Here is a 72,089-nt window from a genome sequence, read left to right as displayed (position 1 = left end):
TCTTAGAATATTCTCAAAGCATTACTGTCCATGATATCGGCAAGGGTACAGATTCCATATTTGGACCATGGGGGGAATGCAAAAAGGTCACAAGGTATTATTGTGAAATATTGGAGTATGGCATGAAGTTTTGATTCCCAGTTACACTGAACAGAATTATGATTGCAAGATGTAAAGTGCTGTTCCCATGTTTCATGAGCTGAAATAAAATATCACAGAAATTGTCCATATGCATTGTCCAAATTATTTCTCTCTAATATTTGTGCACTGATCTGTTTACATCCCTGTTAGTGACCTATTTTTATCCTTTGTCAAGATAATCCATAAAGAAGCTGATTAAACATCACTACACAGGCGCACCTTGTGCAGGGGACAATAAAATACCACTCTAAAATCTGCAGTTTTGTCACGCAACACAATGCCACGTGCAATTGGCATGCTGACTGCAGGAACTTCCACCATACCTGTTTCCAGATAATTTAATGTTAATTTCTCTATCATAAACCGACTCCAACATTGGTTTAGATAATATGGCAGTACGTCCAACCGGCCTCACAACCGCAGACCACGTGTAACCACACCAGCCCAGGACCTCCACATGCGGCTTCTTCACCTGCGGCATCATCAGAGGGGGGGAGGGTGGTGTGCTGAGCAGTAATTCTGTCTGTAATAAATCTTTTGTGGGAAAAAAAACATTCTAGTTGGCTGGGCCTAGCTACCCAGTGGTTGAACATGGCTTCCAAGTGGGCCTATGCCCTCCCAGGCCCACCCATGGCTGCGCTCCTGCCCAGTCATGTGAAATCCATAGATTAGGGCCTAATTAATTCATTTAAATTGACAGATTTATCTTATATGAACTGTAAATTGTTATGTTTAGATTTGTTGTATACACCGTTTCAAAATGTTGCTACAAATAGAGATTGTGTGAGCAATAATGGGACCAAAAGAATAGTTAAGGGATATATCAGTGAAGACCACCTCTTCCTCTTTGTAAGTTTGTTCATTTTATCCGGGATCGCTTACCTTGCCATATACATTCCGAAACCACACTATAGCCAGAAGGGGGAGACAAGAGAAGCATTGACCTACAGAAATTCAGCCATGCCAATATATATTTATTTTGACAATAGATATTCTGCCAACTAACACTAGAACCATCATAGACCACTGACGTTTGATTTCGTACATTACATTTTTTTTTAAATCACCTCCCACATAACCTATGTCCTGCTCCTTCCCTGACTTTTCCTACATTTTTGTATTTTAAATTGTGATTTCAAAATTCTGACAGTTGAGCAAAAGAAAGTATGTGGAGCCTTTTCACCTGTTTTCACACCTATTATCAACTTAACATGCCAAGACAATGCACTGGGACGTTGGTACCCAGTCAGGAACTAAAGCGTCTCTCTCTCCTCACTGAATGAATGACGAATGGATGTTAATTGTGCAAGTTACTTCACAATTGAATTTAAATGAAGCCTAACTGAATGATGACAGCGTAATGAGTTTGTTATGCCTATTTATCAGTGTTAGCACTTATGTTTATAGCAAATAATTATATTTTAATTTATTTCTTTTACATTTTACTTTGTAAAAATAAGCTATTACTGGACTGTTTTATTTACTAAAACTATTACTAATCAAATTTGTTGTAAGGTAGAAATTAAAACATGGCACGTGTTGCAGTAGTCCTTTAGAATAATGCAAAACATATCCTAGACTCGTGTTATCGAAGTTGATGAGCAAGGGGAAACAAAAGATGCCATTCAGCCTGCGCAGCCGGCTCATCGAAACTACACCTACGCTATACCAAAACTAATTCCACACATAAGAGTTTGCCTATAGACAAGATTAAATTGGCAAGTGAATGACAGTATTATCAGTTGTCAAATTGCACATGAAGAGAGGGGTGCATCTTGTAATGCACTTTATCAAATCCTCCTTCAGTCACATGCAGGTAACTTTTTGATTCCATATAGTATGAGAGAGAGCATATTCTGCCGTTTCTATGACACTTACCTTTGTCAAATAGTTCTCAGCTCCATTTCCAAATGTCACTTTTTCCAAGAGCATCTGCTCTGTCCATGCGTTTAGAGCATGACCGCTTGTGTGGCAGCATTGCTCTGGCTACTAAGCAGACCAACATAATACATGTAAAATTCACTATTCTGTTATCTTTTAAACACTGTTTCTTATTTCCACATGTTTCTTTAGACCTGGCAAAATGAAATTATAATGGACTTCTTGAACTAGTGTTTAAAAAAAAATGTTTTACTTGTAGCCATAGAATAACAAACTAATACATGCTATGTTATTTGAAAGAATCATTTTTTAGTTCTAATGTTACCTAAGACCTTTATAAACACAACAAAAGTATTATTCTTCCCATAGCATGTATGACATTTATTTATTAGACTGTTAGAATGTTGATACGTCATTGGCCAGGATGTGTCGAAAATTGGCTTTAGGCCTACATGTTTAATAGGACCTTGTAGAATTATACAAAACATATCATTGACCATCTAAACAAATAACTATTGTTTTATTTTTACAATAATATATTTCCACAAATATTTCTTCATACAAGTCATGCTTTACAATTGTTTAAGGACTATTTATCAAGCCTTGGTGTTTATGTTTGCACACCTTGCGGTTTGATTCGCATCCGATGTGTATGGTAAATGGGACGCCCGACAACGTTCTCTGACGGGTACTTATAGGCTGAAAGGCCAATCGGTTCTAGTATTAAAACAACTGGGATGTTAGTCAGTCTACTGAGGTCTATTGAATTCAGCGTTCTGTTAAAGTTCCTGGTTGTATATAAGGAAGGAAATATATCTACTCCCAAATATTTAAAATGGGAAACAATTGTGATTCCATAAGTAGATATGGCGTCCTCCATCGGTGTCTTGAGAAGCAGTAGGTTTATTTTAAACTTGAGATGGAGCTAAATGTGTATAAGTTTTTAAAAGCATTTGGGAGGGATTGAGATATATTGTCTAGATAAAGTAAGATATTGTCAGTGTATAATGAGATGATGTGATCCAGAGTTGAGAGATATTGGTGTAATAGTTTAACAAACCGGCTTTGGCATGGATGATTCAACTTGGCAAAGTAAGTTGCCAGGCTGTAACACATCCGGCTGTCATTGGGAGTTCCATAGGACAGCGCACAATTGACCCAGCGGTGTCCGGGTTTGGCCGGGGTAGGCCATCATTTTAAATGAGTATTTGTTCTTAACTGACTTGCCTAGTTAAATAAAAAATAAACGTTTCGGTACGGGACGACATAATAAATAAAACAAGTTTGTTTATCAACGCTAGGGGGCGATTGTGAGAACACTGGGTTGCATCCTTACCTTTTTTCTTTTATAAAAGCAAAATTAGTGTTGCATTTACATTCCTTCCAAATGAACCGTTGTGAATGGTTATGTTAATAATTTCAAGTAACAGTGGACCTAATTTCTTTGAAAATGTTAAATAAACCTCAGGAGGAATACCATTTCAACCAGATGAAATGCCTTTATTCATGTTATCCAATAAACATGAATCCCTTTGAGGTTATGGAGAGATATTTGAGCTCCCAGCCAACAAATCAGCCCTTTAGTAAACTTGTGGAAAATTGTGTTTGACCATGTACAATTCTATTTTACTGTAAACAAATTGACAACATACTTTCAGCATGCTTATAGGGAAAGACATTCAACAAGCATGGCACTTACACAAATGACTGATAATTGGTTGAGAGAAATAGATGATAAGACGATTGTGGGAGCTGTTTTGTTAGACTTCAGTGCTACTTTGACATTATCAATCCTAGTCTGCTGCTGGAATAACATGTGTTATGGTTTTACATGTGCTATATTGTGGATAAAGAGTTACCTGTCTAACAGAACACAGAGGGTGTTATTTAATGGAAGCCTCTTAAAAAAATCCAGGAGAAATTAGGAATTCATCAGGGCAGCTGTCGAGGCCCTTTACTTTTTTCATTCTTTACTAATGACATGCCACTGGCCTTGTGTAAAGCCGGTGTGTCTATGTATGCAGATGACTCAACACTATACACGTCAGCTACTACAGCGAAATCACTGCAACACTTAACAAAGAGCTGCAGTTAGTTTCAGAATGGTGGCAAGGAATAAGTTAGTCCTTAATTTTTCAAAAACTAAAACCATTGTCTTTGGGACAAATCATTCACTAAACCCTAAACCGCAACTAAATCTTGTAATAAGTTATTTGGAAATTGAGCAAGTTGAGGTGACTGCTTGAAGTAACCCTGTCATTGTAAAAACATGTCGATACAGTAGCTAAGATGGGAAGAAGGCTGTCCATAATAAACCTTTTTAACACTATCAACAAGGCAGATCCTACAGGCTCTAGTTTTATGCTGGACGCTTTGATGTCATGTTTGTCATTTATTATCATGTCTTGTCCCTGTGCTCCCCATGCTATTCGTTTCCCTCTGCTGGTCTTATTTGGTTCTTTCCCTCCTTCTATCCCTCTCTCTCCCCCTCCCTCTCTCACTCTCTCGCTCTCTCTTCTCTCTATCGTTCCGTTCCTGCTCCCAGCTGTTCCTATTCCCCTAATCATCATTTAGTCTTCCCACACCTGTTCCCGATCCTTTCCCCTGATTAGAGTCCCTATTTATTCCTTTGTGATCCGTTCCTGTCCCGTCGGTTCCTTGTATTGTATTCACCATGCTGTGATTGCGTTTCGCCCTGTCCTGTCGTGTTTTTGCTGTGATTGTGTATCGCCCTGTCCTGTCGTGTTTTTTTGCCTTCATCAGATGCTGCGTGTGAGCAGGTGTCTCTGTCGACTACGGCCTGCGCCTACCCGGCGACCTGCAGTCTGTGGCCGCTTCTCCAGTTGTTTCCCCTCTACAAGTCTAGAGGATTTCTGTTATTCCGTTTTGGACTTAAATAAACTCTGTTTCTGTTAAGTCGCTTTTGGGTCCTCTTTCACCTGCATGACAGAAGGAACCGACCAAGGAATGGACCCAGCGACTTCAGACGCTCGTTACACTGCCGTCGAGATCCAAGGAGCCATGCTCGGCAGACACGAGCAGGAATTGTCCGCTGCTCGCCATGCCGTGGAGAACCTGGCCGCTCAGGTTTCCGACCTCTCTGGACAGTTCCAGAGTCTACGTCTCGTGCCACCTGTTACTTCCTGGCCTGCCGAGCCTCCAGAACCTAGGGTTAATAACCCACCTTGCTACTCCGGGCAGCCCACTGAGTGCCGCTCCTTTCTCACGCAGTGTGAGATTGTGTTCTCTCTCCAACCCAACACATACTCTAGAGAGAGAGCTCGGGTTGCTTACGTCATTTCACTCCTTACTGGCCGGGCTCGAGAATGGGGCACAGCTATCTGGGAGGCAAGGGCTGATTGCTCTAACAAATTCCAGAACTTTAAAGAGGAGATGATTCGGGTTTTTGACCGTTCAGTTTTTGGTGGGGAGGCTTCTAGGGCCCTGGCTTCCTTATGCCAAGGTGAACGGTCCATAACGGATTATTCCATTGAGTTTCGCACTCTTGCTGCCTCTAGTGAGTGGAACGAGCCGGCGCTGCTCGCTCGTTTTCTGGAGGGACTCCACGCAGTGGTTAAGGATGAGATTCTCTCCCGGGAGGTTCCTTCAGATGTGGACTCTTTGATTGCTCTCGCCATCCGCATAGAACGACGGGTAGATCTTCGTCACCGGGCTCGTGGAAGAGAGCTCGCATCAACGGTGTTTCCCTGCTCCGCATCGCAACCATCTCCCTCCTCTGGCTTTGAGACTGAGCCCATGCAGCTGGGAGGGATTCGCATCTCGAATAAGGAGAGGGAACGGAGGATCACCAACCGCCTGTGCCTCTATTGCGGAGTTGCTGGACATTTTGTTAATTCATGTCCAGTAAAAGCCAGAGCTCATCTGTAAGCGGAGGGCTACAGGTGAGCGCAACTACTCAAGTCTCTCCATCAAGGTCCTGTACGACTTTGTCGGTCCACCTACGCTGGACCGGTTCGGGTGCTACATGTAGTGCCTTGATAGACTCTGGGGCTGAGGGTTGTTTCATGGACGAAGCATGGGTTCGGAAACATGACATTCCTTTCAGAGAGTTAGATAAGCCTACGCCCATGTTCGCCTTAGATGGTAGTCATCTTCCCAGTATCAGATTTGAGACACTACCTTTAACCCTCACAGTATCTGGTAACCACAGTGAGACTATTTCTTTTTTGATTTTCCGTTCACCGTTTACACCTGTTGTTTTGGGTCATCCCTGGCTAGTATGTCATAATCCTTCTATTAATTGGTCTAGTAATTCTATCCTATCCTGGAACGTTTCTTGTCATGTGAAGTGTTTAATGTCTGCCATCCCTCCCGTTTCTTCTGTCCCTACTTCTCAGGAGGAACCTGGCGATTTGACAGGAGTGCCGGAGGAATATCATGATCTGCGCACGGTCTTCAGTCGGTCCCGAGCCAACTCCCTTCCTCCTCACCGGTCGTATGATTGTAGTATTGATCTCCTTCCGGGGACCACTCCTCCTCGAGGTAGACTATACTCTCTGTCGGCTCCCGAACGTAAGGCTCTCGAGGATTATTTGTCTGTGTCTCTTGACGCCGGTACCATAGTGCCTTCTTCTTCTCCGGCCGGGGCGGGGTTCTTTTTGTTAAGAAGAAGGACGGTACTCTGCACCCCTGCGTGGATTATCGAGGGCTGAATGACATAACGGTTAAGAATCGTTATCCGCTTCCCCTTATGTCATCAGCCTTCGAGATTCTGCAGGGAGCCAGGTGCTTTACTAAGTTGGACCTTCGTAACGCTTACCATCTCGTGCGCATCAGAGAGGGGGACGAGTGGAAAACGGCGTTTAACACTCCGTTAGGGCATTTTGAGTACCGGGTTCTGCCGTTCGGTCTCGCCAATGCGCCAGCTGTTTTTCAGGCATTAGTTAATGATGTTCTGAGAGACATGCTGAACATTTTTGTTTTTGTCTATCTTGACGATATCCTGATTTTTTCTCCGTCACTCGAGATTCATGTTCAGCACGTTCGACGTGTTCTACAGCGCCTTTTAGAGAATTGTCTCTACGTAAAGGCTGAGAAGTGCTCTTTTCATGTCTCCTCCGTTACTTTTCTCGGTTCCGTTATTTCCGCTGAAGGCATTCAGATGGATTCCGCTAAGGTCCAAGCTGTCAGTGATTGGCCCGTTCCAAGGTCACGTGTCGAGTTGCAGCGCTTTTAGGTTTCGCTAATTTCTATCGGCGTTTCATTCGTAATTTCGGTCAAGTTGCTGCCCCTCTCACAGCTCTTACTTCTGTCAAGACGTGTTTTAAGTGGTCCGGTTCCGCCCAGGGAGCTTTTGATCTTCTAAAAGAACGTTTTACGTCCGCTCCTATCCTCGTTACTCCTGACGTCACTAGACAATTCATTGTCGAGGTTGACGCTTCAGAGGTAGGCGTGGGAGCCATTCTATCCCAGCGCTTCCAGTCTGACGATAAGGTTCATCCTTGCGCTTATTTTTCTCATCGCCTGTCGCCATCTGAGCGCAACTATGATGTGGGTAACCGTGAACTGCTCGCCATCCGCTTAGCCCTAGGCGAATGGCGACAGTGGTTGGAGGGGGCGACCGTTCCTTTTGTCGTTTGGACAGACCATAAGAACCTTGAGTACATCCGTTCTGCCAAACGACTTAATGCCCGTCAAGCTCGTTGGGCGTTGTTTTTCGCTCGTTTCGAGTTTGTGATTTCTTACCGTCCGGGTAGCAAGAACACCAAGCCTGATGCCTTATCCCGTCTGTTTAGTTCTTCTGTGGCTTCTACTGATCCCGAGGGGATTCTTCCTTATGGGCGTGTTGTCGGGTTAACAGTCTGGGGAATTGAAAGACAGGTTAAGCAAGCACTCACGCACACTGCGTCGCCGCGCGCTTGTCCTAGTAACCTCCTTTTCGTTCCTGTTTCCACTCGTCTGGCTGTTCTTCAGTGGGCTCACTCTGCCAAGTTAGCTGGTCATCCCGGTGTTCGAGGCACTCTTGCGTCTATTCGCCAGCGCTTTTGGTGGCCGACTCAGGAGCGTGACACGCGCCGTTTCGTGGCTGCTTGTTCGGACTGCGCGCAGACTAAGTCGGGTAACTCTCCTCCTGCCGGTCGTCTCAGACCGCTCCCCATTCCTTCTCGACCATGGTCTCACATTGCCTTAGACTTCATTACCGGTCTGCCTTTGTCTGCGGGGAAGACTGTGATTCTGACGGTTGTCGATAGGTTCTCTAAGGCGGCACATTTCATTCCCCTCGCTAAACTTCCTTCCGCTAAGGAGACGGCACAAATCATTATTGAGAATGTATTCAGAATTCATGGCCTCCCGTTAGACGCCGTTTCAGACAGAGGCCCGCAATTCACGTCACAGTTTTGGAGGGAGTTCTGTCGTTTGATTGGTGCGTCCGTCAGTCTCTCTTCCGGGTTTCATCCCCAGTCTAACGGTCAAGCAGAGAGGGCCAATCAGACGATTGGTCGCATACTACGCAGCCTTTCTTTCAGAAACCCTGCGTCTTGGGCAGAACAGCTCCCCTGGGCAGAATACGCTCACAATTCGCTTCCTTCGTCTGCTACCGGGTTATCTCCGTTTCAGAGTAGTCTGGGTTACCAGCCTCCTCTGTTCTCATCCCAGCTTGCCGAGTCCAGCGTTCCCTCCGCTCAAGCGTTTGTCCAACGTTGTGAGCGCACCTGGAGGAGGGTGAGGTCTGCACTTTGCCGTTACAGGGCACAGACGGTGAGAGCCGCCAATAAACGCAGGATTAAGAGTCCAAGGTATTGTTGCGGCCAGAGAGTGTGGCTTTCCACTCGCAACCTTCCTCTTACGACAGCTTCTCGTAAGTTGACTCCGCGGTTCATTGGTCCGTTCCGTGTCTCCCAGGTCGTCAATCCTGTCGCTGTGCGACTGCTTCTTCCGCGACATCTTCGTCGCGTCCATCCTGTCTTCCATGTCTCCTGTGTTAAGCCCTTTCTTCGCACCCCCGTTCGTCTTCCCCCCCCTCCCGTCCTTGTCGAGAGCGCACCTATTTACAAGGTACATAAGATCATGGACATGCGTTCTCGGGACGGGGTCACCAATACCTAGTGGATTGGGAGGGTTACGGTCCTGAGGAGAGGAGTTGGGTTCCGTCTCGGGACGTGCTGGACCGTTCACTCATCGATGATTTCCTCCGTTGCCGCCAGGATTCCTCCTCGAGTGCGCCAGGAGGCGCTCGGTGAGTGGGGGGTACTGTCATGTTTGTCATTTATTATCATGTCTTGTCCCTGTGCTCCCCATGCTATTCGTTTCCCTCTGCTGGTCTTATTTGGTTCTTTCCCTCCTTCTATCCCTCTCTCTCCCCCTCCCTCTCTCACTCTCTCGCTCTCTCTTCTCTCTATCGTTCCGTTCCTGCTCCCAGCTGTTCCTATTCCCCTAATCATCATTTAGTCTTCCCACACCTGTTCCCGATCCTTTCCCCTGATTAGAGTCCCTATTTATTCCTTTGTGATCCGTTCCTGTCCCGTCGGTTCCTTGTATTGTATTCACCATGCTGTGATTGCGTTTCGCCCTGTCCTGTCGTGTTTTTGCTGTGATTGTGTATCGCCCTGTCCTGTCGTGTTTTTTTGCCTTCATCAGATGCTGCGTGTGAGCAGGTGTCTCTGTCGACTACGGCCTGCGCCTACCCGAAGCGACCTGCAGTCTGTGGCCGCTTCTCCAGTTGTTTCCCCTCTACAAGTCTAGAGGATTTCTGTTATTCCGTTTTGGACTTAAATAAACTCTGTTTCTGTTAAGTCGCTTTTGGGTCCTCTTTCACCTGCATGACATTTGAGGTGTCTGTTTAAACTACTAGCACAGCTCGGACACCAATGCATACCCCACAAGACATGCCACAAAAAGTCTTCACAATTCCAAAGTCAAGAGCACACTGGGAGTCGCACAGTACTACATAGAGCCATGGCTACAGGGAACTCTATTCCACATCAGGTAACTAATGTAATAGAATCAGATGGGGAAAAACAGACACAAATAGACCTCATGGAGCAGCAGGGACGGTGAAGAGACATACAGGCACAGACATACATACACTTGATAAGACACGCACTACACACACGTACACATAGATTTTGTATTGTAGATAAGTGATAGTAGAGTAGTGGCCTGAGGGAACACAATGTGTTGTGAAAAGTGTTGTGAAATGTAATATTTGGTATTCTATATAACTGTCTTAATGTTGCTGGTCCCCAGGAAGAGTAGCTGCTGTCAGGGGATCCTTAAATACAAATTCACTTGATTCCAATTCAATAGTTGACTATAGGAGAAAGCCCTGCCTCCAGCTGAAATTTGCAGTTGATTTGTCAGAGGACAAACCATCCACAGAGACAAACTGATATCTTTCCGACAGATAAGATCTAAACCAGGCCAGAACTTGTCCGTGTAGACCAATTTGGGTTTCCAATCCCTCCAAAAGAATGTGGTGATCGATGGTATCAAAAGCAGCACTAAGGTCTAGGAGCATGAGGACAGATGCAGAGCCTCGGTCTGACGCCATTAAAAGGTAATTTACCACCTTCACAAGTGCAGTCTCAGTGCAATTATGGGGTCTAAAACCAGACTGAAGCATTTCGTATACATTGTTTGTCTTCAGGAAGGCAGTGAGTTGCTGCACAACAGCTTTTTCTACCATTTTTGGGAGGAATGGGAGATTTGATATAGGCCAATGATTTAAAAAAATATTTTCTGGGTCAAGGTTCGGCTTTTTCAAGAGAGGCTTTATTACTGCCACTTTTAGTGCGTTTGGTACACATCCAGAGACAATCAAAGACATTCTGAATATTTGTTAGTGATGTTAATACCGTATTTGATTTATTGTGTTGCATTTTTTCACTTGGTTTTAGTGGGTTTTTCACAGGTTAGAAAGGTTGCACCTTAAAGGGCACACAAATAAAAAATTCTGAAGTTTATTGTCCGAGTTTTGGTTTGAACACGTAAATTATTTTGATGAGGAATGTACTGAAAAAAAACGATTTTAACCTGGGACACTGACTGTATGAAATGTTTGACTGTAACGTGCGTTGTTTGAAGGAGACCAAGGCGCAGCGTAATTTGATACTGTTTTCCTTGGTTTATTTGGGGTTGGCTACAGCCAAACAGTTGCCTGTGTTGAGTAATAAACCGGGAATTCGTAAACGCAATCCTCTGTCTGGACAGGTCCTTACATTGGTGTAAGAAGTAAAAACTTAGATAAAAGTTAGCCAGCTTGCTAGCTGACTACCGTGGCTAGCAAACGTTACATGGAGAAGTGGGGGTGTGTAACGGTTTTCTAGGTGTGAAGGAGAGTCTGACCAAACCGCAGCGTGTAGATTGCGATCCATGTTTAATAAACAACGTAAACACGAATAAACACAAACACTACAAAACAATAAACGTAACGAAAACCGAAACAGCCTATACTTGTCAACTAACACAGCGACAGGAACAAAGACACTAAGGACAATCACCCACGACAAACTCAAAGAATATGGCTGCCTAAATATGGTTCCCAATCAGAGACAACGATAAACACCTGCCTCTGATTGAGAACCACTCCAGACAGCCATAGACTTTGCTAGATACCCCACTAAGCTAGAATCCCAATACCAACACCAAAACAAAACACACCACAATACAAAAACCCCATGCCACACCCTGGCCTGACCCAATACATAAAGATAAACACAAAATACTTCGACCAGGGCGTGACAGGGTGAAAATGCTATGAGGGAATCTGAAAGTGAAGGAGGAGGCTGGGGATGATTATGGCCAAATTCAGCACACACAACATTCTATAATATAATTGTGTTATTTGACATGTCAAACTAAAAGCTTATTTAATGCGTAAAATACTGTTTTTTTGTGTATCTTTTTTGACACTCAAAGACCCAAAAGGACTTCAATGTGCCTCACCCAAATAATTTGGTCTATTTTAACCTCCTAATTTTCCCTACTGTTCCAACTTGAGGTGCGCATGTAGCCTATAACCCGTTTTAGAGAAATGTAATTATTAAATATTGTAAGAGCTTTCATTGTCTGCTTATATGTCCCCTTTACTTATCCTATGGTTCTGACTTGGTGTACAGGGAATGCACTGTAAAAACAGCCCATGTTCTGAATTCTGTCACTATACATTTCAAAGGTGCTGAACAAATAGTTATATTGAGTACGTCCATCGTTGCTAGCTCATTAATGTCTTAATCGAAATTACGGATTGCCTTTCATCCGCATCCCCTTATGCCATGTACATCTCAATTGTCAGTAGAAACCACATTTGTTTCACCCGGTTAGCCATATCAGCTATGTATTTTTAAAAGGCAGTAAATGAGGCTGAATGAACCAGACAAGGCTCTGCTGATAGCCAGGGGTTACGAATCCCTTTTGGCCCGACAGTCTAGGGGGGGATGGTAATGAGACCCGTAACATAACTCATGCAAATTATCATTGTGACAAAGTAAAAGTGAGAACGAAATAATCACGACGACTGAAATCTACCGTCAAACTCAGGGTTTATTAATAAACACACGGTAATGGGGGGGAGCAGGAAAAGGGGCTGAGCTGGACCCAAGGAAAGAAATAATATGTATCCAAAAACACCCCTAAACTAGACTAGCCTATTTTAACAACAGCTAACTAACTAACCAAAAATACAGTGGGTGGTCCGCCCAGTTCTAACTAGTGTATTTAACAAAGTTTGCCTACGGGTAGTGTATGCCCATGGGCGACTTGTCTTGGTTCCCCCCTTTCCCACCAGCAAAAACAAACACCATAACCAAAAACAATACTCACAGGTGATGACAAAGTGCTATGGAGGTGCTCAAACAAAAGATAGCTCAATACATAAAGAGAGTGAAACAGCGAGATCTACAGACATGGCATTTTCAGAGAGATTGAGCTCTAGAGCAAACAACTGACAGGGTTTTTAACCCAAGGGAAAGGAACTGTGATAGGGTAGGAAACAGGAGGAGGTGTGTCTTCTGATTGATGATTGGATTGGTGACTGATTGGGGAGTGATGATTTTCACATGTGAGGGTAGAAGTAGAGAAAAGAAACACACACAGGATACACACACAGGATACTTGTATCCGTAACACCTGGTGTAGCAGTGGTAAGGTGTTGGGACTTCTGTTGGGACTAACAGTTTGTGGGCACCGTTTGTCACCATTATAGTGCATTTAATGTATTGTTTAGTGTTGTGATATGTAGTGTAATGGCTTTTCGGGACCAGTTCATACAGGCGCTCTGTCCTACGAAACTGCACATACAGACCCAGATGGCTCTTCCTGAGTCATTGCAGAAAGCCTTGGAGATTGCTTTGGAGAGGGAGCTCGTGTGGGCTGGGGCTTCAGCTCGGGTTTCGGTGGGGGTGCATGGAGACACACCCACTGTGCGTGCGGGTTGTGGTGAGCAGCCAGAGAGCCAGAGCAGCCCAGAGAGCCTGTATGGGTGGCTGAAATGACTGAAATCATTCGTGCTGTGTTGCTTCATGTGGCAAGCAACACACACCCTGGTCCCATGGTCTGTTGGGTGTGTGGCCAGCCAGGCCATCTGCGCCGGAATTGCCCCATGTTCCCCAGAGCTCAGGGAAACGACTCGGGGTCCACGTAGAATGAGCAGTGCAGACCCATGGCTCTCTTTCCCATCCACCACCATCGCCAGGAGGAGCCCACCGGCAGACGGGGGAGCAAGGCTCCACTTCCCCCAGAAGAAGACGAGTGCAAGCAGAGGCAGCCTGTTGTTATGGTGGGCCGGACCTCTGTTGGGGACTTTTGTCATGTGCCTGTTACTGTGGAGGGGGCGCCCTGCCCTGCCCTGGTGGACACTGGGTCCACGGTAACCATAGTGAGGCCGGATATTGTGCCAGGTTAGACTCAGTGTGAGCCCACAACTGTGCAGCTCCGCACAGTCACAGTTGAGCTGGCACCCATGAAAGGGAAGGGAGTAATGACTCTGACAGTAGAGGGCAGGACTGTGCATCATCCTGTGTGGGTGGTGGCTGTGCAGAATCAATCATCAATCAAATGTATTTATAAAGTTTTTTTTTACATCAGCCTATGTAAAACAGCAAGCAATGCAGATGTAGAAGCACGGTGGATAGGAAAAACTCCATGGAAAGGCCAAAACCTAGGAAGAAACCTAGAGAGGAACCAGGCTCTGAGGGGTGGCCACGTCTCTTCTGGCTGTGCCGGGTGGAGATTATAACAGTACATGGCCAAGATGTTCCAACGTTCATAGATGACCAGCAGGGTCAAATAATAATAATCACTGTGGTTGTAGAGGGTGCAACAGGTCAGCACCTCAGGAGTAAATGTCAGTTGGATTTTCATAGTGACCATTCAGAGTTAGAGACAGCAGGTGCGGTAGAGAAAGAGAGTCAAAAACAGCAGGTCCAGGACAAGGTAGCACATCCGGTGAACAGGTCAGAGTTCCATAGCCTCAGGCAGAACAGTTGAAACTGGAACAGCAGCACAACCAGGTGGACTAGAGAGAGAGAGAGAGAGACTTACACAGGATAAGACAGGGAAAATACTCCAGATATTGCAGATCTCCTCTAGAGCAGTGATGTTTTGGGGCTGTTGCTGGGCAACACGGACTTTCAACTCCCTCCAAATATTTTCTATGGGGTTTAGATCTGGAGACTGGTTAGACCACTCCAGGACCTTGAAATGCTTCTTACGAAGCCACTCCTTCGTTGCCTGGGCGGTGTGTTTGGGATCATTGTCATGCTCAAAGACACAGCCACGTTTCATCTTCAATGCCCTTGCTGATGGAAGGAGGTTTTCACTCAAAATCTCACGGTACATGGCCCCATTCATTCTTTCCTTTACACGGATCAGTCTTCCTGGGCCCTTTCCATTGCAGAAAAACAGCCCCAAAGCATGATGTTTCCACCCTCATGCTTCACAGTAGGTATGGTGTTCTTTGGATGCAACTCAGCATTCTTTGTCCTCCAAACACGACGAGTTGAGTTTTTACCAAAAAGTTATATTTTGGTTTCATCTGACCATATGACATTCTACCAATCTTCTTCTGGATCATCCAAATGCTCTCTAGCAAACTTCAGACGAGCCTGGACATGTACTGGCTTAAGCAGGGGGACACGTCTGGCACTGCAGGATTTGAGTCCCTGGCGGCGCAGTGTGTTACTGATTGTAGGCTTTGTTACTTTGGTCCCAGCTCTCTGTAGGTCATTCACTAGGTCCCCCCGTGTGGTTCTGGGATTTTTGCTCACCGTTCTTGTGATCATTTTGACCCCACGGGGTGAGATCTTGTGTGGAGCTCCAGATCGAGGGAGATTGTCAGTGGTCTTGTATATCTTCCATTTCCTAATAATTGCTCCCACAGTTGATTTCTTCAAACCAAGCTGCTTACCTATTGCAGATTCAGTCTTCCCAGCCTGATGCAGGTCTACAATTTTGTTTCTGGTGTCTTTTGACAGCTCTTTGGTCTTGGCCATAGTGGAGTTTGGAGTGTGACTGTTTGAGGTTGTGGACAGGTGTATTTTGTAGTGATAACAAGTTCAAACAGGTGCCATTAATACAGGTAACGAGTGGAGGACAGAGGATCCTCTTATTAAAGAAGAAGTTGCATGTCTGTGAGAGCCAGAAATCTTGCTGGTTTGTAGGTGTTATGCAGGTGAATGAGGACCCAAAAGCGACTTGGCGAAAACAGAGTCTTTATTCCAGTAAAGGAAATAGGCAATACCCCTAGACAAATTGGAGCAGAAAACAAAACATAAAAAACTAATTCCACTCGTAGTGACGAGGACAGACTGGAGACTTGACCATAAACTGTAGGTTGCCTCGGGAAGGCACCGACCGTAGCAGACTCAGACACCTGCTCACACGCAGCATCTGAGGGAAAAAAGACACGACAGGGCGAGACAAAGACACAGCACGGTGAACAATATAAAAGAATCCGACAGGACAGAAACGGAAGACAAGGGGAGAAATAGGGACTCTAATCAGAGGGCAAGATACGGAACAGGTGTGAAAAAATTAGATGATTGATTAGGGGAATAGGAACAGCTGGGAGCAGGAACGGAACGATAGAGAGAAGAGAGAGAGGGAGGGAGAGAGAAAAAAGGGAACGAACCTAATAAGACCAGCAGGGGGAAAACGAACAGAAGGGAAAGCAAAATGACAAGACAATATAAGACAAAACATGACAGTAGGTGTCAACATACTTATTTTCCACCATAATTTGAAAATAAATTCATTAAAAATCCTCCTCATTTTGTCTGTCATAGTTGAAGTGTACCTATGATGAAAATTACAGGCCTCTCTCATCTTTTTAAGTGGGAGAACTTGCACAATTGGTGGCTGACTAAATACTTTTTCCCCCCGCTGTACATATGAGATGAGTAATGTAGGGTATGTAAACATTATATTAAGTGGCATTGTTTAATTAAAGTGGCTAGTGATACATTTTTTACATCAATTTGTCCAATATTAAAGTGGCTGGAGTTGAGTCAGTATGTTGGCAACAGCCACTCAATGTTAGTGGTGGCTGTTTAACAGTCTGATGGCCTTGAGATAGAAGCTGTTTTTCAGCCTCTCGGTCCCAGTTTGGATGCACCTGTACTAACCTCACCTTCTGGATGGTACCGGTGTGAACAGGCAGTGATTCAGATGGTTGTTGTCCTTGATGATCTTTTTGGCCTTCCTGTGACATCGGATGCTGTTAGTGTCATGGAGGGCAGGTAGTTTGCCCCCGGTGATGCGTTGTGCAGACCGCACCACCCTTTGGAGAGCCTTGCGGTTGAGGGCGGTGCAGTTGCCATGCCAGGCTGTGATACAGCTCGACAGGATGCTCTCGATTGTGCATCTGTAAGAGTTTGTCAAGGTTTTGGGTGAAAAGCCTAATATCTTCAGCCTCCTGAGGTTGAAGAGACACTGTTGCACCTTCTTCACAACACTGTCTGTGTGGGTGGAACATTTCAGTTTGTCTGTGATGTGAACGCCACCTTCCACCTTCTCCACTGCTGTCCTTTCAATGTGAATAGGGGGGTGCTCCCTCTGCTGTTTCCTAAAGTCCACGATCATCTCCTGTGTTTTGTTGATGATGAGTGAGAGGTTATTTTCCCTGCACCACACTCCGAGTGCCCTCACCTCCTCCCTGTAGACTTGTCTCGTTGTTGTTGGTAATCAAGCCCACTACTGTTGTGTCGTCTGCAAACTTGATGATTGAGTTGGAGGTGTGCATGGCCACGCAGTCGTTGGTTAATAGGGAGTACAGGAGGGGGCTGAGCACCCACCCTTGTGGGGCCCCAGTGTTGAGTGTCAGCGAAGTGGAGGTGTTGTTTCTTACCTTCACAACCTGAGAGCGGCCCGTTAGAAAGTCCAGGACCCAATTGCACAGGGCGGGGTTGAGACCCAGGGCCTCCAGCTTGATGATGAGCTTGGAGGGTACTATGGTGTTAAATGTTTAGCTGTAGTCAATGAACAGCATTCTTACATATATTCCTCTTGTCCAGATTGGATTGGGCATTGTGCAGTGTGAGGGCGATTGCATCATTTGTGGACCTGTTGGGGCAATATGCAAACTGTAGTGGGTCTAGCGTAGCCGGTAAGGTAGAGCTGATATGACCCTTGACTAGTCTCTCAAAGCTGTTAATGATCACAGAAGTGACTGCTATGAGGCGATAGTCATTTAGTTCAGTTATCTTCGTCTTCTTGGGTACAGGAACAATGGTGGCCATCTTGAAGCATGTGGGGACAGCAGACTGGGATAGGGAGTGATTGAATATGTCCGTAAACACACCAAGTCCACAAGTTGTGACTGGAAATGACGTATCTACACACACACCTCTACACAATCACTCAATGCATGTGTATGAAAGAGAGCGAAGAGCTCTGAGAAAAAAGGACCCTTGTATCCTGGGGTTGGACTTTCTTAGGAGCACAGACTGCCAGTTAGACCTAAATGGGGGCACACTGAGCTTCCAGGGAAGGCCGGCAGTCACCATACCCCCCCCCCCCCCCCCCCAGTGTCACATTCACACAACCCAACAACTCCCTCACGCCAACAGTAAAAGCAGCAGAGACTCATGGCTGCCCCCCCTACATCTGTGTGGGACTTTTCCCAGGCCCCTTTGTCACCTACGGCTGTGTGTTACATTCCCCCAGCTACCTCCATAACACATCCCTCCGCTAGCCCAGATGGGAGAGGACACTGTCTGCAGTGAGGGAGATAAGGGGGAGGAACTGTGTTGCTCTTGACCCCGAGCAGCAGAAACGGGGGGGGGGGGGCTGGCTGCCGCAGGCCTTAAGCTCTACCCACAAGAAGTGCCATTTCATAAGGAGAGGAGTTTCCTTCTTGGGCCATTATGTGGGGAGGAGGGTATCAGCACCATAGAGGACAAAGTTGTCCGAGGCCCCCGTGCTCGCCCCCCCTGACCTCACCTTTATCCTCGACACAGACGCAAGCAATGTGGGCATGGGTGGGGTGCTGGCCCAAGTGGGGCCAGAGGGAGAGAGAGTGGTGGTGAACTATAGCAAAACATTTGACAAACATGAGCGCCGCTACTGTGTCACCCGGCAGGAGCTCTTGGCTGTTGTGGCTTCCATCAAACACTTCAAGTACTACCTGGGTGGCCTGCCCTTTACTGTAAGAACTGACCACTCTGCTCTCCAGTGGCTCATGTCTTTGAAAGAGCCAGACGGGCAGGTTGCACGCTCGTTTGAGGACTTCACAGTCTGCACAGTGGTGCACAGCCGTACGACTTCACAGTGGTGCACAGGGCAGAGGCACGCCACTCCAATGTCATGACCCGTCGACCCTGTACTGCAGACGGGTGCCACCACTGTGAGCGGAAAGAGGCCATGAGAGAGAGCTGTGTGCCGAGGAGGGGGTCTGGGCCACAGTGTGTCAGTCGAGCGGGCCTGTCTGCTATCAGCGGCAGACTGTCGACGTGGCTGAATCAGGGCAGCAGCAGGGACGGGACACAGACTTACAGCCAGTGCTACAGTGGGTAGAGGCACAGCTGAGACCACCGTGGGAAGAGGTGGCAGCGCCGTGGCAGCGCCGTGGCAGCTCTCTCACTCGCAACCAAAGGGTTGTGGTCAAGTTTGAGAGACTGCGGCTGGCTTATGGCGTGCTACAGCGGGCATGGAAGGAACCAGCTACGGGAGAGGTGAGGTGGCTGGTGGTGGTACCTAAAGCTCTGCGGGAGGCTGTGTTCCAGGGCACTCATGGGGGGGTGGGGACTGGACACTTTAGGATCACAAAACCTTCCACCGGGGCTTTTACTGGGGCAGCACAAGAGGGATGTGTCCAGGCCGTTCTCATGCTCAGCTCTAACAGTTCCCAGTTAGGGCTCCCATGGAGAGGGTGGGAGTGAATGTGGTTGGGCCATTCCCCACCACACCACTTTGAGTCAAGCGTGTTTTCCACCATGTGTGAGAGGCTGGGTATGCACAAGACCCGCACTACTTCTCTCCATCCTCAAAGTGATGGCCTTGTGGAGCGATTCAACAAAACGCTTGCACAGCAGCTTTCCATCGTCTCTGCCAAACACCAGCGTGACAGGGACAAGTACCTGCCCAAGGTCCTCATGGCATGCCGCTCCGCTGTCCAAGATTCCACCTACTGCATGCCTGCCCTCCTCATGCTGGGGAGTGAAATCCGCACCCCTGCAGAGATGGTGTTTGATCGGCCCCTGGGTATAGATAGATATGCCCGGAGACTCCAGGACTACCTGGAGACAGCCCACATCTTCGACAGAGAGCAGCTGGTGAATGCAGGTGTGAGGCAGAAGAGGTACTATAACATGTACATCTGGGGTAGGCACTTTGTGGCTGGGGAGCTGGTCTGGGAAAGGCAGATACCCCAAGTTGGACAGCCACTTGGTGGGGCCCTGCAGCATCTTGGAGAGGTTAGGGAAGGTTGTGTACTGGGTTCAGGGTCCGACATGTCTGTCGACCTGCTATCTGCCAACCACGTATCTGCCAACCACGTGAATGCCTGGAGTGTTCCAATTCGGGGCATCCTTGTGGTTGGTGGTGTGGTGTGGGGGGGGGGGGGGGGGGGGGGGGGGGGGGGTGTAGCACTGCAAGTTTAAGACCATGCTTAGCCATTGTTCTCTCTCTTTACGTCTGGTCATAACAAGAGATGGGTCACCGTTGTTTGATACTGTTTTCCTTGGTTTATTTGGGGTGGGCTACGGCCAAACAGCAGCCTGTGTTGAGTTTGGTTAATAAACTGGGAATTCGTAAACACAATCCTCTGTCCGGACATTTGTTCATTTATGATCTAGCCAGGTCATTACAATATAATCTGTGTCTGGAATAAATCCATTCAGTAGTATCCAGACATGCATTAGGCTATTTATTGATCATTTGATAATTTCGGTGATAATTGAATAGGACTAAGTAAGTAAATTATGTGCATTTTCATCTGTCGGAGTCGTTTACCTTTGAACAATGTGTATGAATCTGAAGGACCATAACGATGCTCTCTGACTGGTTGCCCAGTAAGGTGCACTTGAGATCCACTCTATAGCGCCATTGAAATTTAAAGGCAATGTTCCTGTTGTCGCATAGACCACATTCACAGTAAATGCTGCACAGTAAATGCTGTGGGAAAAGTCCCACATAGATGTAGGGGGCAAATGCTGTCGGCTCAATTGGAAATTACCTTAAATTTCAAAAGAGCAATAACACGGATCTTTCGCAGTACGGACTGAATCTAGCCCTTTCCTATTGGTTGTCACTCTTTGTTGCTGCTGGAAAATCATGCTGAAGAGGAAATGTACAAACAAACAATGGTTGTTGCTAAGGCACAGTTAATAATGCGCAGATCCTGCCTGCATTGGAGAAATATACTTGGTGGTGGCCAGGATTTTGATCCTTCAGAGCAAGAATGTTTCAGAATTAACGGGAGGCAGTGTGTTGATTGGTAATTATGCTTTTATTAAACATGAACAAAAATAACACCACAGCTTGATTATAGTCAACCACACACACACAAAATTCAACCATATGTCCTCACGAATTCAACTTTCTTTCACTCACACACAGATAAACACATACATTTGGGATTTCAAATACAAATGCATTAGAAATTGTCAATGTGGACAATAAAATGTAAAGTATGAAAGCAATAAGCAATAAGGACGATAACTACTCAAAATAATACGTACAGTATGCTCATGTCACATTTGCTTCATAAGGTAAGGTTTATTTAAAGTCAGTGTTCAGTATTCCTATATTTCAATGTGTTTTTCCATGTCAAAGTCTTTGGGGTCACACCATGATCCAAGAGTACAATATTGTAAATATACCACACTGTTTTAAAATGATTAATTTGTATTTTAGTATATGTATTTATTAAGGATCCTCATTTTATAATTACGAAAAATAACAAACCACTCATTTCCAGCCTTGAGAACATACAAAACAACAAGTCCATCTCGGAAATAAATGTAACAGCAATCAACCACATACATAGCTATCTTTATCTAATCTCAGGCATTTGTTTGCGCAAACCAGTAGACAAATAATGAGATCACTTTGAGCTGTGGTGTGGGAACAGTTTAACATGATTCACCTCACAGACACATACACATGGATTTTGTACTCTTCCTGGTGTCCAGCAACACTAAGACAGTTATGTATAACTTCAAATATTACATTACATTATATTTCAAAACACTTTTCACAACACATTAAGTGTGTTCCCTCAGGCCAATACTCTACTACCACATATCTACAATACAAAATCCATGTGTGTGTAGAGTGTGTGGTGAATCATGTTAAACTGTGCGGGGTGCATCATGTTAAACTGTTCGAGGTGTAGATTACATCTAGCATCCCAGTGTTTGAACGTATAAACAACGCATGGAACTGATGCAGACAATCTATCTGCAATATTAAAGCTAATCCTCCCCCCCAGGCTCAAGATTTGTATTCTTTGGAATACAACACGAGTGAAGTTTCCATAGTTTAAAGCGCGTGTTATTAGATAAAATGAGGGTCAACCTAATACTGGGCAACATACTGTGAATGTGTACATTACAGGAACTGATTATGAAAGCTGTAAAATAATATGGTATAGACTACGAATGGCAGCTCAAAACAGTCTCTAAAAATGTCATGTTTTGTCATATTTTGTCTTGTCATTTTGCTTTTCCCTCTGTTCGTTTTCCCCCTGCTGGTCTTTTTAGGTTCGTTCCCCTTTTTCTCTCTCCCTTCCTCTCTCTCTTCTCTCTATCGTTCCGTTCCTGCTCCCAGCTGTTCCTATTCCCCTAATCAATCATTTAGTCTTCCCACACCTGTTCCTTATCTTTTCCCCTGATTAGAGTCCCTATTTCTTCCCTTGTTTTCCGTTCCTGTCCTGTCGGATCCTTGTCTATTGTTCACCGTGCTGTGTCTGTGTATCGCCCTGTCGTGTCGTGTTTCCCTCAGATGCTGCGTGGTGAGCAGGTGTCTGAGTCTGCTACGTTCAAGTGCCTTCCCGAGGCAACCTGCAGTTCAAGATCGAGTCTCCAGTCTGTTCTTGTCATTACGAGTGGAATTGTGCTTTATGATTGTATTTTTACTTTACTGGATTAAAGACTCTGTTTTCGCCAAGTCGCTTTTGGGTCCTCATTCACCCGCATAACAGAAGGATCCGACCAAGAATGGACCCAGCGACTATGGATTCTCTCTACTCTACTCTCGAGTTCCAGGGAGCGATGCTCGGCAGACACGAGCAGGAATTGTCTGCTGCTCGGCATGCCGTTGAGACCCTGGCCGCTCAGGTCTCCGACCTCTCAGGACAGTATCAGAGTCTTCGTCTCGTGCCACCAGCTACTTCCGGGTCTTCCGAGCCTCCGGAACCTAGGGTTAATAACCCACCATGTTATTCTGGGCAGCCCACTGAGTGCCGCTCCTTTCTCACCCAGTGTGATATAGTGTTCTCTCTCCAACCCAACACATACTCAAGAGAGAGAGCTCGGATTGCCTACGTCATATCACTCCTTACTGGTCGGGCTCGGCAGTGGGGCACAGCTATCTGGGAGGCAAGCGCTGAGTGTACTAACAATTATCTGAACTTTAAAGAGGAGATGATAAGAGTTTTTGATCGTTCAGTTTTTGGGAAAGAAGCTTCCTGGTCCCTGTCTTCCCTATGTCAAGGTAATCGATCCATAACGGATTACTCTATAGAGTTTCGCACTCTTGCTGCCTCCAGTAACTGGAACGAGCAGGCGTTGCTCGCTCGTTTTCTGGAGGACTCCACGCTAAGGTTAAGGATGAGATTCTCTCTCGGGAGGTTCCATCCAGCGTGGATTCTTTGATTGAACTCGCTATTCGCATTGAACGACGGGTAGATCTTCGTCACCGAGCTCATAGAAGAGAGCTCGCGTTAACTGTGTCTCCCTCTCTCGGACACTACCATCTTTCCCCACTGACTCAGGTGTTGAGCCCATGCAGCTGGGGGTATTCGCATCTCGACTAAGGAGAGGGAACGGAGAATCACCAACCGCCTCTGTCTCTATTGCGGTTCCGCTGGTCATTTTGTCATTTCATGTCCAGTTAAAGGCCAGAGCTCATCAGTAAGCGGAGGGCGACTGATAAGCGCTACTAGACGGTCCTCTCCGTCAAGTACCTGTACTACTTTACCGGTCCATCTACGCTGGACCGGATCGGCAGCTTCCTGCAGTGCATTAATAGACTCTGGGGCGGAGGGCTGTTTTATGGACGAAGCCTGGGCTCGGGAACATGACATTCCTCTCAGACAGTTAGGGGAGCCCACGGTCATGTTCGCCTTGGATGGTAGTCCTCTCCCCAGTATATTATGTGAAACACTACCTTTAACCCTCACTGTATCTGGTAACCATAATGAGACCATTTCTTTTTTGATTTTTTGTTCACCTTTTACACCTGTTGTTTTGGGTCATCCCTGGCTAGTGTGTCATAATCCTTCTTTTGATTGGTCTAGTAATTCTATCCTTTCCTGGAACGTTTCTTGTCATGTGAAGTGTTTAATGTCTGCTATTTCTCCTGTTTGTTCTGTCCCCTCTTCTCAGGAGGAGCCTGGTGATTTGACAGGAGTGCCGGAGGAATATCATGGTCTGCGCACGGTCTTCAGTCGGTCCAGAACCAACTCCCTTCCTCCTCACCGGTCGTATGATTGTTGTTCTGATCTCTTTAAGAAGCGTTTTGCATCCGCTCCTATCCTTGTTGCACCTGACGTCACTAAACAGTTTATTGTTGAGGTTGACGCGTCGGGGGTGGGAGTGGGAGCCATTCTGTCCCAGCGCTCCGATACTGACGATGGGGTCCACCCTTGTGCGTATTTTTCTCATCGCCTGTCACCGTCGGAACGTAACTATGATGTGGCTAACCGCGAACTGCTCGCCATCCGTTTAGCCCTAGGCAAATGGCGACAGTGGTTGGAGGGGCGACCGTTCCTTTTGTCGTTTGGACTGACCAAAAGAACCTTGAGTACATCCGTTCTGCCAAACGACTGAATGCGCGTCATGCTCGTTGGGCGTTGTTTTTCGCTCGTTTCGAGTTCGTTATTTCTTATTGCCCGGGTACTAAGAACACCAAGCCTCATGCTTTATCCCGTCTCTTTAGTTCTGCTGTGGCTTCTACCGATCCCGAGGGGATCCTTCCTGTTGGGCGTGTTGTCGGGTTGACAGTCTGGGGAATTGAAAGACAGGTTAAGCAAGCACTCACGCACACTGCGTCGCCGCGCGCTTGTCCTAGTAACCTTCTTTTCGTTCCTGTTTCTACTCGTCTGGCTGTTCTTCAGTGGGCTCACTCTGCCAAGTTAGCTGGCCATCCCGGCGTTCGGGGTACGCTTGCTTCTATTCGCCAGCGGTTTTGGTGGCCTACTCAGGAGCGTGACACGCGCCGTTTCGTAGCTGCGTGTTCAGACTGCGCGCAGAAGAAGTCTGGTATTTTTTTTTCTGCTTCTGCTCCTGGTCTTGCTGGGTCTCAGTCTGTTCCCTGCCATCGCATCTCTCCTGTTCTTGTTCCTGCCCTTGCTGTGTCTCAGTCTGTCCCATAGTTGTTACTCTCCTGGCCTGTTTGGTCCTGTTTGCTCTAAAGCTTTCAGTTCTCTACCCGTGTCTCATTTTTTTTTAGAGTAGTACCCTAGTTTCCCTTTTTATCGTTTTTCGTTACGGTCCTGAGGAGAGGAGTTGGATTCTTTCTCGGGACGTGCTGGACCGTTTGTGATCTATGATTTCCTCCGTTGCCGCCAGTGTTCCTCCTCGAGAGCGCCAGGAGGCGCTTGGTGAGTGGGGGGGGTACTGTCATGTTTTGTCATATTTTGTCTTGTCATTTTGCTTTTCCCTCTGTTCGTTTTCCCCCTGCTGGTCTTTTTAGGTTCGTTCCCCTTTTTCTCTCTCCCTTCCTCTCTCTCTTCTCTCTATCGTTCCGTTCCTGCTCCCAGCTGTTCCTATTCCCCTAATCAATCATTTAGTCTTCCCACACCTGTTCCTTATCTTTTCCCCTGATTAGAGTCCCTATTTCTTCCCTTGTTTTCCGTTCCTGTCCTGTCGGATCCTTGTCTATTGTTCACCGTGCTGTGTCTGTGTATCGCCCTGTCGTGTCGTGTTTCCCTCAGATGCTGCGTGGTGAGCAGGTGTCTGAGTCTGCTACGTTCAAGTGCCTTCCCGAGGCAACCTGCAGTTCAAGATCGAGTCTCCAGTCTGTTCTTGTCATTACGAGTGGAATTGTGCTTTATGATTGTATTTTTACTTTACTGGATTAAAGACTCTGTTTTCGCCAAGTCGCTTTTGGGTCCTCATTCACCCGCATAACAAAAAAGATATTAAACTGTAAATCTCCTTATTAAATCAATCCTTATGGTTCCATTGCAGTGAAAATGCTTGAATTAATTTGACTCAAACATTGCCCTTTTATGTCCCCACAAAGAAGAGAAATATACGTAGATATGGTTCTTGCACTCTCGCAAACACAGCGCTTTTGTCCTTAATGCTTTTTCTGTGGTTGTGGTTTAACCGTCAGTCAAAGGCCCTCGGGTTCTTGAAGGTTCCTTCAGTATAAGGCTAGTTCAGTGCAGCATGACGACATGTACAGAACAGGGAAGTACCTACCTGCATTGACTTCAGAAAGTATTCATACCCCGTGACTTATTCCACATTGTGTTGTGTTACAGCCTGATTTAAAAAAAAATATTTCTCACCAATCTACAAACAATACCCCATAATGACAAAGTGAAAAAGTTGTTTTGATATTTGTGCACATTTCTTAAACATAAAAAACATATACCTTATATACATAAGTTTTCAGCCCCTTGGCTATGAGACTCGAAATTGAGCTCAGGTGCATCCTGTTTCCATTGATCATCCTTGAGATGTTTCTACAACTGATTGGAGTCCACCTGTCCACCTGTACATTCAATTGATTGGACATGATTCGGAAAGTCACACACCTGTCTATATAAGGTCTGACAGTTGACAGGGCATGTCAGAGCAAAAACAAGTCAAGATTGTGTCGAGGCACAGATCTGGGGAAGGGTAACAAAAATAATTCTGTCCGTCTGGCCAAACTGAGCAATCGGGGGAGAAGGGAGGTGACCAAGAACCTGATGGTCACTCTGACAGAGCTCTAGAGTTCATCTGTGGAGATGGGAGAACCTTCCAGAAGGACAACCATCTCTGCAGCACTCCACCAATCAGGCCTTTATGGTAGAGTGGCCAGATGGAAGCCACTCCTCAGTACAAGGCATATGACAGCCCACTTGGAGTATGCCAAAAGGCACCTAAAGACTCACCGACCATGAGAAACAAGATTCTCTGGTCTGATGAAACCTAGATTGAAATCTTTAGCCTAAATGCCAAGCGTGTCATGTTTTGTCTTAGATTGTCTTGTCATTTTGCTTTTCCTTCTGTTCGTTTTCCCCCTGCTGGTCTTTTTAGGTTCGTTCCCCTTTTTCTCTCTCCCTTCCTCTCTCTCTTCTCTCTATCGTTCCGTTCCTGCTCCCAGCTGTTCCTATTCCCCTAATCAATCATTTAGTCTTCCCACACCTGTTCCCTATCTTTTTCCCTGATTAGAGTCCCTATTTCTCCCCTTGTTTTCCGTTCCTGCCCTGTCGGATCCTTGTCTATTGTTCACCGTGCTGTGTCTGTGTATCGCCCTGTCGTGTCGTGTTTCCCTCAGATGCTGCGTGGTGAGCAGGTGTCTGAGTCTGCTACGTTCAAGTGCCTTCCCGAGGCAACCTGCAGTTCATGATCGAGTCTCCAGTCTGTTCTCGTCATTACGAGTGGAATTATGCTTTATGATTGTAGATTTACTTTACTGGATTAAAGACTCTGTTTTCGCCAAGTTGCTTTTGGGTCCTCATTCACCTGCATAACAAAGCGTCACATCTGGAAGAAAGCTGGCACTATCCCTACAGTGAAACATGGTGGTGGCAGCATCATGCTGTGGGGATGTTTTTCAGTGGCAGGGACTCATACTGGGACAAAAGTTCACCTTCCAACAGGACAAGGACACTAAGCACCCAGCCAAGACAATGCAAGAGGGGCTTTGGGACAAGTCTCTGAATGTCCTTCACTAGTCACATTCCCTACTGGGAAGCATGCTGTAGGGATTTTCTTTTCAGTGGCAGGGACTGGGAGAGTAGTCAGGATCAAAGGTATAGATGAACAGAGCAAAGTTCAGAGCAAAGTTGATGAAATCATGCTCCAGAGCACTCAGGACCTCAGACTGGGGTGAACATGACCCTACCCACACAGCCAAGAAGATGCAGGAGTGGCTTTAGGACAAGTCTCTGAATGTCCTTAAGTGGTCCAGCCAGAGCCCGTACTTGATCCCAATCGACCATCTCTAGATAGACCATAAAATAGCTGTGCAGCAACGCACCCCATCCAACAAGACAGAGCTTGAGAGGATCTGCAGAGAAGAATGGGGGAAACACCCCATTAAAGGTGTGCCAAGCTTGTTGCGTCATACCCGAGAATAATCAATGGTGTAATCGATGGCAAAGTTGTTTCAACAAAATACTGAGTAAAGGGTCTGAATACTTACGTAAATGTAATATTTCAGTTTCATTTTTTATAAATTTGCTTTGTCATTATGGGGTATTGTGTGTGGATTGATGAGGGTGGGGGAATAATACATTTTTTAATTAGGTGGTAACAAAATGTGGAAAAAGTCAAGGGGTCTGAATACTTCCCAAAGGCACTGTAAGTATTCACACTGTTTTGCTATGAAACTCCAAATTGAGCTCAGGTGCATCCAGTGCATCCAATTTTCTTTTCATCATCCTTGAGATGTCAATACAACTTGACTGAAGTCAACCTGTGGCCAATTCAGGATTTAGAAAGAAACACATCTGTCTATATAAGATCCCACAACTGTCTGTAGATCTCTGAGGCTGTAACACAACAAAATGTGGAATAAGTCGAGGGGTATGAATAGTTTCTGAAGGCGATGTACATGATTCAAGTTTTTGTTGTGGTTTGAGGACTCCCGTTTGTGGTTTTGGTTGTTTGTGTTGCTCATAGGCACTAGTTGCAGAGAGCAGGGCACATATTTGACTGTCTCTGACCACCAGACCACTACACTCTAATGGCTTCATCCTGTACACACCACCCCTGCTCATTCTCATCTCCTGTGCAGCTTAATTTTGCCCTCTGTGTCAAGCTTTTGGATAACCTCCTTCTCAAAATCAGCATGGTGGACTCCGGTTTTCCTAAACGCGCCGCCGTACTTGTTTTCCTCCCAGTAATGATGCCAGTTCCCATGTTGATCGGCTCCATAGCCAAATACCGACACCTGTAGAGGCGTTAGCATTACTAGTGTTATTAGCATTCTGTTTACTTTTAACCAGGCTTCTCATACCAAAGATACGGCTCTTGATATCAAAGGATACACACCTCATCGCAGATGTGCAGGGCAAATATTATGGCCAGCATGCCCGTGGATGGGTATCTGCCATGGCGCTCTGTCCACCGGTCATAGGTGTACTTAAAGAATGCTGGATTTATCACCATTACCTGCAAACGAGAGGATGATTAGCTGTAACGCAACACACAAAAAGCATTAATAATTAAATGTTTTCATCCAAAATGACAATAAAAAATTACAAATAAATGTGTTTTTTCAGCTTTTTCTTTTGTTGCATGTACAGTACATTCTACACACATTTTACATAAATGGCGTTTTGATTAAATTTTTCACAGTAATTGCATTGCAAAAATCAAGTTATTTGATATTTTGATATACATAACATTTCTGTAGATAGATAGTAATTTTACATTGTAAATCATGTTTTCAGAATTTTGTACAATCATTTAAAATGAATAACACTAAGTTTTGAATCGAGTGTTGTTTTGCGTATCAGTTCATAAACCATGTGCCATGGAATTGGCACATCACAAACTCTTTCCAACAATTTTGCAACCTGTATGGCGCCGCAGTCAACATTTTGTCAAGTAAATGACAAGACTTACCTTATCCTTGTCAGCCTGTACTTGATCTTTCACCCTCATGTATGTCCTGAAGAAACATGAAAGGAAAACAACAATAAGATAGTTTTATTTATTTAACCAGGTGGGTCAGTTGAGAACAGTTCTCATTTACAATGCCAAACATTTGTCACGATTAAAACGGAACAGTAAAGATTGACACAACAAAGACAACTGTCACATACCTCATTTGCACATACTGTATATATATTTTTCTACTGTATTATTGACTGTATGTTTGTTTATTCCATGTGTAACTCTGTGTTGTTGAACTGCTTTGCTTTATCTTGGCCAGGTCGCAGTTGCAAATGAGAACTTGTTCTCAACTATCCCACCTGGTTAAATAAAGGTGAAATAAAATGTAAATAATAAAACAACATAAAAACAGACTAGGGCCTAGATTCAATCAGGTCAAGTGTTAACTGGCGATAGCCTACATACTGTCGTGGAGGTGTGACTATGTTGGAGCTGTCAAATCTGTGAGCAGCTGGTCTTGATCATTGTCACGAAGCCACATCCATCCCACACACGTTAGAAGTCCAAAACAAGAAAGTATAGACTATTTAGAAATAATGGCCCTCAAAAAGAAAATCATTAAACTAAAAATGAGGATTTATATCAGCCTAGTCGAGATGTAGATTACACCTCACATTCCAGTGATCGAACTTGTCAACAAGACTGCATGGGATTTCTCTTAATGCGACTCTTAATGCAGCCAAGAGGCTGAAGAAATTCGGCTTGTCACCAAAAGCACTCACAAACTTCTACAGATGCACAATCGAGAGCATCCTGGTGGGTGTATCACCGCCTGGTACGGCAACTGCTCCGCCCACAACCGTAAGGTTCTCCAGAGGTAGTAAGGTCTGCACAACGCATCACTGGGGGCAAACTACCTACCCTCCAGGACACCTACACCACCCGATGTTACAGGAAGGCCATAAAGATCATCAAGGACAACAACCACCCGAGCCACTGCCTGTGCACCCCGCTATCATCCAGAAGGCGAGGTCGGTACAGGTGCATCAAAGCTGGGACCGAGCGACTGAAAAACAGCTTCTATCTCAAGGCCATCAGACTGTTAAACAGCCACCACTAACATTGAGTGGCTGCTGCCAACACACTGACACTGACTCAACTCCAGCCACTTTAATAATGGGAATTGATGGGAAATGATGTAAAATATATCACTAGCCACTTTAATCAATGCTACCTTATATAATGTTACTTACCCTACATTACATTTACATTTACATTTAAGTCATTTCATATGCATACGTATATACTGTACTCTATATCATCTACTGCATCCTTATGTAATACATGTATCAATAGCTACTTTAACTATGCCACTTTGTTTACATACTCATCTCATATGTATATACTGTACTCGATACCATCTACTGTATCTTGCCTATGCTGCTCTGTACCATCACTCATTCATATATCTTTATGTACATATTCTTTATCCCCTTACACTGTGTATAAGACAGTCGTTTTGGAATTGTTACTTAGATTACTTGTTGGTTATTACTGCATTGTTGGAACTAGAAGCACAAGCATTTCGCTATACTCGCATTAACATCTGCTAACCATGTGTATGTGACAAATACAATTTGATTTGATTTGATTTTGATTTGATAAGACAAGATCAAGGTCAACAATTGTCAACAATTAACTACGCCATCTGTTTTAGTCAGTCAGACGAATACCATGCAGTAGTCAGTTGAGTGCACAAATACAGCTACTGCAATTTGGGAAGTGACAGTAAAAAGCTTGTAATTGGCGTAGAGTAGACCTACGTTTTGATCTCTCCTGTCGACAGGGCGCTGGCTACCCACTGTAGATCGCGGAGTTTAAAGGGCAGCAGGACGAGGTGGACCCCAGGACCGATGTCCACTGCACTCTCAGGGTACATGAAGTGGTGTGTCGTTCTGTTGCCCACGTCCACCTCAAACCCTAATGTGGTGGCTTTATTCATTCTTGACAGCAAAGCGAGAACATTGCTTCAGCTCACAGGCATGTCATGTATGGCGTGCGAGATAACAATCAGACACTGTATTAGATTTATTAACATGGTAACCCTGCAGCTACTGCGCTGTAGTGTACTGTATTCATTCATTCCAGACAGTCAGTCAACCACCTGACTTAACCAATAGTTAACTAATTGTGGTGTTGATTGAGCTCATGCGGTATGCCTCACTGGTTTCAGGAGATGAGGTAATTGGGTCAGGTGGTTTGTTGCGTGTCTGGAACTGAAGCCTGGTCACTGCAGTTCCTCAGGCTCATTATTGCCTAATCCTGCCAATGTGAATAGCGGTGGTTGTTTGGATCATGGCAGTGATTGTGTAATGCCTGCTCTCGCTTTTTAGACTATGTTGGTGTTGTGTGTGATAAGCATGATTCTTTGGATTTTCTATTGTGGATGTTTTGTCTGTTAATGGTTGTTTTGAATGTTTGATTGATTGTGTTGTCTGCGTTGGGTCATGTTTTCTCTGGGCCATACCTTATGACACTGTTATGGGAGTCTATCAAGGAGCCATATTGAGAGCCCAGCAGGTTTCCTGAGTTCCCCACCACTGCACACTTCCTGCATTGAGCTTGTTTGGGTTGGACATCCCTGGGGGGGGGAGCGATGACCTGGAACATCTTCTGGATCACCTCGTATATCGTACGCTCATCGGTGGACCGCTGCAAAGCCTGACGGGAATGTTCAAAACTCACTTTAGATGTGGAACAAGAATATCTCACAGGAATAATACCTGTGCTCTCCTTTGGCTACCAACAAACAAAAACAGGGCAATATACAAGGGTCCTTTTAATATTCAGTACTTGGCAGCTCCAGAGGGAGGCCTTGGGTTAAATGTGCCCCTTCATAACCAGCCAGCCTCTTTGTGGCCATCTTACTAACAATTTTGGCATGGCATTCTTAGCAGACCAACACTGTGTGTGTGTGTGTGTGTGTGTGTGTGTGTGTGTGTGTGTGTGTGTGTGTGTGTGTGTGTGTGTGTGTGTGTGTGTGTGTGTGTGTGTGTGTGTGTGTGTGTGTGTGTGTGTGTGTGTGTGTGTGTGTGTGTGTGTGTGTGTGTGTGTGTGTATGGGGGGGTGAAATTTAAAATTCAGCATTAGTGGAGACTGCATTCATGGTAAACGCTGCATATGTCGTCTCGATTGGAAGTTGCCGTTGAATTTCTAACGAATTTCAGCGAAAAAGATTAAATAGAGCCCTAAATTCCTCATATGACTAAAATGATAATTGGCGAGTATATCTGGGAATACACACATTACACATCCATATACAGTGCCTAGTGAAAGTCTACACACCCCTTGCATGGTCTTTACATTTTGCTGCCTTAAAATTACATCTAAAAAGGGATTACGTTTGATATTGTTTCCCGAAGATCTACACAACCTACTCCACATTTTCAAATACTTGGTGGAAGCACTATTTTCAGCTATTACTACTGTGAATATTTTGAAATAATATCCGACCGACTTTGCACAACTCTCAGAGCAGAGAGTATATACTTTTTCCACATTTTGTTGTGTTCTAGCCTTAATTTAAAATGGATTAAATTGAGAGTTTGTGTCGCTGGCTTACAGACAATACCCCATAATGTAAAATTATTGTTTTCGACATCTGTACAAATAAATAACACAAATGAAAAGCTAAAATGTCTTGAGCCAATACATATTCAACCCCTTTGTTATGGCAAGCCTAAATAAGTTCAGGAGTAAACATTTGCTAAACAAGTCACAGACTAAGTCGCATGGACTCACTCTGTGTCCATTAATAGTGTTTAACATGATTTTTGATTGACTACCTCATCTCTGTACCCCACAATCGAGCAGTGAATTTCAAACATAGACCAGGGAGGTTTTCCAATGCTTCGCAAAGAAGGGCACCTATTGGTAGATGGGTAAAGATAATAAAAAAGCAGACATTGAATATCCCTTTGAGCATGGTGAAGTGAATAATTACACTTTGGATGGTGTATCAATACACCCAGTCACTACAAAGACACAGGCATCCCTCCTAACTCAGTTGCAAGAGGAAGGAAACCGCTCAGGGATTTCACCATAAGGCCAATGGTGACGTCAAAACTGTTAAGAGTTTAATGACTGTGATAGGAGAAAACTGAGGACGGATCAACAACACAAGACATCACTGAGTACCACTCTTCATATCTTCAAACATGGTGGTGGCTACATAATGTTATGGTTATGCTTGTCATCGGCAAGGAATAGGGAGTTTTTTGGGGGGGGAAGAAACAGAATAAAGTTAAGCAAAGGCAAAATCCTAGATGAAACCTGGTTCAGCTTGCTTTCCAGCAGACACTGGGAGATAAATTCACCTTTCGGCAGGACAATAACGCAAAACACAAGGTCAATTATACACTGGGGTTGCTTGCCAAGATGACATTGAATGTTCCTGAGTGGCATAGTTACAATTTTGACATAAGTCAGATTGAAAATCTATGGAAAGGCTTGAGAATGGCTGTTTAGCGATGATCAACAATCAACGTCATGAATAATGTGCAAATATTGTACAATCTTGGTATGCAAAGCTCTTAGACTTACCCAGGAACACTCACAGCTGTAATCACAGCCAAAGGTGATTCTAACATGTATTGACTCAAGGGTGTGAATATTTATGTAAATTACATAATTGCTAAAAGTTATAAAACCATGTTTTCCCTATGATAACATTTTAAGGCAACAAAATGTCGACTGTGCAAGGGGTTTGTAGACTTTCACTAGGCACTGTACCTTGAATTATTTTCAAATTGACTTATTATTGAACGATAGTGAACAGGATATATAGTAATACAATGTAATACTACATTATTACTATCATTACTAAGTAGAAATGTATTACATTGTACTGATGTACTTCTAATAATGTACAGACATATTATTTGGGAAAGTGTCAGAGATTGCTTTCTGTAATTTTTGTTACAATATACAGAATTTTTGCTGTATGGTCCTACATCTTTAACAATAAGCTGACAGTATTTGGCCACATACATGGTCACAGTCTTTGGCCCCTCTCATCAATAGTAATGGTCTTACCAGCCACCACTTCAGGGCCAGGGGGTCCATGTTGTTGTCTCTGTCTGTGAGGAAGGGCTGCTGCTGGGGGTCATAGTGCTGAGCGAACCACGCAGAAACCTTCATGTCCGCTATGCAGGATGGGCACTCACATATCCTGTCTGGACTGAGCACCATGGCACTGGGTGTTGCCCATGTTCGGTTAACAACGGGCCCTGGCACAGACCTGGAGGTGGCATGGGTCTCCATCAAAGTCATAGACAGGATGTTGTTCTTCTGAATGGTGATCATGACAAAGAGAATCCCACCAAACAGAGAAAACAAGCACAACTTCCTCTTGAAAAGCATGACCGGACGTTGTGAGGTAGGTAGAGAGGTGTACAGTCAGTGCCCTGGTGAAAAGGCAGTCCAGTGATAGGCGTTGGCACCAGGAGTTTCAGTGGTGGAACCCAACTTAGGCAGTCCAGTGTTATTGTCTTGGCTTATATACTTAGTGATTCTGGATTCAAAGGTAAGAACCAGAAACATTCAGCAACTACTTTCTGATGTTCTATCTCCCTGCTATCTCCCTGCTGTCCCAGCCAGCCACTTCTTAAAATCTCAGGTAACACAAACATGCAGAAGAATTGGTTGATACCTGAGTTTATAAAGGAAAGAGGGTGTTAGCTGGATTTTGACCCTGGTCTGATGTGTCCTAGTTAATCGAGGAGAATAAGTCCCATGAAACAATTCGACCCAAAAATGTTGTCTGCCGCTTACGAGGGAGACTGACTTGCTCTGCTCAAGGCAATCGCAGAGGAAATGTAAAAGAGGAAGGGAAACATATATCCTTCGGTTTCCAAATTCCCTACCCAAGCCTAAAGAAGGCCTCTCATTGGTAAAACCTCCATGTTTCTCTCCAGAGCTCCGGTCTGAATGCGCTGCACAGCTTCCTGCTTCTAGAAGACACAAACACACAGCATCAATGCAACGATTCAGAAAACAAAATCAACATCAACCATGCTGCTTTAAGTAACAAATAGGAGATGGGGAGAGAAATCAATACTCCAAGAGCCACATACTGAACAGTCAACGGCAGCTTTTGATAAACTCATCAATTTAGGGCTAAATACATACCGTATCTTGAAAACATCCATCAAAAATATACTGTGTGCATGGCCATCTGGTATTTACAGTATTTGCACTGAATATATGCGCTCAGTACTAACTCCACTTCTTATCAGCACGATCGATAACAAAGCTTGCACAAATGTAACAGATGTAACAGTCACCCTATTGGCTGTGAAACTTCTGTTGTTAGCACGCCTCTTCCTGTGTGTGCAGAAAGAGGAAATTCAGCAGAACTGTTAACATGCAGCCTTTTTTCTTCACCTTGAGTTCTCAGAGCACAACACTACCATCGAAGGAGTGGAAAGCCAAAACAACTGTTGCCTCTCGCTGAGGCACACAACTGTTGCCTCTCGCTGAGGCACACAACTGAGCCTGAGTGTCCACTCTGCAACACACAAGTTTATAAATAAAGTCACACGCTGGCCCTGCATTAATGCATCTCCCATAGATGCAATACCCCCCACCCCCTTTGGGGCCAGACTCAGTGACACCAGGGGTGCAGAATCACTTGCATTGAACTCACTTGCATTGAATAAGCCAGCCTGCTGACTTCCCTCACTGGGATCCTGCTGCCTCTGGATATTAGCAACAGAGACTCCCCACCTGGCTGCCAAACTAAAGCCACAGTGGTTATAGGATCCGAGAGAGGAGGGGTTGGAGGGAGAATTCCCAGGGATCGGCTGATCGTCAGCTGATGCAGTGGAAGAGTTCTGTTAGATGAGATAAGATCATATCGGTGTATCCCTGCCTGTGTGTCTGTCTGCCTGTCTGTCTGGTCCTGGTGCAGAACAAACATCCCTGCATCTTATCCTCAGAACAGCGCAACAAAAGACCCAGGCCCAACCAACAGGCCAAGGCCCAGACAGTTCACATTCATTATTCAATCAAATGAAGCCAGTGAATCCTGAATTACAATGGCAGGGCAAGAGAGAGAACACCCACATAGAGATACACACAGGGCATCACAGCAGAGTCTGCTTTGTATGTGCCAAGGCATATACACATATGCTTAAAAGGAGTAGCTACAGGGCCTTCAGAAAGTATTCATAACTTTGTTGTGTTACAGCCTGAATTCAAAATGGTTTCATTTTTCTATACACAATACCCCATATAATGGGTCAATACTTTGTAGAAGCACTTTTGGCAGTGATTACAGCACTGAGTCTTTTCTAGGTAAATCTGTAAGAGCTTTCCACTCCTGGACTGTGCAAAACATTAGCCCATTGGTCTATGCAAAATTCTTAAAGCACATTTTCAGGTCATGCCATAGATTTTAAAGTAGATTTAAAGTGCTGTGGAAAAGTATTTGCCCCCTTCCTGATTGTATCTATTTTGGGGCATATGTTTTTATACTGAATGTTATCAAATCTTCAAACAAAAGCTAATATTAGATATCGGGAACCTGAGTTAACAAATAACAAAAAAAATATATAGAATGATTTTATTTATTGAATTAACAAAGATACGTAACACTCAATTCCCATGTGTGAAAAAGTAATTGCTCCCTTACACTTAATAAGTGGTTGTCCCACCTTTAGCTGCAATGACTGCAACCAAATACTTCCACATCCCTGGTCGCTCCTCATTTCAGTTCGCTGCAGCTAGCGACTGAATCAAGCTGCAACAAACACTCAAACTGCACAGTTTTATCACAATCTCTTCATTCAAAGACTCAATCATGGACACTCTTACTGACAGTTGTGGCTGCTTTGCGTGATGTATTGTTGTCTCTACCTTCTTGCCCTTTGTGCTGTCTGTGCCCAATAATTTTTGTTTCATCTTTTGTGCTGCTACCATGTTGTGTTGCTACTATGTTGTTGTTATGTTGTGTTGCTACCATGCTGTGTTGTCGTGTGTTGCTGCCTTGCTATGTTGTTGTCTTAGGTCTCTCTTTATGTAGTGTTGTGTTTTCTCTCTTGCTGTGATGTGTGTTTTGTCCAGTATTTATGTGTATTTATTTATTTATTTATTTTAATCACAGGCCTCTGTCCCCGCAGGAGGCCTTCTGCCTTTTGGTAGGCCGTCATTGTAAATGAGAATTTGTTCTTAAGTGACTTGCCTAGTTAAATAAAGGTTCAATAAAATAAAATAAACAAAGTTGTTGGTCAGTCTCTCACATCGCTCTGGGGGAATTTTGGCCCACTCTTGCATGCAGAACTGCTTTAACTTCTTAAGGTACAGAGGGCAGCATTTTCACTTTTGGATAAATAGCGTGCCCAATTTCAACTTCCTGCTACTCATGCTAAGAATATAAGATATGCATATTATTTGTGGATTTGGATAGAAAACACTCTGAAGTTTCTAAAACTGTTTGAATCATGTCTGTGAGTATAACAGAACTTATGTAGCAGGCAAAACCCCGAGGACTAACCGTTCAGAATTTCTTTTTTTAGGTGTCTGTCTGTTCACTGAGGTCTCATTGGCAAATGATATTTCTTAGAAACTTGTTTTCAGTTCCTACCGCTTCCACTGGATGTCATTAGTCTTTGGTTGAGGATATTTGGTTGAGGAATTTGGTTGAGGATATTCATTTGTGCAATGAAGAAGTATGGCCATCCTGGAAAAGGGTAACGCTGTTGAGAGTTGGCCAAGACTTGAAAAGTAGCTTTAGTTTCCTCTCATCCTCTATTGAAAACAGATAGACCCGTCGTCAATTTGATAGATTATTAACATTTAAAAATACCTAAAGTTATATTGCAAAAGTAGTTTGAAATATTTTGGCAAAGTTTATAGGCAACTTTTGAAATATTTTGTAGTGACGTTGCGCATTTTGGAAGTGTTTTTTTTCTGGATCAAATGCAACAAATAAACTGATATCTTAGATATATATGGATGGAATTAATCGAACAAAAGGACCGATTGTGATGTTTATGGGACATATTGGAGTGCCAACAAAAGAAGCTCGTCAAAGGTAAGGCATGTTTTATATTTTATTTCTGCGTTTTGTGTAGTGCCTGCAGGGTTGAAATATGCTATCCTCTTTGTTTACTGTTGTGCTATCATTAGATAATAGCTTCTTATGTTTTCGCCGAAAAGCCTTTTTAAAATCTGACACGTTGGCTGGATTCACAATGAGTGTAGCTTTAATTGAGTATCTTACATGTGTGATGTAATGAAAGTTAGATTTTTATATCAATTTATTTGAATTTGCCGCGCTGCATTTTCCCTGGTTTTTGGCCAAGTGGGAAGCAAGCGTCCCCTATACCATAAGAAGTTAACTCAGTGACATTTGTGGGTTTTCAAGCATGTTTTCACCGCTTGTTTCAAGTCCTGTCACAACATTATTGTTGTCTATCAACAATGACAAGCCACAATGACAAGCCACCGGGAAAAAATTGTGTTTGACAAGATACAATGCTATTTCCAGTAAACAAATTGACAACAGACTTTCAATACGCATATAGAAAAGGACACTCAACAAGCACAACATTTACACAAATGACTGAAGATTGCCTGAGAGAAATGTATGATAAAATGATTGTGGGGCTTGTTAGACTTCAACGCAGCTTTTGACATTATCGATCAGTCTGCTGCTGGAATAACTGATGTGTCATGGCTTTACACTGCCTGCTATAATGTGGTTAAAGAGTTATATGTCTAACAGAACATAGAGGGTGTTCTTTAATGGAAGCCTCTCAAACATAATCCAGGTAGAAGCAGGAATTCCCCAGGGTAGCTGTTTAGGCCCCTTGCCATGACTACTACTTTTCCACATTAGGTAACTGATGCGAGCAGTAGAATCAGATTTAAAAAGCAGGTAAAAATACACTTTATTTAACAGCAGGGACTGTGAAGTAACACAAACATAGACACATGTATACACACACATGATAACATGTGCACTATACACACAAGTACACAATGATTTTGTAATGTAGATATGTGGTAGTGGAGTATGGGCCTGAGGGCACACACTTAGTGTGGTTTGTGAATTCTGTAATGAATGTATTGTAATGGTTTTAAAATGGTTTAACTGCCTTAATTCTGCTAGACATCTCAAGTGGGATTAGGTCTGGACATTGACTAAGCCATTCCAAAACGTAAAAAGTGTTGCATTTCAACCATTTATATGTAGACTTGATTATGTGTTTTGGATCATTGTCTTGCTGCATTACTCATCTGCGCTTCAGCTCACAGATGGATGGCCTGACATTCTCCTGTAGAATTCATATTCTTATTCTTGGTACCACTTGAAAGGAAACACTTTGAAGTTTATGGTAATGTGAAAGGAATGCAGTAGAATATTACACATTCGATCTGGTAAAAGATAGCACAAAGAAGAAAAAAACATTATTTTGTATTTTTTGTACCATCATTGTTGAAATGCAAGAGAAACGCCATAATGTATTTATTACAGCCCAGGTGCAATTTAGATTTTGGCCACTAGATGGAATCAGTATATGTGCAAAGATTTGGCCTGATCAAATGACCAATTGCATTTCTGTCAAATGACCAATTGCAAGACTGCCCAAATGTGCATCATTTGTTTACTAATAACTTTTCATGTTAAAGCATTGTACACTCTCCTCAAACAATAGCATGGTATTCTTTCACTGTAATAGCTACTTCAAATGGCACCAGAAGAAGTAATGGCAGCAGTTTTACGGGTTCCCAACCAATTGTGCTATGTGTTTTTTTCACGTTATTTGTAACTTATTTTGTACATAATGTTTCTGCAACCGTATCTTACGGCAAAAAAAGAGCTTCTGGATATCAGGACAGCGATCACTCACCTCGGATTATTCAACAAGCAGGAAGCACAGGACATTCTCCAAACACCCGACAGGGCCAACATCCCCATTATTTGCAAGATTAGGAGACGCAGGTATAGAGGACACAGAGCGGGATGCCTCGTGAGGACCCGCAGGAGGCGAGTGGGAAACCTGTTACCGTCAAAATTACTCTAAATTGTGCAAACATTGGACAATAAATTAGACGAGGTATGATCACGAATATCCTACCAACTGGACATCAAAAACTAATATCCTACGTTTCACAGAATCGTGGCTGAATGGCGACGTGGAAATTCAGCTAGCGGGATATACGCTGCACCAGCAGCACACTCCGGTTAGATGAGGGGGGGGGGCGGGGCGGTCTGTGCATATTTGTAAACAACAGCTGGTGCACTAAATCTAAGGAAGTCACTAGATTTTGCTCACCTGAAGTAGAATATATTGTGATAAATTGCAGGCCACACTACTTGCCTAGAGAATTTTCAGCTATACTTTTCGTAGCTGTTTATTTACCACCACAGACAGATACTGGCACTAAGACCGCACTCAGTCAGTTGTATAAGGAAATAAGCAAACAGAAAACCACTCACCCAGAGGTGGCGCTCCTAGTGGCCGGAGACTTTAATGCAGGGAAACTTAAATCAGTTCTACCAAATTTCTATCAACAGGTTAAATGTGCAACCAGAGGGAAAACAATTCTAGATAACCTGTACTCCACACACAGAGACATGTAAAAAGCTCCCCCTCACCCTCCATTTGGTAAATCCAACCAAAACTCCATCCTCCTGATTCCTGCTTTCAAGCAAAAATTAAAGCAGGAAGCACCAGCAACTCGGTCTATAAAAAAAGTGGTTAGATGAAGCAGATGCTAAACTACAGGACTGTTTCACTATTACAGACTGGAACATGTTCCGGGGTTCTTCCGATGGCATTGAGAAGTACAAGACAACTCAGTGTGTCAGAGTGAGCAATGAGCTGTCGCCCACTCATAGCTATGATGTGGGCGTGCCCCAAGGGTCAATACTGGGGCCCCTCCTGTTCAGCCTGTACATTAATGATCTGCCTTCTGTCTGTACTGGGTCTGAAGTTCAAATGTATGCAGATGATACAGTGATATATGTGCTTGCAAAGAGCAAACAACAAGCTGCACAAGAACTCACTACTGTAATGGTCCAGGTTACAAAGTGGCTCAGTGACTCGTGTTTGCATCTCAATGTGAAAAAAACTGTTTGCATGTTCTTCACAAAGAGGGCAACAGATGCTACTGAGCCAGATGTCTATGTGTCAGGGGAGAAGCTCCAGGTGGTATCCGATTTTAAGTACCTTGGCATCATACTTGATTCCAACCTCTCTTTTAAAAAGCATGTGAAAAAGGTAATTCAAATAACCAAATTCAACCTAGCTAATTTCCGATTTATACGAAATTGTTTGACTACAGAGGTAGCAAAACTGTACTTTAATTCTATGATACTCCCCCACTTAACATACTGCTTGACTAGTTGGGCCCAAGCTTGCTGTACAACATTAAAACCTATTCAGTCTGTCTACAAACAGGCTCTCAAAGTGCTTGATAGGAAGCCCAATAGCCATCATCATTGTCACATCCTTAGAAAGCATGAGATCTTGAGTTGGGAAAATCTTGTGCAATACACCGACGCATGTCTTGTATTCAAGATCCTTAATGGCCTGGCTGTTATGCAGGTGAATGAGGACCCAAAAGCGACTTGGCGAAAACAGAGTCTTTATTCCAGTAAAGGATATAAGCAATACTCCTGGACAATCAGAGCAGAAAACAAAACATAAAAAACTTAATTCCACTCGTAGTGACGAGGACAGACTGGAGACTCGACCATTAACTGTAGGTTGCCTCGGGAAGGCACCGACCGTAGCAGACTCAGACACCTGCTCACACGCAGCATCTGAGGGAAACAAGACACGACAGGGCGAGACAAAGACACAGCACGGCAAACATCATACAAGGATCCGACAGGACAGAAACGGAAAACAAGGGGAGAAATAGGGACTCTAATCAGAGGAGAAGATAGGGAACAGGTGTGAAAAGACGTGATGAATGAGTAGGAGAATAGGAACAGCTGGGAGCAGGAACGGAACGATAGAGAGAGGAGAGAGAGGGAGGGAGAGAGAAAAAGGGAACGAACCTAATAAGACCAGCAGGGGGAAACGAACAGAAGGGAAAGCATAATGACAAGACAATATAAGACAAAACATGACTCCCCCTCCACTCAATATTTTTGTTAAACAGAAAACCCAGACATATGGCAGCAGATCCACAAGGTCTGCCATGAGAGGTGACTGTATAGTTCCCCTAAGGAAATGCACCTTTAGTAAATCTGCATTCTCTGTGAGAGCTTCCCATGTCTGGAATACACTGCCATCAGACACATAACTGCACCACATATCACACTTTCAGAAAATGCTTGAAGACCTGGCTAAAGGTCAATCAGATTTGTGAACATGGTCCCTAGCTGTGTGTTGCCGCTTTCCATGTTGTCTGTTGTCTGTAGCTTGTGAGGTGTGGAAACACTTTGTTGCTTTTATGAATTTTGTTTTGCTGCTTTTTGTTCTATGTTGCTCTGTCTGTATGCTATGTCTTGCTTGTCCTATGTTGCTATGTCTTGCTTGTTCTATGGTGCTATTGTCTATATTGTAATTGTTTTTAATAACCTGCCCAGGGACTGCGGTTGAAAATTAGCCGGCTGGCTAAAACCGGCACTTTTACTGAAACATTGATTAATGTGCACTGTCCCTGTAAAAATAAAATAAACTAAACTAAACTAAACCACGTCAGTCACTGGCTTTATCAATAAGTGCATTGAGGACGTCGTCTCCACAGTGACTGTACATACATACCCCAACCAGAAGCCATGGATTACAGGCAACATTCACACTGAGCTAAAGGGTAGAGCTACCGCTTTCAAGTTGCGGGACTCTAACCAGAAGCTTACAAGAAATTCTGCTATGCCCTGCGACAAACCATCAAACAGGAAAAGCGCCAATACAGGGCTAAGATTGAGTCATACAACACCGGTTCCGATGCTCGTCTTACATTTACATTACATTTAAGTCATTTAGCAGACGCTCTTATCCAGAGCGACTTACAAATTGGTGCGTTCACCTTATGACATCCAGTGGAGCAACCACTTTACAATAGTGCATCTAAATCTTTTAAGTGGGGGGGGGTGAGAAGGATTACTTTATCCTATCCTAGGTATTCCTTAAAGAGGTGGGGTTTCAGGTGTCTCCGGAAGGTGGTGATTGACTCCGCTGTCCTGGCGTCGTGAGGGAGTTTGTTCCACCATGTTCTTCACTGACTTGCCTAGTTAAATAAAGGTAAAATAATAATAATATATATAATTTTAAAAAATGTTTGCAAACAGTCTTATATGGCAGGGCTTGCAAACTATTACAGACTACAAAGGGAAGCACAGCCACGAGCTGCCCAGTGACACGAGCATACCAGACGAGCTAAATCACTTCTATGCTCGCTTCGAGGCAAGCAACACTGAGGCATGCATGAGAGCATCAGCTGTTCCAGACGACTGTGGGATCACGCTCTCCGTAGCCGACGTGAGTAAGACCTTTAAAAAGGTACACAAGTCTGCGGGGCCAGACAGATTACCAGGACGTATGCTCCGGGCATGTGCTGACCAACTGGCAGGTGTCTTCACTGACATTTGCAACTTGTCCCTGATTGAGTCTGTAATACCAACATGTTTCAAGCAGACCACCATAGTCCCTGTGCCCAAGAAGACGACAGCAACCTGCCTAAAAGACTACAGACCTGTAGCACTCACGTCCGTAGCCATGAAGTGCTTTGAAAGGTTGGTAATGGCTCCCATCAACACCATTATCCCAGAAACCCTAGACCCACTTAAATTTGTGTACCGCACCAACAGATCCACAGATGATGCAACCTCTATTAGAGGTCGACCGATTAATCGGAATGGCTGATTTCAAGTTTTCATAACAATCGGAAATCGGTATTTTTGGACACCGATTTGACCATTCTTTTTTTTACACCTTTATTTCATCTTTATTTAACTAGGCAAGTCAGTTAAGAACACATTATTGGGCCTCCTGGGTGGCGCAGTGGTTAAGGGCGCTGTATTGCAGCGCCAGCTGTGCCACCAGAGACTCTGGGTTTGTGCCCAGGCTCTGTCGTAACCGGCTGCGACCAGGAGGTCTGTTGGGCGATGCACAATTGGCCTAGCGTCGTCCGGGTTAGGGAGGGTTTGGCTGGTAGGGATATCCTTGTCTCATCATGCACCTGTGACTCCTGTGGCGGGCCGGGCACAGTGCACGCTAAACAAGGTCGCCAGGTGCACGGTGTTTCCTCCGACACATTGGTACGGCTGGCTTCCAGGTTGGATACGCGTTGTGTTAAGAAGCAGTGCGGCTTGGTTGGGTTGCGTATTGGAGGACGCATGACTTTCAACCTTCGTCTCTCCCGAGCCCGTACGGGAGTTGTAGTGATGAGGCAAGTTAGTAGCTACTAACAATTGGATACCACGAAAAAGGGGTAAAAATTAAATAAAAAATAACACATTCTTATTTTCAATGACGCCCTAGGAACGATGGGTTAACTGCCTCGTTCAGGGGCAGAACGATAGATTTTTACCTTGTCAGCTCGGGAAATTCAATCTTGCAACCTAACAGTTAACTAGTCCAACGCTCAAAACACCTGATTACATTGCAATCCACGAGGAGACTGCCTGTTAAGCGAATGCAGTAAGCCAAGGTAAGTTGCTAGCTAGCATTAAACTTATCTTATAAAAAACAATAAATCATAATCACTAGTTAACGACACATGGTTGATGATATTACTAGTTTATCTAGCGTGTCCTGTGTTGCATATAATCGATGTGGTGCGTATCGTTGCTCCAATGTGTATCTAACCATAAACATCAATGCCTTTCTTAAAATCAATACACAGAAGTATATATTTTTAAACCTGCATATTTAGCTGAAAGAAATTCAGGTTAGCAGGCAATATTAACCAGGTGAAATTGTGTCACTTCTCTTGCGTTCATTGCACGCAAAGTCAGTGTATATGCAACAGTTTGGGCCACCTAATTTGCCAGTATTTTACGTAATTATGACATAACATTGAAGGTTGTACAATGTAACAGGAATATTTAGACTTATGGATGCCACCCGTTAGATAAAATACGGAGCGGTTCCGTAATTCACTGAAAGAATAAATATCTTGTTTTTGAGATGATAGTTTCCGGATTCGACCATATTAATGACCTAAGGCTCGTATTTCTATGTGTTATCATGTTATAACTAAGTCTATGATTTGATAGAGCAGTCAGACTGAGTGATGGTAGGCAGGAGCAGGCTCGTAAGTATTAATTCAAACAGAACTTTCGTGCGTTTGCCAGCAGCTCTGCTGTTTATGACTTCAAGCCTATCAACTCCCGAGATTAGGCTGGTGTAACCAATGCGAAATGGCAAGCTAGTTAGCGGGTGCGCGCTAATAGCATTTCAAATCTCACTCACTCTGAGACTGGAGTGGTTGTTCCCCTTGCTCTGCATGGGTAACGCTGCTTCGAGGGTGGCTGTTGTCGTTGTGTTCCTGGTTCGAGCCCAGGTAGGAGCGAGGAGAGAAAGCTATACTGTTACACTGGCAATACTAAAGTGCCTATAAGAACATCCAATAGCAGCGCGACAGGTACGAGAGGCAGCCCCAAAAAATAAAATGGGGGGGCAGACGAGGTGTGGGGCTAAGCCAGGTAGCAGACCTGAGCTCACTCCTCGTGCTTATTATAAGCAGCCGTGTTACTGGTCAGGCACCGTGTTATACGGTAAAGTGCACGGTATCACCAGTACGTTCCCATAGCCCGGTGCGCTATAGGGCAGCACCCCGAAAGTGCCATGCGAGTGTGGGCATCGAGCCAGGGCATATGGTGCCTGCTCAGCGTGTCTGGTCGCGGGGCTGCATTGAGTAGCTTGGATGAATAAGGTGCCCAGAGTAAACTGCCTGCTACTCAGGCCCAGTTGGTAATATATGCATATTATTAGTAGAGTTGGATAGAAAACACTCTAAAGTTTCTAAAACTGTTTGAATGATGTCTGTGAGTATAAAATAACTCATATAGCAGGCAAAAATCTGAGAAAAGAATCCAAGCAGGAAGTGGGAAATCTGAGGTTTGTAGTTTTTCAAGTCATTGTCTATTGAATATACAGTGTCTATGGGGTCATATTGCACTTCCTAAGGCTTCCACTAGATGTCAGCCGTCTTTAGATCCTTGTTTGAGCTGCGTTCCATCGCATTTCTACAGACAAAGGAATTCTCCGGTTGTAACATTATTGAAGATTTATGTTAAAAACATCCTAAAGATTGATTCTATACTTCGTTTGACATGTTTCTATGAACTGTAATATGACTTTTTTCTGAACTTTTGCCTGGACTTGCCCGCGCGTCGTGAATTTGGATTGTGTACTAAACGCGAGAACAAAAAGGAGGTATTTGGACACAAATGATGGACTTTATCAAACAACTCAAACATTTATTGTGGAACTGGGATTCCTGGGAGTGCATTCTGATGAAGATCATCAAAGGTAAGTGAATATTTATAACGCTATTTCTGACTTTGTTGACTACACAACATGGAGGATGGCTTGTTTTGTTGTCTGAGTGCCGTACTCAGATTATTGCATGGTGTGCTTTTTCAGTAAAGCTTTTTTGAAATCTGACACAGCGTTTGCATTAAGGAGAAAATGATCTAAAATTCCATGCATAACACTTGTATCTTTTAGCAATGTTTATTATGAGTATTTCTGTAAATTTGATGTGGCTCTCTTCAAAATCACCGGATGTTTTGGAACTACTGAACGTAAGGCGCCAGTGTAAACTCTGATTTCTGGATATAAATATGAACTTTATCGAACAAAACATACATGTATTGTGTAACATGAAGTCCTATGAGTGTCATCTGATGAAGATCATCAAAGGTTAGTGATTAATTTTATCTCTATTTCTGCTTTTTGTGACTCCTCTCTTTGGCGGGAAAAATGGCTTTGTTTTTCTGTGACTAGGTACCGACCGTACATAATCGTTTGGTGTGCTTTCGCCGTAAAGCCTTTTTGAAATTGGAGACTGTGGCTGGATTTACAACAAGTTCATCTTTAAAATGATGTGAAATACTTGAATGTTTGAGGAATTTTAATTATGGGATTTCTGTTGTTTTGAATTTGGCACCCTGCACGTTCACTGGCTACCGTCCCGAATATCCCAGAGAGTTTAAAAAGCTGTTAACCTCTCTGGGACCGTTCGGGACGTGAGCGTCCCACCTTTCAACAGCCAGTTGAAAGGCTGTTGAAATATCCCCCTGTCCGGGGGTATCATCGGATAGGGCCACAGTGTCTCCTGACCCCTCCTGTCTCAGCCTCCAGTATTTATGCTGCAGTAGTTTATGTGTCGGGGGGCTAGGGTCAGTTTGTTATGTCTGGAGTACTTCTCCTGTCTTAATCTGGTGTCCTGTGTGAATTTAAGTATGCTCTCTCTAATTCTCTCTTTCTCTCTCTCTCGGAGGACCTGAGCCCTAGGACCATGCCTCAGGACTACCTGGCATGATGACTCCTTGCTGTCCCCAGTCCAACTGGCCGTGCTGCTGCTCCAGTTTCAACTGTTCTGCCTGCGGCTATGGAATCCTGACCTGTTCACTGGACGTGCTACCTGTCCCAGACCTATTATTTGACCATGCTGGTCATTTATGAACATTTGAACATCTTGGCCATGTTCGTTTATAATCTCCACCCAGCACAGCCAGAAGAGGACTGGCCACCCCTCATAGCCTGGTTCCTCTCTTGGTTTCTTCCTAGGTTTTGGCCTTTCTAGGGAGTTTTTCCTAGCCAACGTGCTTCAACACCTGCATTGCTTGCTGTTTGTGGTTTTAGGCTGGGTTTCTGTACAGCACTTTGAGATATCAGCTAATGTACGAAGGGCTATATAAATACATTTGATTTGATTTGATTCCGTATTGAGCGAGTCACTGGTACTTCCTGCTTTAGTTGTTGCTTGTAAGCAGGAATCAGGAGGATAAAGTTATGGTCAGATTTGCCAAATGGAGGACGAGAGAGCTTTTTATGCATCTCTGTGTGTGGAGTAAATGTGTACTAGAGTTGCTTTCCCCTTTGGTTGAACATGTGACATGCCTGTAGAAATGAGATAAAACGGATTTAAGTTTGCCTGCATTAAAGTCCCCGGCCACTAGGAGTGCCGCTTCTGGATTAGCCTTTTCTTGTTTGCTTATGTCCTTATACAGCTTGTTCAGTGCGGTCTTAGTGCCAGCAGCGGTTTGTGGTGGTAAATAGACAGCTATGAATAATATAGATGAGAACTATCTTGGTAGATAGTGTGGTCTACAGCTTATCATCAAGTATTCTACCTCAGACGAGAAACTTCTCAAGACTTCTTTAATATTAGACATTGTGCACCAGCAGTTGTTGACAAATAGACACACCCCCGCCCCTCGTCTTACCAGAGCTGCTCTGTCCTGCCGATGCGCGGAGAAGCTAGCCAGCTCTATATTATCCGTGTCGTCGTCCAGCCACATCTATGTGAAACATAAGATATTAAAATAGCACGATTGGAACCATTTCCTTGTTTGACCGCTAGGTTTTGGGGGTATTATAACTCATACTGTGGTACTCTATAGCATTCACCAGCCACCTTCTCTCATTGTTATTATAATAATACTTTATTTAACTTGTCTAGCGCTTTCTCAAAGAATCTAAAGTGCATAAAAAGTTAAACAAAGTCGGCCCTCGGATTAAGTTGAGGCAGTTTGGGCTGGAAAGGCAGTGTAGGTTCACTGGGGGAGGCTGATGGGACAGCCAGGGAGAAACAAAGACAGTCTTAAAAACTGGCCCTGTTCTTTTCAACAGAGCTTGACAAATCACTATTTGTTACATGAGCACACATGTGTCCTTTACATTGGGGTGTGGAGAGATGAATGAATACTCTGATTAGAACATCTCAAAGGCTTTCCATGCTGAAAACATCTGCCTTGCAGAGTGAATGGATTTGATTTTAATAACAATGGTAGATTCAAGCTAAGGGTCTGTTCATTTTTATAGTGCTCTTCCTTAGTGTATGAAGAAGAGCTAGAAGAGCACTTCCTTTAACCTCTTCTTGCAACTGTTTTTATTGTGCAGAGGTTGTTGACACTTCCATCAGCCTGGGTGATGGAAACACAATTCCCCAAAATATCACTAGTGCTTTCATTAATATAAACTCTTCGAGATACCTCTGTGGTGCTGTTTGTTTTTGGTTAACCACTAAAGGACAGGTTACACAAAATATAGAAAATATTGTTTTCTCCACTACAGCACAATGTCCTATGGCTTGGCTACAATTCTGTCAACGTTCATTCACGGGGACATCCAAGCTTTTCAAGATCCTCCAAGAAAACTTTCCGTACACTACATTCACAGAGCGGGTTTCCCGTTAATTTTATGGTACAGAAGACCATCCCCCATAACTCTTATAGGGTGGATAATTGTGTAATATTTTTCTGAAACTAATTTGAAACTATACCTATAGTCTATAGGCTAAATAAGATTTAGAAAAAAATGATGATTGTATCAAGTAGGCTACGTGCAACTCAAAGTTGCTACATTGTAATTTGTATATACTCTTTTAGTGGTGGGTAGGTTACACAAAAAAATATATCACGTCTTCCCCATTCTGGGAGGGATTTCTTACAATGCAATTTAAAGACCTTTGGAGTGGGTTAGTATCTTACTATACATTGTGATACAATGGGCAATTGGAATGGATTTTGAGTCAACCATGATTAGCCTGTACCTATGTCATGAAGCACAGATTTAAATCATATTTACATAGATTCATTGACCGATCTTAGGGTAATTTAAAAATAAAACATTTGTTTTATTTTAATACTATAAACATACAGTAAAAAGCATATAGCTGCTACCACAAGTGTCTAAATAGCCTAATGGGGTTCTGGAACAGTCACAATTAGCCACACCTATGCCAATCAATACAATGAGAAATCAATTTAATGTTTACAAAAGAGGGTCAACAACTTATTCTGCTCATTTTGCACACCAGAACACCTACACTATACACCCTAGTTCTGACCATTCTGCCTGCTTTGATCCCGAGTCTGCCTGCCGTTCTGTACCTGCCTGACTCTGACCCAATTACAAACCTCTGCCTGCCCTGACTCAGAGCCTACCTGCTGTTCTGTACCTTATTGACTCTGCCCTGGATTCTGGAACTCTGCCTGCCCTTGACCTGTCTTTTGCCTGCCACCTGTTTGGGTAAATAAACATCTGTGATTCTAGCTGTCTGCATCTGGGTCTTATCCTGAGTCCTAATAGTACGAACTGGCCATGACTGACCCAGCAGACCAGCTCCACAATGCTGTCTCCCAGCAAGGAGCCACCATTGGAAGACACAAGGAGTTACTGCAATGCCTTATGGAAGGACTCCATACCCTTGTGAACACCATGACCAGGCGTTCAATACATTGCTGGAGCAATTCTGCCAATTCCCTACAAGGCAGCAAGCCACACCAGTAATTCCTCAGCAATGCCATCACCAGAGGCGCTTCTTCCCAGCCTGCCCCAGTGTCCCGAGAACCCCGCTTACCTCCTCCTGAGCATTACGCTGGAGATTCTGGAACCTGCCGGGCCTTTCTCTCCCAGTGCCCCCTCGTCTTCGAGCTGCATCCTTCTTTGTTCCTCTTGGACAGCTCAAGCATAGGGTACATCACAATGCTGATGTCCAGGAGGGCACTCGCCTGGGCTACGGCGGTGTGGGAGCAACAATCCGTCATCTGCATCAGTCTGGAGGAGTTTGTGGCGGAATCTCCATTTTCCAGAAGAGATGCTGCTCATAAACTCCAGCTACATCAAGACGCCCGTAGTGTGGCAGACTACACGGTGGAATTTTGCACGTTAGCGGCTGAGATTGCCTGGAACCCAGACACATTGTTCAACATGTTCCTTCACAGATCATCAGAGGTGATCAAAGATGAGCTCACAGCCTTGACCTCCAGATCGATAGGCAGCTACGGGAACGTAGGAGGGAGAGGGAATGTGTTCCTTGTCGCCTTCGCTCGCCCTCGATTCCCACCTCGACTTCGAGGAACACCGAAGGCAATTCCGAGAGACTCCGACGTCACCCGAGTGCTCACGGGAATCGCCGAGGGCGGTGGTCTCGCATCCTCCAGAGCCCAAGCTACTGGGAAGGGCTCGATTGTCTCTGGTTGAACGTTTACGCAGATTGAACACCAGGAGCTGTCTACATTGTGGGACAACAGGACATTATATTTCCACATGTCCATTGAAAAGAACAGGCTCATCAGTAGGAACGAGTACTCTGGTGAGACGTACGGGGAGTTTCAAATCCCCCATTACTCGCACCTCTCTCCAAAACACCCTGTTGTGGGGTGACCAGGCCAAATCACTCCAGGTGTATATGTATTTATTATGGATCCCCATTAGCTGCTGCCAAGGCATATATACAGTACCATGTGTACGTGTGTGTGTATTGTGTGTGAATGCGCCAATGTTTGTATTGCTTCACGGTCCCCGCTGTTCCATAACGTGTTTTTTTATCTGTTTTTTTTTACATCTAATTTTACTGCTTGCATGAGTTACTTGATGTGGAATAGAGTTACATGTAGTCATGGCTCTATTTTTAGTACTGTGCGCCTTCTATAGTCTGTTCTGGACTTGGGGACTGTGAAGAGACCTCTTGTGGCATATCTTGTGGGGTATGCATGTGTCGGACAGTAGGTCAAACAGACAGCTCGGTGCTTTCGACATGTCAATACCTCTCATAAATACAAGCAGTGATGAAATCAATCTCTCCTCAACTTTGAAAGATTCACATGCATATTATTAATATTAGCTCTCTGTGTATATCCAAGGACCCGCCATGCTGCCCGGTTCTGAGCTAAATGCAATTCTCCTAACTCCATTTTTGTGGCACCTGACCACACGACTGAACAGTAGTCCAGGTCTGACAAAACTAGGGCCTGTCAGACATGCCTTGTTGACAGTGCTATCACGGAGGTAGAGTAGAGCCAACCATAGACATACTTCTCCCCATCTTAGCTACTGCTGTATCAATATGTTTTTGACCGTGACAGTTTACAATCCAGGGATAACTTCAAGCAGTTTAGTCACCTAAACTTGCTCAATTTTCGCATGATTTGTTACAAGATATAGTTGAGGTTTAGGGTTTAGTTAATGATTTGTTCCAAAGGTGTTAGCCAGACAAGTGATTAACTACGATGTAAAAAGTAATTGTTTGTCTGGCTACAACATAACACAATCTGAAGTCATATAGGGCAGAGTCTCACAAGCATTAGAAACAGCATTGGGTGTGGATACGGTGGGAATGTGGATCTGAGCAAGTGTGATGTCATACATTTTTGTGGATCTGTATGTAAATGTTAAGTTGTCTATTGTTTTTGTCAATGTATGTTTTTATTAGTCCCAACAACAAAAAAAGTCAAATAAAAAATGACAAGAAAAGTAATTGTTGACTTTATTACAGACTGCTCAGGACTTTTTAAACCCAGGCTGCTTGTGGAAACTCACTGATAACAGGATCGTGGTCTTCAATGACAAAAAACTTTGTTTCGCCAGCCCAGAGAGAAGTAGGCCCAAGATCTTCTCTTCAAAGTGCAGGTATAGTTTGAAATGACCAGGCTGGTGGAGCCTCAAATGCTTATTTATTTTTAGCCTGAAACAGTCAAGTTATTCACTAAACATTCTTCTCTCCAGATTCACAAGGTGACATCACTTTAAGACTCTGCCAGCGGTCTTCCCAATACCAGTCTACAAGATAGGCAAGAAGGCATTCCTTCCCAGCTTCAATGAGACCAGAAAGTCCTTCATTGACTTGCAGCCTGTAAGTTTAAATAGTGGATAGACATAAGGTAATTGATGGGGAAATTAGATGATGGCATTTTGTAAACCTTGAATGAAAGGAGCAGCATTCAAAATCTGTTACGCATAACTGCACACTCCAAGACATTAGATAGGTTTCCATCCAATGCAAATATTCTAAAATCTGCTTAAAACAATATGCCTATGTGCGTGATGATGTAGTGCACATAAAAATAACTTTTACCGTTAAATCCCCATTCACCGAATAGCAAAAATACAAGTTAATGGGTTTCCATCGCATGGTTTTCTCATAAACGGTTGTGTTATTTCACAAATGTGCCCTCTCTGGTCTTGACACGTGCACTCTAGCCAACAGCTCACACACAGTGGCGGTAGGCTATGTACATTATGAGATTAATACCGATCATCATGTCAGAAGAATTAGACCCTCAATACTTATTGGAATACTTATTAGAAAGAAGCATCAAGCTCATCACCTTGCACATTCATATCATCGGGTGACTCTACGTTTACTTCGATATGATCAAATCAAATTGTATTTGTCACATGCACCGAATACGAGCCCCTAACCAACAATTCAATTTTTTAAAAATATGGATAAGAATAAGAAATAAAAGTAAAACGTAATTAAAGAGCAGCAGTAAAATAACAATAGCGAGACTATATACCGGTGTGTACCGGTACAGAGTCCATGTGCGGGTGCACCAATTAGTTGAGGTCATATGTACATGTAGGTAGAGTTATTAAAGTGACTATGCATAGATGATAACAACAGAGAGTAGCAGTGGTGAAAAGGAGGGGGGGAGGGCAATGCAAATAGTCTGGGCAGCCAGTTGATTAGATGTTCAGGAGTCATATGGCTTGGGGGTAGAAGCTGTTTAGAAGCCTATTGGACCTAGAATTGGTGCTCCGGTACCACTTGCCGTGCGGTAGAAGAGAGAACAGTCTATGACTAGTGTGGCTGGAGTCTTTTACAATTTTTAGGGCATTCCTCTGACACCTCCTTGTACAGAGGTCCTGGACAGCAGGAAGCTTGGCCCCAGTAATGTACTGGGCCGTACGCACTACCCTCTGTAGTGCCTTGTGGTCAGAATCCGAGCAGTTGCCATACCAAGCAGTGATGCAACCAGTTCTCAATGGTGCAGCTGTAGAACCTTTTGAACATCTGAGGATCCATGCCAAATCTTTTCAGTCTCCTGAGGGGCTATAGGTTTTGTCATTCCCTCTTCACTATTGTCTTGGTGTGCTTGGACCATGTTAGTTTGTTGGTAATGTGGACACCAAGGAACTTGAAGCTCTCAACCTGCTCCACTACAACCTGCTCCACTACAGCCCATCAGTGCCATAGGAAGAATCCCGGAATATATTCCAGTCTGTGCTAGCAAAACAATCCTGTAGTTTAGCATCTGCTTCATCTGACCACTTTTTTATTGAACAAGTCACTGGTACTTGCTCCTCTTAGTGCCAGCATCGGTCTGTGGTGGTATGTAGACAGCTATGAAAATACACATGAAAACTCTTTAGGTAGATAGTGTGGTCTACAGCTTATAATGAGATACTCTACCTCAGGCGAGCAAAACCTCAAGACTTCCTTAGATATCATGCACCAGCTGTTGTTTACATATATGCATAGTCCGCCACCCCTTGTCTTACCAGATGCCGCCTTTCTATCCTGCCGATACAGCGTTTACCCAGCCAGCTGTATGTTGATAATGTCGTCGTTCAGTCACGACTCCATGAAGCATAAGATATTACAGTTTTTAATGTCCCATTGGTAGTTTATTCTTCCTCGTAGGTTGTCAATTTTATTTTCCAATGATTGCACATTTGCTAGTAGAATTCTCAGAAGGCAGTTTGACCTCCATCCTCCTTTTCTCCGTCATCTCTTCACGCAAATGACAGGGATTTGGGCCTGTTCCCGGGAAAGCAGTATGTCGTTCACGTCGGACTCGTTAAAGGAAAAAACTATTCTGCCAGTTCATGGTAAGTAATCGCTGTTCTGATGTTCAGAAGTTATTTTCGGTCATAACAGCAGCAACATTATATACAAAATAAAATAAGAAAATAAATAAATAAATAAATAAGTGACAAACATCACAAAAAAATAACGTAAAAACACAATTGGTTAGGAGCACGTAAAACGTCAGCCATCTTCTCCGGCTCTGTCTAATCAATAAGTTATCACTTGACTCATGTAAATAATTCTGTAGTTGTCCCTTTAAACATCCTAAGGTCAACATCTCCATATTGTTCACATTTCTCTCATGTAAATGTTGTAGCTACATAAAAAGATTAAACAATTTATTTTGGAAATATCCCGTCTTTGATATTTTCTTCATTACCATGCTGATGATTTCAAGTTGTATTGGATTTATTTTCTGTCTGTTAAAGACATTGAGTACATGTTGATTAGTATATTTACTACATTTAGTGTGTTGAATTTTTTTCGGAAGTAAGTTCATTTAAAGTTATGTGATTTGATTTATGTAAATACATTTAAGTATCGTTTAACACACAGTAACCAAAAACCTGATTTAATTTATATATTCATACTGAGTTTGCAGCAAACAGAATGTTCATAACAAGTTTTCCAGAATTGTTTGCCAGAAGTTCACAATTTGCCTAAAATTTACCACAACATTTTGCCACAAAACAAATTTTCATGTGAAAATATGCGGCAAATTGGCTGAAGGTTTTTTTGGTAAGGGTTGTTATGATTCTCAATGTTCCAATAACTAGAAATAATGACAAGAATCTGCCATGTGGGGAATCGTAGGTGGCTCGTTTCAGCATTCAGCGTCTTGTTTTGATGTGTTTTGACTGATGTCATGTCAATGCTAATTCAGCTGAAATTCACCTGTTAGCTAACCAACAACTGTAACAATGTATTTGAGAGACAAGTGCTCATTGTGAAAATGTATTTGTTTTCAATAAACATTGAGACTAAACAACCAACCCGTGTGTGGAGAATGGTGTTATTTCTATCAGAAAGAAAATCCAAAGTATATATTGTTCCACATGGAATCGATAGGTTGCGCGGCCTTATTCATAATTTCATCACAAGTAAAGGTGTTGGAATTATGAGGGAATTTAGTCAAGGTCAGAATACGACTTATCTGTAGACACACCTCCGCCACACCTTAATTTGTTTGATCTTCACCCCAAACGAATAGCGGGTGAAGAGCATGCTATTCTCATGCTTAAATTCAAGGTCAGAATACACATAGAAAGTATTCACACCCCTTGACTTTTTTCTGATTTTGTTGTGTTACAGCCTGAATTTAAAATTGATTAAATGTTGATTTTAAAAAATCACTGACCTACACACAATACCCCATAATGTCAAAGTGGAATTATATTTTTTCGAAATGTTAACAAATGAATTAAAACTGAAAAACTGAAATATCTTGAGTCAATAACTATTTAACTCCTTTGTTATGGCAAGAGTAAATAATTCAGGAGACATCTTTTGCTAAACAAGTCACATAAGTTGCATGGACGCCCTCTGTGTGCAAAAATAGTGATTATCATGATTTTTTGAATGGCTGTCTCATCTCTGTACCACACACATACAATTATTTGTAAAGTCCCTCAGTCAAGCAGTGAATTTCAAACACAGATTCAACCACAAATCAATATCAATATCAATATCAGTATCAATACACCCAGTCAATACAAAGATACAGGCGTCCTTCCTAACTCAGTTGCCTGAGAGGCAGGAAACCGCTCAAGGATTTCACCATGAGGCCAAATGGTGACTTTTAAACCATTTGCAACAAGGCACTAAAATAATACTGCAAAACATGTGTCAAAGGAATTCACTTTTTATCCTGAATACAAAGTGTTATGTTTGGGGAAATCCAATAAGGACATTACTGTCACGTTCTGACCTTTATTTCCTGTGTTTTGTATTTAGTTAGTATGGTCAGGGCGTGAGTTGGGTGGGCAGTCTATGTTTGTTTTTCTAGGTTTTGGGAATTTCTATGTTTCGGCCTAGTATGGTTCTCAATCAGAGGCAGGTGTCATTAGTTGTCTCTGATTGAGAATCATACTTAGGTAGCCTGGGTTTCACTGTGTGTTTGTGGGTGATTGTTCCTATCTCTGTGATTGCACCAGATAGGACTGTTTTGAGTTTTCACATTTATTGTTTTTTGTAGTCAGTTGTTCATGTGTACCTTAACGTATTAAAAAGAACCATGGACACTTACCACGCCGCGTATTGGTCCTCTGATCCGTTTCGCCTCTCCTCTTCGGAAGAAGAGGAGGAAATTCATTACAGAACCCACACACCAAGGACCAAGCGGCGTGGTAAACAGAGGCAACAGCAGCAGCAGGAGAAGCGACAGGTGCAGCAGGAGCAGCAGCAGCAAAGGCAGCAGCAGGAGAAGCAACAGATGCAGCAGCAACAGCAGCAGGAGCAGCAGCAGCAGCAGCAGTGGGAGAGGCTGCACTATTTGGATAAATGGACTTGGGAGGAGATCCTTGACGGGAAAGGACCCTGGGCAGAGCCAGGGGAATATTGCCGCCCCAAAGCCGAGCTGGAGGCAGCAAAGGCAGAGAGGCGGCATTATGAGGAGCTAGCATGGCAGAGCGGCTGGAAGCCCGAGACGCACCCCCAAAATTTTCTTGGGGGGGGCACAGGGAGAGTGTGGCAGAGTCAGGAGCCAGACCTGAGCCAACTCCCCCTGTTTACCGAAAGGAGCCATGGATGTTATCAGAGCTGTCGGCGAAGCTGAGGGCTGAGTCTGAGAGGGTCGAGGAGTTATTGGACAGAATGGAGGAGAGTGAACGGATGGGAGATGAGGAGACACTCGAGGAGGTGTTAATAGAATTGGGGGAGTGCGAAGAGAGAGAGCAGTTGATTTGGCGTAGTATGCAAGGCATTCGCCCTGAGGTGTGTGTCCCCAGCCCGGTACCACCAGTGCCGGCACCCCGCACCAGGCTGTCTCTCCGTCCCATCAACACAGGTGTTCCCTCTAGTCCGGCGCTGCCAGAGCTCCCGCTCCTCAGTAATAAGTGGCAAATGTTACACAATCAAGGTGTGGAAAGCACTTAGTCTTTACCCAGAAAGACTCATCACTGTCAATGTTGCTTCTACAAAGTATTGACACAGGGATGTGAATACTTATGTAAATGATTATTTCTGTATTTAATTTTCAATACATTGGCATGGTTTCATTGTCATTATAAGGTATTGTGTGTAGAAGGTGAGATTTATTTTACATTGAATCCATTTTGAATTCATGCTGTAACACAACAACATGTGGAATAAGTCAAGGCGTATGAATACTTTCTGAACACTGTATCCCAGTTTGCTTTCAGAATTTAAAACCATGGAAAGTGAGGTCATTTCCTACCGTATTCAGTTGTCAGTCCAAGTGCAATACTTTCTTGGCAGGCCTTCTCCATATGTTTTGAGGTCACACAGTCATACTGTAGGATGGGCCCGTCGGGTTACTGGAAATACTGATCTATAAATCAGCAGGCAAATGACCTCAAAACCTAATGGTGCTTATCTCCTTGCTTGGCTTCCTTCCTGTGTCTGGTTTGTGTAGTGCCCAGATAACAATCCATTAAATGTAGAGGTACTGTTCTAAGTGCAAGGGTTACACAAATTGAATTAGCTTGACGTTAATTTGAAAGATAAATTGACTGCATAGAGAAGTACACCTTGTCTGACCAATACATCTTCTCTGTAATGAAGTACCATGCCATACAGTTTGGGGCACATAGGGGTTTGTATTACATTTTTGGGACAGCATATACTGTTCTCTGTGTTGAACTTTGGATTTGCAAACAGCTGTTACGCACTGTTGAACAGGATGTGTTCTATCTGATGAACTGTGCTGTCTCACAGCTTTATGATTAGAAAGAAACAAATAAAGAACCATTTTAAGATTGGATGGGACTCTTTGAAAACATTAAAATTACAGTTGAAGTCGGAAGTTTACACACACCTTACCCAAATACATTTAAACTCAGTTTTTCACAATTCCTGACATTTAATCCGAGTAATCCCTGTTTTAGGTCAGTTAGGATCGCCACTTTATTTTAAGAATGTGAAATATCAGAATAATAGTAGAGAGAATTATTTATTTCAGCTTTCATTTCTTTCATCACATTCCCAGTGGGTCAGACGTTTACATACACTCAATAGGTATTTGGGAGCATTGCCTTTAAATTATTTCACTTGGGTCAAACGTTTCGGGTAGCCTTCCACAAGCTTCCCACAATAAGTTGTAGGCCTCCTTGCTCGCACACGCTTTTTCAGTTCTGCCCACACATTTTCTCAAGGATTGAGGACAGGGCTTGGTGATGGCCACTCCAATACCTTGACTTTGTTGTCCTTAAGCCATTTTGTCACAACTTTAGAAGTATGCTTGCGGTCATTGTCCATTTGGAAGACCCATTTGTGACCAAGCTTTAAATTCCTGACTGATGTCTTGAGATGTTGTTTCAAGATGAAAGAAATGAAAGAAACACTGGAAACACTAATCTCCCTCACTAGCTTTAAGCACCAACTGTCAGAGCTTCTTACAGATTACTGCACCTGTACATAGCCCACCTATAATTTAGCCCAAACAACTACCTCTTTCCCAACTGTATTTAATTTATTTATTTATTTTGCTCCTTTGCACCCCATTATTTTTATTTCTACTTTGCACATTCCTCCATTGCAAAACTACCATTCCAGTGTTTTACTTGCTATATTGTATTTACTTTGCCACCATGGCCTTTTTTGCCTTTACCTCCTTTCTCACCTGATTTGCTCACATTGTATATAGACTTGTTTATACTGTATTATTGACTGTATGTTTGTTTTACTCCATGTGTAACTCTGTGTCGTTGTATCTTTTCGAACTGCTTTGCTTTATCTTGGCCAGGTCGCAATTGTAAATGAGAACTTGTTCTCAACTTGCCTACCTGGTTAAATAAAGGTGAAATAAATAAAATAAAATATATATCCACATACTTTTCCTCCCTATTTTGTGAAGTGCACCAGTCCCTCCTGCAGCAATGCACCCCCACAACATGATGCTGCCACCCCCGTGCTTCACGGTTGGGGTGGTGTTCTTCGGCTTGCAAGCCTCCCCCTTTTTCCTCCAAATATGAGATGGTCATTATGGCCAAACAGTTATATTTTTGTTTCATCAGACCAGAGGACATTTCTCCAAAAAGTACGATCTTTGTCCCCATGTGCAGTTGCAAACCGTAGTCTGGCTTTTTTATGGCAGTTTTGGAGCAGTGGCTTCTTCCTTGCTGAGAGGCCTTTCAGGTTATGTCGATATAGGACTCGTTTTATTGTGGATATAGAGAATTTTGTACCGGTTTCCTCCAGCATCTTCACAAGGTCCTTTGCTGTTGCTCTGGGATTAATTTTCACTTTTCGCACCAAAGTACGTTCATCTCTAGGAGACAGAATATGTCTCCTTCCTGAGCGGTGTGACGGCTGCGTGGTCCCATGGTGTTTATAATTGCATACTATTGTTTGTACAGATTAACCTCTTGCTCCTACCTGGCACGCAGGCGTCCCATCTAGACAACTGGAAATGCAAATGCGCTACGCTAAATGCTAATAGTACTAGTTAAAATTCAAACGTTCATTAAAATACACATGCAGGGTATTGAATTAAAGCTACACTCGTTGTGAATCCAGGCAACAAGTCAGATTTTTAAAATGCTTTTCGGCGAAAGCATGAGAAGCTATTATCTGATAGCATGTAACACCCCAAAAGACCCGCAGGGGACGTAAACAAAATAATTAGCATAGTCGCTACACAAACCGCACAAATAAAATATAAAACATTCATTACCTTTGACCATCTTCTTTGTTGACACTCCTAGATGTCTCATAATCACTATTGGGTCTTTTTTTAGATTAAATCGGTCCATATATAGCCTAGATATCGATCTATGAAGACAAAGAAAAATAGCGTCTTATAACGTAACGTCATTTTTTTTAATTAAAAAAGTTGACGATAAACTTTCACAAAACACTTTGAAATACTTTTGTAATGCAACTTTAGGTATTAGTAAACGTTAATAAGCGATCAAATTGATCACGAGGCGATGTGTATTCTATAGGGGTACGTCTGGAAATAATGTCCGGGTAAATCTCAACCAAAATATCCGGTCCGAGACCTGAAGAAATCGGCTGTCTCTTCTTCGTTTGACCAAGAAACAAAGCCTAGGCAAATGACAAGACTGTTGACATCGTGTGGAAGCTGTAGGAATTGCAATCTCGGCTCCAGGTAATTTGCTTTCCCATAGACAATTCATGCAAGTGGCGCATTGATATATTTTCCAATTTTCAGTGATCAGATTTTCCTGCGCTTTTCGATGAAACGCACGTTCTGTTATAGTCACAGCCGTGATTTAACCAGTTTTATAAACGTCTGAGTGTTTTCTATCCACATACTAATCATATGCATATACTATATTCCTGGCATGAGCAGCAGGGCGCTGAAATGTTGCGCGATTTTTAACAGAATGTTTAAAAAAGTAGGGGGTAGGAGTAACAGGTTAACGTGGTACCTTCAGGCGTTTGGAAATTACTCCCAAGGACGAACCAGACTACCATTTTTTTTCGGAGGTCTTGGCTGATTTATTTTTATTTTCCCATGATGTCAAGCAAAGAGGAACCGAGTTTGAAGGTAGGCCTTGAAATACATCCACAGGTACACCTCCAATTGACTCAAATTATGTCAATTAGCCCATCAGAAGCTTCTAAAGCCATGACATCATTTTCTGGAGTTTTCCAAGCTGTTTAAAGGCACAGTCAACTTTGTGTATGTAAACTTCTGACCACTGGAATTGTGATACAGTGAATTGTAAGTAAAATAATCTGTCTGTAAACAATTGTTGGAAAAAGTACTTGTGTCATGGACAAAGTAGATGTTCTAACCGACTTGCCAAAACAATAGTTCGTAAACAAGACATTTGTGGAGTGGTTGAAAAATGAGTTTTAATGACTCCAACCTAAGTGTATGTAAACTTCCGACTTCAACTGTAGATAAATTACTACCTAGGGATAACACTGTTGTGTGGCGTCCACACTTGGCACCTGTTTTGATTGACAATGATATTGTGAACGAATATGATGATAACCATTGTCCATTTTCTCTGTTGAGTAACTTAGCCATACAATCCAAATAAGTCCTAATAATATTCATCATATTACAATCAAAATGCCAGCTTCACCATAATAGAAATGGAAACGGTTGAGAACGCACCATCTAATAGAGATTTTGTCTTTGCAACCTTGGCAAGAAATAGCAGCTGGACCAAAACCTCTGTGTACTTCTATCATGAAACTTTGGGTGGTTTGGCTGCTATTCCCAAGAAGAAAGCAACACACAGGAAATTACTCATGTTCAAAATTCACAGACATGCTTTTTAGTCAGTTTGTCTGAGTGAGAGAGAGAGAATATGAAAGTATGACTTTTTCTAATCAACTTGAACATATGTATAGAATGTCAAAAGAAAGAAAAATAACTTCTCTTTTAGTTTGAGAATGAGAGAAAAAGAGAGGCATGGTTACCTTGTTTGATGCCTGATAATGAGAGTCCTGTCTGTAGCTCCAGTCTGGCTGTATGTCCCATTCCTTGCGCTGTGGGGGAGTGTAATCTGCACAAAATGGTTTAGATTATGACGTGAGGGGGCATGTCTTTATGTGAGAGGCTCTTTTTTCTATACAATGAGCTGGAGCAGAGCATTTTTTGTCCACTTCAGTTCACTTTCAAAAGACTAATGCACTTCCCAGTCCCAAGCTTCATTCATACCTGGTTTTAATATGTGTCCTGTGTCCTGCTCCTGTTCACATTCTAATTGTTCCCACATTCTCAGACATGAGTCTACTCATGGTATTAAAATGTGTCTCTTATTCGTCCATTGTGTCCCCATTGTGACCAGATTTCCTGGTCCCTCCCTGTATGCAAATAATTTGACAGGTATTCTTTCAAAATAATATTTATTTTGACACATATTGATGCCATAAATGAATGGTGCCACCTGTCAATGATTTTAGAGGGCGGAGTTATGATTTAAATGGTTTTGCTGTCCAGATCCGTCTACACTTGTAAGATATCCAGACAATGTGTGCCTGAATACCTCCAAAGGTGGGCAGGAAGAACTGATCACAATCAGATCACAATTTGTCTTTTGATTGTCTACACCTGTCTAAAAATGTGGGCACAATCATTTTAGAACCAGGTATAATGGGACTCCAGTCATAGTCATTTGGTTCTTACATTTTGTCAATGTCATCAACCTGATCACTGAATGCATTGCTTCAATAGTCATTAGCAGTGCCTCTGAACTCATATTTAGGAAAGACTGACACTAAACAAATATGGAGACTGCAGAGAAAGTTGATTATTTTGAATAAGTATGGTGATGAAAACAAAATGTTGCTCTTAAAATGGGATTAGTATGAATTTATTCATGTATAATTATTTATTCATGAAGAAGTTATTAGCGATGACTTTTCATCAGGAATCGCTTGTCTGTTCTAATTCGGTTTAGAATTGTGCAACAAGGTAAATGATCTACAGCAATGGCTGTGTTTTTGTGAAAGACACCAGCTGTGAAGGCTGTATGATAAGCTGGGTGAAGAGGAGGTGGGGGTGGGGTACACAGAGCCAGTATGTGCCTGGACACCTTAGGAACTGATAAACAGGAGGAATGGGGGAACAAAGTCTTACTGTTGCCAAAGTGTTTCAATGCAAATTCCTTGAGGGAACATTCTGTGTGGTGCTGAATTGGTATATACAAGACACATAACAACATAAAACATATGAGGTTCAAACTTAACTGCCCACGGTGTCAAGGTGTTTTGGTGCAGAGATGGAGTGGTTTTAGGATTTGCCATCAGCCAGTGGAAGATGATAAGATGGAAGTGGTTATGGGTAAGATTTATTGTTCTTTTGTGTGGAGAGACGGCAACATGTACAGCCATGTCTGTGTCTCAGTCACGTCACATTACTCTAATACTGCTCTTTCTCGTGTTCTCGTGTGTGTGTGTGTGTGTGTGTGTGTGTGTGTGTGTGTGTGTGTGTGTGTGTGTGTGTGTGTGTGTGTGTGTGTGTGTGTGTGTGTGTGTGTGTGTGTGTGTGTGTGTGTGTGTGTGTGTGTGTGTGTGTGTGTGTGTGTGTGTGTGTGTGTGTGTGTGTGTGTGTGTGTGTGTGTGTGTGTGTGTGTGTGTGTGTGTGTCTAGATTGTGAAAATGCTGGTACGGCCAAACAAGGAGCTTTCACATAGGAGTTGTAAAATGAACCATATATCAGTTTCCAGTAAACAAACATCGACATGTTTCAACAAATCTTGGCATCCAGTTGCATAACCAGAGGGAATTGGGATGATGCATTATATCTGGTATTGTGTCGTTAAATTCATGAAAATAAGGATTGGGATGAATTCCTCATCAGTCATCCCATAGAGCACACAGGAAACATTGGTATGTTCCTCAAGGAATAACAACAGAGATATACAACGAGGGTGATGAATGATTCAAAACACATTGGAATGAGTTCGTAAAACTGAATTGTCATGCTGATTTACTGCTCGTATGTTTATTTTCTTCCAAGAAAAAGGGTAAATTCTACTTAGAACCCATAAGCTACAATTATGTGAAGCATAATGTACATGGATGTGAATCATTGTATACTTCCTCTAATTATTTTGCAGAAAAATCATAAGGCAAACGTGAGCGTGTGATGATGTTGACTTGACATCATCAACTTTAATTCACTCTGAACTTTGTCTTCCTTCCTATTCAGTGTACAGTCAGTCGCCCATTGGTTACATGTCTTCAGATCGACCATGACTGTAATTGTTCCCTTCCATTTTGGAAGGGCTAATGTAACCCAGACAACTGTAAAATGCCAGCCAGAGGAGGTGGAACGAGTGAGGAGGGGTCAATGAGGACTCTGCTTCAACGAGCACTGCTCTGTGGTATTTTTGTCATGTGTGGGAGTGAAGGTACCCGAGCCAAGAAAGCTCGAAAGATAGACATTACAACTGATATAACTATTTTTCCAAATGGGAATTACTCTGTTGATAGGTGTAGAATCATTTCTGTTTCCTCATCAAAAAGTAATTGATCTTTGCAACTTTACAAACTGTGATAGAGGCTGACACAATCATTAATTGGACCAGGGATAACTTAAGATTCTCAACATGGGAGAGGGTAAGAAAACATGCATGATTGTTTGTCCTGAGGGAGTTTGATTTCACAACTGCAGAGACATGACAGATCTCCCTGTGCTCCTCTGCTTCTCCATAATTTATGCGCCAAGGGGATATCTCCTTCAGTGCAAATAAGGTTATTTGATCAACTTTCCTAAATCAAACACAAAAAAAATAAAAAGAGAGAATGTCCAAGATGGTGCCGACAGAGATGGTCGCCTCGCTTCAGGTCCTGAGGAAACTATGCAGTTATTTGTTTTGTTTTTATGTATTATTTCTTACATTGTTAGCCCAGAAAACATCAAGTGTTGTTACATACAGCCGGGAAGAACTATTGGATAAAAAAGCGATGTCAACATAACAACATTACGACCAGGAATACGTTTTTCGCGAAGCGGATCCTTTATTTGAACCTCCACCTTGGACATGGGATCTTATCCCAGTGCCCGACCAAAAACAATGCGGTCGCCGCAGGAGAGGAATATGGAGCGGCCTACTGGTCAGACTCAGAAAGCGAGCACACCATTCACCAAGCATATTACTCGCCAATGTCCAATCTCTAGATAACAAGGTGGACGAAATTAGGGCACAAGGTGCTTTCCAGAGAGACATCAGAGATTGTAACATTCTCTGTTTTACAGAAATATGGCTCACTCGGGATATGTTGTCAGAGTCGGAACAGCCACTCGGTTTATTCATGCATCGCTCTGACAGAAACAAACATATTTCAGGTAAGAAGAAGGGCGGGGGTGTATGCCTTAATATTAACGACTCATGGTGTAATCGCAACAACATACAGGAACTCAAGTCCTTTTGTTCACCTGACCTAGAATTCCTTACAATCAAAAGCCGACCGCATTATCTTCCAAAAGAATTCTCTTTGATTATAGTCACAGCCGTGTATATCCACCCCAAGCAGATACCTCGTCAGTCCTGCGAGAACTTCACTGGACTCTATGTTAACTGGAAACCATAGCATATCGAATACGCAACATGGGCTGGTAGCATTCTGGATCATTGTTACTCTAACTTCCGCAATGCATACAAAGCCCTCCCCGGCCCTGCCTTGGGCAAATCTGACCATGACTCCATTTTGTTGCTCCCAGCCTACAGACAGAAACTAAAACAGGAAACACCAGTGCTCAGGTCTGTCCAACACTGGTCTGACCAATCGGATTCCACGCTTCAAGATTGCTTCGATCACGTGGACTGGGATATGTTCTGGATAGCCTCAGAAAACAACATTGATGTATACGCTGACTCTGAGCGAGTTTATAAGAAGGTGCATCAGAGATGTTGTACCCACTGTGACTATTAAAGCCTTTCCTAACCAGATACTGTGGATTGATGGCAGCATTCGTACAAAACTGAAAGAGCGAACCACCGCTTTTAATCATGGCAAGGCGGCTGGAAACATGACTGAATACAAACAGAACAGCTATTCTGATTCAACAGCTCAAACACAAGACTACAGTCTACAGTCAATCACGGATTACTGTAGCATTTAACACCATAGCATTTAACATCATAGTACCCTCCAAACTCCTCATTAAGCTCGAGACCCTGGGTCTCGACCCCGCCAAGTCCAACTGGGACCTGGACTTTCTGATGGGCCGCCCACAGGTGGTGAAGGTAGGAAACAACATCACCACACCACTGATCCTCAACACAGGGGCCCCACAGGGGTGCATTCTCAGCCCTCTCCTGTACTCCCTGTTCAATAATAATAATAATAATAATAATAATAATAATATAATAATAATAATAATAATATAATAATATAATAATAATAATATAATAAATAATAATAATAATAATAATAATATAATAATATATAATAATATATGCCATTTAGCAGACGCTTTTATCCAAAGCGACTTACAGTCATGTGTGCATACATTCTACATATGGGTGGTCCCGGGGAACGAACCCACTACCCTGGCGTTACAAGCGCCATGCTCTACCAACTGAGCTACACAGGACTGTGTATCCATGCACGCCTCCAACTCCAACTCAATCATCAAGTTTGCAGACGACACTACAGTGGTGGGCTTGATTACCAACAACAACGAGACGGCCTACTGGGAGGCGGTGAGGGCACTCGGAGTGTGGTGTCAGGAAAACAACCTCTCACTCAACGTCAACAAAACAAAGGAGATGATCGTGGACTTCAGGAAACAACAAAGGGAGCTTTAACTTCCTGATTGATGTCTTGAGATGTTGCTTCAATATATCCACATAATTGTCTTGCCTCAAGATACCATCTATTTTGTGAAGTGCACCTGTCCCTTCTGCAGCAAAAAAAAACACAACATGACGCTGCCACCCCCGCGCTTCACGGTTAGGATGGTGTTATTCAGCTTGCAAGCCTCCCGCTTTTTCCTCCAAACATATTGATGGTCATTATGGCCAAACAGTTATATTTTTGTTTTATCAGAGCAGAGGACATTTCTCCAAAACATACGATCTTTGTCCCCATGTGTAGTTGCAAACCGTAGTCTAGCTTTTTTTTATGGCGGTTTTGGAGCAGTGGGTTCTTCCTGGAATTGTGATACAGGGAATTATAAGTGAAATAATCTGTCTGTTAACAATTGTTGGAAAAATAACTTGTGTCATGAACAAAGTAGATGTCCTAACCGACTTGCCAAAACTATAGTTTGTTAACAAGACAATTGTGGAGTGGTTGAAAAATGAGTTTTCATGACTTGTGTATGGAGACTTCCGACTTCAACTGTATATACTGTTCTTCAGAAGTCACATAATTAGTTAGATTGCACACAGGTGGACTTCATTTAAGTGTCACATGATCTGAGTATATATACACACCTGTTATGAAAGGCCCCAGAGTCTGTAACACCACTAAGCAAGGGGCACCACCAAGCAAGCGGCACCATGAAGACCAAGGAGCTCTCCAAACAGGCCAGGGACGAAGTTGTGGAGAAGTACAGATCAGGGACGGGTTATTAAAAAATATCCCAAACTTTGAACATCCCACGGAGCACCATTATATCAATTATTGAAAACATTTAAGAATATGGCACCCCAACAAACCTGTCAAGAGAGGGCCACCCACCAAAACTCACGGACCAGGCAAGGAGTGCATTAATCAGAGAGGCAACAAAGAGACCAAAGATAACCCTGAAGGAGCTGCAAAGCTCCATAGCGGAGATTGGAGTATCTGTCCATAGTACCACCTTAAGCCATACACTCCACAGAACTGGGCTTTACAGAAGAGTGGCCAGAAAAAGCCATTGCTTAAAGAAAAAAATTGGTGTTAAAATCTATTTTAATTCCAGGTTGTAAGGTAACAAAATCGGAAAAATGCCAAGGAGGTAAATACTTTCGCAAGCCACTATTTACTGTGGCTTAAATATTGAGGATATTGAGACATGCAGAGAGTTAGTGGTGAGATACTGACAAATGGGGAGGGATAGAATCCTGGGGATTTCATGAGAGCGCTTGTGAGCTGGGTGGATGGAAAGGAAGCAAAGTTAGGAAAATTGCCACATAAACCACAAACTGAGTCATGATGACCAGACACATGGGTGGAGAGGCTGAGTCTGTCAATTACATTTGAACTCAATTTGTCTTATTTTTCATTGGGGTGGATTGAGTGTGGGAAATCAGAACTGACAGAGAACATGCAGACATGAGTAATCGTTCATAAATAAACCATACGTGGACAAATTGAAAAAATTGTAAGGGGACAGCTTATATGGAACTCAGAGTGGGAAGGCTACACTGATAAAGCAGCCTGCAGCTTGAAGGGCAAGTAGCCTAGCGGTTAGAGTCTTGGGCCAGTAACCGAAAGATCACTGGTTTGAATCCTAAAGCCGACAAGGTGAAAAATCTGTTGATGTGCCCTTACTCCAGGGTTGCTGTTGATAATGGCAGATCTTGGCCTTGACCCCTCCGTCTTTGAGGGTGTCTCTGGGAGATTTGGCATATGCAAAAAAACTTGTTTACAATTTACACTTGTATTAATACATATGTATACATGTGTAGAATAGGACAAATATAGCACCTAATTATAGATTGAGGGAAATATATCACACAGTATCCAGAATTTAGGACTGGCATCCTGTCATTACCATTGGTTGGTGTACCACACTGCATAGGCCTATGCCTTAAATATTTTTGCTCCAGTAGGTGGCAACCAAAATCAAATGAATGGCTGATATAAAATTAATACAACAGATACAACATCAAGTAAGTTCTTATGAGTCACTTTATATAAAATAAAACAATAAAAATTGTACAAGGAGAAAAAAAAAAGTTTAAACGTAAATGTTGTGGGACGTTGTGGGGATGTGCCCATTGAATTTCACCTAGATGGCAGAGGGAATCATAATGGAAATAGTTGTCGAATTTGAAACGAGAAGTAGAGTTGGAGAATATGAATGAAAAAGTATCAAAATTGATAAGTGTATGTTCGATAAGGATTTGTTTCTTCTTGGGATGCGATTTTTGAATATCAAAGTTTGGATGACCATTGTGGGAGGTACCCATTGAATTTCACCCGGATGGCAGTGGGAATCAAAATGGAAGTGGATGTTAAATCTGAAACAAGAAGTGGCTTTTGGAGAAGATGAATGGACATCAATAGCATCTAAGAACGGAATGAAAAATAAAAAAGTATTGAAATTGATAAGTGTATGTCGGACAAGGTTTATTTTTGGGATGCAATTTTTTTAATAAGTATGTTTATATGGGAGATCCGTTTGGGGTCTGGAAGAGGGTGAATCATTTGCTCTGAAAAGTGAAATCCATTAGAGATTTGTCCTGATTAATTGTGTCTGAGGAATAGAGGAAGAAGACAGAAGTAGAACTCGGTCCACGTAGAGATACCCAGTGGAGAACTGCAACAAGTAATTACATCATTATAATTCTGACACATAAAGAGCGGCAATTCGGGGCAAGGTGTTAGGGCTAAACAAAGCATACTTTACAAATGTATCCAACAGTACTTTTCTCTCGTGCACTCTCTCTCTCTCTCTCTCTCTCTCTCTCTCTCTCTCTCTCTCTCTCTCTCTCTCTCTCACTCTCACTCTCACTCTCACTCTCACTCTCTCTCTTTCTAAAATCCCCATCTTGTGTAACACGTGTCATATTGTGTTGGTCTGCTAGGGACCTGTTTCATTGTACTACGTTCTAATCATTAGACTGTGTGTTTGTTAATGTTTATCTTATATTATCATTTAGTTTGTTAGTAAATAAATAATCAACTTTATTGGTGTGGTAAGTACGTAATGATTTAGTGAGACCTGGGTTTGTGCAGATTTACGAATTATTCTATGTTCAGGATGAGACTTTAGAAGAAATTAATGAATTTGCAACTGCTTTAAAATCAATATTCTGATGTTCTTTGAGTTCATTTGGGAAACGCAAACTCATTAAACAAACTTTTCCCATGGTGCCCCAGGTTACTGAGTTAATGATTACCTGATTAATCTAATCACATAATTATAAACATAGTTAATTATTCGATAAACAGCAGTCGTCACATTAACGATATAAAGTCACGATACCATGCAAAAACAGATATCTCTAGCTTAAACAGACAGAATTTGATGTGGATTTGTTTAATGCTAATTAGATTTCAGTGGGGAGGAGGCGAGGGGTTAAGGGAGTCATCTCCAGGGTGTCGATGGAAGTTAAGGAGGATAAACTCGCAACGAGAATCAGAGGTATGGTAAGTGCCTTTCATTTGACCCGCTTGACGGAAGATTGGATTGAAGAACAGCCGTGCAGCAGTTGTGGTGGGGATTATGACCCAGAGTTTGTGGGGTGCCCTGTAAGGGTGAAGAAGGTTGATGTGGCAGTCCATCAAATCTCCTATGGGGAGGTAATCAAAATAATTGAGAGAGCAAGTGACACAAGTGTTGAAGAGATGGTAGTGTGGGGCACAGCACATAGTGAATATTTGTCAACCAAGAGAACCAGATACGCTGTATATAAAGAAAATGTATTTTGTATTTTTAGACTTACTTCCGGGTTGGAGCGAGTGGTCGCATCGGCACTTCGCTCCCGCGGGTAGTATAACTTTTTCATTACATTTCATTACATTTCATTATATTTCATTATAGCACAACGGTTTGATTTGTCTAATCTTAGCCATTTCTTCTCAGCTAGCTACATAGCCGTCTTTGTATCAAAGATAATTGCGTAATTATCGTATTTCGCCGTCCTAACGTAGTCTTCACTAGCCAGCTAGCTAACGTCCACTGATTAGCTGCACTGGAGAAACTATTACACTCAACTGAACGACTTGATTAGTGTAGTGTTAGCTAGCTACATAGCTGTCTTTGCTGTCTTCGTATCTTCGTATCCAAGATAATTGTGTTGTTTAGGTTTAGAGTGTGTAGTCTTAGAGTGATTATCTTAATTTACCGAGGTTAGCTAGCCAGCTATTTGTCGTCCTTAACGTAGGAGACTCTGCTAGCTAGCCAACGCTAGCCAACGTCTTCTGAATAGAACTCAACAACCCGGTCGCATTCACAGGTAGTATCACATTTTCACTTCATTTCATTACAGTAGAACGGTTTGATTTGTTTGATCGTAGCTAGCTACACAGCTAGCTACATAGCCGTCTTTGTATCAAAGATAATTGTGTAGTCTAGAGCGATTTTCTAGGTTAGCTAGCCAG

The 72,089-nt window shown here is 43.2% G+C and overlaps 1 protein-coding gene across 3 annotated transcripts; it reads right to left on the bottom strand.

Moving 5' to 3' along the window:
* Positions 1 to 28,130: 28,130 nt before the first annotated feature.
* Positions 28,131 to 62,867, bottom strand: LOC124008664 (CMP-N-acetylneuraminate-beta-galactosamide-alpha-2,3-sialyltransferase 2-like). Of its 3 annotated transcripts, XM_046320146.1 has the most exons (8): positions 62,799 to 62,861; positions 58,615 to 58,728; positions 34,518 to 35,434; positions 31,951 to 32,144; positions 31,247 to 31,426; positions 29,433 to 29,478; positions 28,857 to 28,976; positions 28,131 to 28,755 (listed from the first exon to the last, which is right to left on the bottom strand). In XM_046320146.1, exons 3-8 carry the CDS (start codon positions 34,842 to 34,844, stop codon positions 28,585 to 28,587), a joined length of 1,038 nt encoding a protein of 345 aa, XP_046176102.1. In that variant the 5' UTR covers positions 34,845 to 35,434; positions 58,615 to 58,728; positions 62,799 to 62,861; the 3' UTR covers positions 28,131 to 28,584. The 3 variants fall into 3 exon arrangements, with proteins under 3 accessions (XP_046176102.1, XP_046176103.1, XP_046176101.1); XM_046320147.1 differs by lacking the exon at positions 58,615 to 58,728 and having other exon boundaries at positions 62,799 to 62,867; XM_046320145.1 differs by lacking the exons at positions 58,615 to 58,728; positions 62,799 to 62,861 and adding an exon at positions 35,613 to 36,649.
* Positions 62,868 to 72,089: the final 9,222 nt, after the last annotated feature.

Source organism: Oncorhynchus gorbuscha, linkage group LG21, assembly GCF_021184085.1.
Source record: "Oncorhynchus gorbuscha isolate QuinsamMale2020 ecotype Even-year linkage group LG21, OgorEven_v1.0, whole genome shotgun sequence".
Classification (NCBI taxonomy): Eukaryota; Metazoa; Chordata; class Actinopteri; order Salmoniformes; family Salmonidae; genus Oncorhynchus; species Oncorhynchus gorbuscha.
This window is presented reverse-complemented; position numbering and strand designations above follow the sequence as displayed.

Bases quoted from the DNA above. Each gene is read 5' to 3' on its own strand.
- LOC124008664 (XM_046320147.1), bottom strand. From the start codon at position 34,844: ATGCTTTTCAAGAGGAAGTTGTGCTTGTTTTCTCTGTTTGGTGGGATT. The intron at 32,145-34,517 runs GTAAGACCATTA...CATTCCCGTCAG, and splicing joins TGGCCCTGAAGTGGTGGCTG to GCTTTGCAGCGGTCCACCGA. The intron at 28,977-29,432 runs GTAAGTCTTGTC...TCTCGTTTGCAG, and splicing joins TACAGGCTGACAAGGATAAG to GTAATGGTGATAAATCCAGC.